Source organism: Syzygium oleosum, unplaced genomic scaffold (assembly GCF_021117445.2).
Source record: "Syzygium oleosum isolate NSW1041296 unplaced genomic scaffold, Sole_v2.1 Sole_v2.09, whole genome shotgun sequence".
NCBI classification, from domain to species: Eukaryota; Viridiplantae; Streptophyta; class Magnoliopsida; order Myrtales; family Myrtaceae; genus Syzygium; species Syzygium oleosum.
Genome location: NW_026607493.1, coordinates 1,943,034 through 2,014,291, shown reverse-complemented (window position 1 = coordinate 2,014,291; position 71,258 = coordinate 1,943,034). Strand labels below are relative to the sequence as shown.

The window sequence follows — 71,258 nt, the reverse complement described above, 5'->3', positions numbered from 1 at the left end:
CCTGGTTGAGGCATTTCGTCGAACGCCTGGCGAGTGCGTGGAAAAACGAGGGATTCCGACCTCCTCCGGCGATCCGGTCGACTCCGGCGGCTTGGGTTCACCTCCGACGGCGACTAGGGATCGGGACCGACGACGGTATGGGCCGAGATTCGCGCGAAACGGCCGGCGCGAGTCCCGGCCTAACCACGCTAAAAAACAGGGGAAAACAGAGGGGCTTCTCGGCCGGGGGGCTCACCGGTCGACGGCGCGTCTGGGTGGCCTTTCGGCTGCTCCGTGGGTGACGGCGACGCTGCTGGTTCTCCTTCTTGCTCCGACGAACACTCGATTTGCTCTCTCTCTCTCTCTCTCTCTCTCTCTCTCTCTCTCTCTCTCTATTCTCACTCTCTCTCTGTTCTCTCTCTCACTGTTTCGCCGACCGGGGGCTCTCTCTCTCTCTCTGTGTCGCCACCGTCGGCTCGGCGGCGGGGATGGATGGCTGAGGCGCGGTGGCAGCCGGAAGAGCTCTCAGTTTCTTCTGTTTCGCTCCGTCTCCCCCTTTCTCTGTTTTTCTCTCTATATCTCAAAACGGCCGACCGGCCTCTCTCTCTCTCTCTAGCTATTTATAGCCGGCGATGACGGTGCCCCCCTGCTCCGTTACGTCTACAATGACGACGGCCTGCACCGGCCTACTCTGGCGCGCGACTTTCGCGGGCATTTAGGCCGGTGCAGAGCAGGGGGGTCAGTTCAGTGAGGCGCAGAGAGGAACATGGAGAAGAGAGGGCGGAAGGGATAAGGGAGGCCGGGACGACGGGGAGGACGGGACTGGCCATTAATGCCAGTCCCGCTGGCATGCTCATCGGACCCTGCTCTGGCCGGAAAGCGACGCCGAGGAGCGGTGCCGCCGTGCGTCACGCTGCCGTCGGGCACAGAGGAGAACAGGGTAGCAAGAGCGACGGGGGAGAAGGAAGGAGAAGGGCTGGGCCGGGCCAGGCCCAGCCGCGCGCGGGGAAAGAAGAAGGAAAAAAAGAAAAGCGGGCTGGGCCCGCGGGGGGGAAAAGAAAAGGAAAAGAAAGAAGAGTGGGCCGGGGCCCATGCGGGAAAAAGAAAAGGAAAAAGAAAAAGAGGGCTGGGCCGGCCTTGGCCCGGTCCGATCCGATTTTTTTTTATAAACAATTTTTTAATTTTTTGAAAATTAATTAAGAAAATATGCTCTAATAGACCCTATTAATGCAAATATGCCTAATGTCTATATGCAATGTATTTAAATAGAAATTTTTTTGTTTTAGGAATTAAAGAAAATTAATTCCTAAATTTTGTGTAATTAATTTTTGGACAAATTAAAAATAGGTGTCAACAAGCCTGATACAAAGAGGGAATACAAGGACTCAATAGCATAATCAAGTTAACCTTACTCCCTATTTAATTAATGAATTATGTTGCAATATGCCCATGGGCAATAACAATAGAAGACGTGGGTGTCTTCGTCCAGTTCTGCTTTTTTTACGTTGTTCTCATTTCAAGAACTAACAAAGTGACTGCTTGCTGGAAATACCTGAAGAACGCGTGAAATGAAAGCCACTACTCCGCTGTTCTGACTCCAGCGGAAACTGTCGCTGCCTCGTAAATCAGAAACCAAAGCTCCTTCAAGTTCCAAGCTTTTCATCGTGAAAGACGAATATAAAAGGAGCATTGCTTAAGTACCAAGCTGAAAAATGCAAGAGAGGAACTAATACCTTAAGCCAGTCAAGTAAAGCCAACATGCATTCATCTCAACAGATACTGCTGTAAACCCGTGTGATTGCCATTGGTTTATTTATGCACCATCCATTGTAAAATTTATCCTGTTACGGCATATAGATTGTGTTGCGGAAGCCAAGTGATCGAACAATAAAATTGACGAAACAAGAAAATAAATCGAACACTAAATTTACGTGGTTCGGTCGTAGTGACCTACGTCCACGGGGAAAGTAGCACGGGATTTTACTATAGATCAAGCGATACAAGGGAGATTACAACCACACTCGAGTCACTCAAAAATTCTAAGTGTTTCCCAAGCCCCAATTACACCGAATAGCTCACGCAATGTTTAGCCTCACAATTTCTCACGAAATAATCTCGTAATCTCGCGAAGGAATTATACACAAATCTTATCACAAGATTTAATTGGCTAAAAAAACACTAGCACACGGATGTAATTATCTGAACTTCGAAGCCCACGATGGAGTCCCTCTGCACCTCTTCGCACAACAAAGCACGCCCACTGCTCCACTATCAAGCACTCAAAACAGCGCTTCAAGCGAATCATCAACAACAGCTCTTACTTGAAAACCAACGTATAAGCTATAACTATATATGTGTCCACCGCCTGAAGAAGAGCATAACGCGGTCAACGATAGCCACGCGTACCGGAGAAGGAAACTAAATCAAGTGGAATTCGGTCAGCAAAAGTCCAATGTCTGACTTTTCTCTTCACTTTCTTTTGGCCGACTCCAGCACATATTTGGAAAGTAAATTTCCAATATTTCCTTTTTTGCTCGATTTCGAACGTCCGCAAAATATCAATTCAAAATATTCAGATTTTCATTTCAGGCTCAAACTCGAAACATATTTTAACAATCTTCACTTTGGCTCGACTGAGCCAAGTCACGATCGCTTCAATAGAATCCAAATTTTGCTACTATTGTCTCATAGCCTCCGATGGGCTCAACCGCCACATAAGTTTTTCAAGTCCAAGCCTTGCTTGAACTTCGCCATAGCTGTGGATCTCATCAGAATGCCAACTCGACATGCACCTTTAACCACTCTACAAGGATTTTTCGATATAATCTCATTAACCGCAAAGAAAGCAAAACCATCGTTGCATCCATATTTATCAGGAGATCGAATACGCACCTTGTCAATATCAGCAATTACAGTAACTGTTGTCTCAATAGGCTCCACCTCGCTATAAGCACCATCCATGTCGATTCTTTCGCTAGTACCCGCTACCTTAGGAGTTTCTGGTTGCAACTCCACCTCAAGCTGAACACCGTCCAGATTCGTATAAGCACTATTATTAACACTCCTAGCCAAAAGTACTGGAGACTCGTCAAATGTAACTTCTCTGCCAATAACAGGTGAATTTAATTCCGGGCACCACAACCGATAACTCCGCTCACCTTGTGCATAACCTAGAAACATGCACTTTCTTGTCCTTCCATCGAGCTTACCATCACTAACTCGAACATAACATGGGCAACCAAATATTCTAAGAACAGAATAATCAGCAACGTTACCTGACCACACTTCTTCGGGAGTCCAACATCCAATCGCAGTCGATGGAAATCTATTATTTAGGTAGCTCGCCGTACTAAGCACATCTGTTAGAAATCTTCTAGCCATACCAACACTAGAAAGCATTTTATGGGCCGTCTCTAGTAATGTTCTGCTCATCAACTTTGCAATCTATAGTGGTTCATTGGCATTAATGCAGTATCTCACTATGCCTTTCTTCATGCAGAATTCGTTTAATAACTTCGAGCAAAACTCCATACTATTGTCAATCCGCACATGCTTGATCGTTTTATTAGTCTCCTTTTCAATCAAAACTCTCAATTGCATGATCCTGACAACAGCATCAAACTTGTGCCTAAGCACAAACACCCAAGTCTTCCTCAAGTAGTCATCAACAACTGTTAACATAAATCTGGCACTCTTCCTCGAAGGAAATCGCGACAACCTGCGAATATCCAAGTGAGTTAATTCTGCAATATCCGTGGTTTCGTTAACAATCGCATTGAACTGCACTTTCCGCCGTTGATTTAAATCACAGCATCTGCATACATTCAATTTGTCAGAAACATAACCACATAACAAATTCCTTTTACTTAGAACCTTCAGGTTTCTCTCGCTAATGTGCCATAAACACATATGCCACAATTCAAACTCTCAAACCGATGCATCTGACGTTTCCACGGCGAATTCTGTCACTGTCTCACCTTGTAGCTCATATAGGCTATTGTGCTTGATTCCTTTCTTTATCACCAAGGCACCTCGAATAATTTTCAAAACTCTACATTTTGAAGAATATCGACACCCAGCTAAATCTGTAGCACTCAAAGAAATCATATTTTTCTTCAACTCTCGAACATGCCTCAGTCCAGTCAATGTCCACACGATACCATCATGTATTCTGATTCTAACATTACCAACACCTATAACATCGCATTTCGCGTTGTTCCCCAACTACACTTTACTACTATCCGTGCACTGATAAGTAGTAAATCAGTTCTTGTTTGATGCAGAGTGAAACAAACAATCAAAATCCATAATTCATCTGCCAAACGACGAATCATCAGTGATAGACAAAACATAATCAGCACTATCGAAATTACTGTCTGCTATATCTGCAATATCATCCGCAGACTCATCTTTAATTCCCTTACCCTTTTCATTCTTCAGCTTAAGGCAACCCCTTCGAAGATGCCCCCTCTTACCACAACTCCAAGAGACAACACCACTAGTCCTAGACTGACTTCGTCTATTTATGTTTATACTTCTTCCGCTAACACATGTATTAGTTCTTCCTCTATTTTCACCTACTAAAGAAGTAGATACATGTTCACTAGATTCTCTTCTACGGATGTCTTCACTCAGAATGAAATCTCGAACACCATCAACCGTCAAACTTGTTAACCTAGAGGAATTACTAACAGCAGTAACAGTAATATTCTAACTATCAGGCAATGAGGATAATAGAATCAAAGCACGTACCTCATCTTCAAAGTCAATCTCAACCGAACTCAATTGACTAACGATCACATTGAATTCATTAATATGATCAGCAATTGACGCACAAACTGTGAGGACAAAACCAGCATAAAACATGTGAGACTTCCCAAATGCCCGGGCAACTAACACCCCGAGGACCGGTTTCAGAACATACTGTGCGATGAACCCGATAGATAGTGGTAAAGGTCTGTAATAAATAAAGAAACCAGATGAAATCACGACTACCACCAAAGTTGCAAAAGAGCTGATAGAAATTGCATTTGAAGCTACCCAAAATACAATCACCTTTTAAAAACAAGAGCAAAATCTTCGATAGAAAGCCTGATTGCTATCGACAACATGATCCCACCAGGAGCGAGGGCGTATAACTCCTTGGATACCCTGTGGAAAATTCATGTTATTAGACAGCTGCTACATACGTAGTCTGAAATTAAGAATGGTTAACTGCACGAAACATATGCAATACCGCCAAATTTAGCAAACTATAAACTGATTGAGCAGACAATAAGCCAATTAAGAAGAATATGCATTAGACAACTCGTTCGAATGCACCTTTTATCAAACACATCCAAAAATCAGATCTTTACAGTAACTCAACCTCCTCCTCTAACAAATTGTTAGACAAATTGTATCATATTTGAAATTATCGTAAAGAAACGTGACGAACCAAAGTGGTATCAGGTATGTCTTCACAAACTTACGAATACAAAATTAATAGTCCCAGTAAAACTTCGATTTTTAAGATTTTCAGTGAATTTTATAATGATAGTGAATGTTACATATGTGTTGGTATAAATGCAGTTTTCATATAATAATCCATGAGACTCATTTTTGTTTTTATTTTGTGGTAAGACGAGGCGACGCATGTATAAATATCATATATTCAAAGTTCAGATACTGCACAGAAGAGCAGGACGAGGACTGTTCCCGAGGTTCGAAACGTCTTCGAATGCAAAGCAATTGAACCTGAAAAAGTCAAGCGGTGGTCTCCAAAAAGTTCCTCGCGCGAACGGATTAAAGAAAAGAAGACCAATTACCAAGTAAAAGTCGCCGGCTGAGCAAGAGCGACTGCCGTGGCGGCGACGACAAACAGAAGCATCGCGGACAAGACCTGAGACGAATCGGTCCCGTCGGCTACGGAGATCACCTGCTGCTTGTTCCCGAACGAGAGCAGCGAGACATTGCCTTCTCGCTTCTGCAGCCCGACTCTCCCGATGAAAAACGAGGTCGAGCACGCGCGCCATTGCCGAGCGCCCTCCGTCGCCGGCGGATGGAAGCCGAAACGGAACACGAGCAAGACGGCGAACAAGAAGCAGCAGCAGAAGCAGAAGAAGAAGGAGGAGAGGCGGAATTCGACCTCGCGGAGTGAGGAATCGAGGCGCGGATCCTCGGCGGAGCAGCGAACGGAGCCGGGGAGAGGACCGGAACCTAGGCCGCCATCGGGGACCGGAGAGACAGGCGGAGCCACCGGCAGGGCGGTGGCTTCCGGCAAGGTTTCGAGTGAGGGAGAGGAGTGGTGGTAGGGAGTAGGAAGGACGCGGATGGAACGGATGAGAAAATATCGTGTAGGACTGTCTCGCCACGTCATCTGTGAGACAGTCCACCCAGCTCGCGACACGTGGCCTTCGGGACCCACCCGCCAGAAATATTCAAAAACCCCCCTCCCCGCTCTCTTAGGGTGCGCATGAATACCATTTCTTGCAGGAACTATTCGACAGAAATGATTTTTTTATTACGTGCTAAAAACAATTTCGAGTATTTGAAGGCGCTTGATAAACTGTCCAAAATTTCTATTCCTAGAGTAGAAAAGAACAAATGCGTTTGGTAAACTACACAAAATTTCTGTTCCCAAATAATATTTTAATAATATTTTGAATTGTTTAATTTTTTTCTTTTTACCTATTTTCTTCTTTGGCCATGGCCGTCGCCGCGACCGTGGCCGGCACATGCCCCAGGGCCGGCGAGGTGTCACGGCCCTCGCCGGTGGAGCGAGGCGTCACGGCCCTCGCCGGTGGAGGCGAGGCGAGGGCGGACCCTCGCCGTCTCGGGCGAGCCGACCTCGCCGTCGCGACCGACGGCGAGGCTCGGCCTCTCCGATCCGGGCGAGGCCACCTCGCCCAAGCGGCGAGGGGGTCCAACCCTCGCCTCCGCCGGCGGCCGGCGAGGGCCGTGACGCCCTCGTCGGCCCTGCGCTGTGGCCGGTCACAGGCGGCCGGCCCAGCCCAATGAAGAACAACACAAAAATAAGAAAAGAAAAAGAAGAAAAAAAATTGATTCTCATAATTGTGCGAGAAACAAGAAGCAACTTTTTTACTTCTTGTTTCTCTTCAAAACTGTTTTTCGGCATAAATTTTTGCAAAAATGTCCGGAAATAAAAGGTTTAAAACGTATTTGTTCTAGTATCCACCCGTCAGAAATATTCAAAAACCCCCTTAGTTTGTTTCTCCGTTTTGCTTCTCCGTTGGCTTCGTTCATCTCTCGGTCTCTCCCTCCGTCTCTCGTCACGACCCAAAGGCACCACGCTCTGCTTGCTCCCTTCCTCCTTCGCTCTGCTCTGTCTCTCCGTCCCTCTTCGCGACCTCGCCTCCTTCGATCGAAGCTCGACCCCTTTTTGTCGTCTGCGTCCGACTCAGGTTAGGGTTTTTCCCCTCTTTCTCGAAGCGAATGCTCTCCTCTCTCTCTCGTCTCTCTTCACGACCCCTCTTCACTTCACGACTCCTCTTTCTCAGGAATTTCAAGGAACCAAAGTGCCGGTGTCTCTCTTCGCGACCAAATAAGCAGCGGCCTCCACCGTCGCCTCGAGGAGCCCATCGGCAACTCCGGCTCGTTGTTTCCGTCCGACGAGCGAAGATCTGCTGGAGGTTAGATTTTTCCACGGTGGAATCACAAGAGGCACTCAATATTTTCTCCCAAGGAGAGTTAGGGTTTGGACTCTGGTTGTTTTGCTCCTTTTACTGTTCCAACTAGAGCCCCTGGTCTCCCTCCCTCCTGTTCCAAGCGTCCCTGTCCCTATCTTTCTTGGACTGTCGTGTCTCTATCTGGAGGTACAAGTTGGAATTTTTTTGCCTTGACATTATTTTATTCGTCAATTCTCTTCTGGGTTGTTTTTGTTTTGGGTGGGTCGGGCTCTTCTGGGTTTCATCTGTCTTGTCTGACTCGAAAATTGTTCAGGAGCAGTGGGAGACGCTTTAGATTTCATTTCTGAGTAGGATGCTCATAATGCGTTCTTTTTTTATTGACACAGAGGCTGCTTAAGATGGTGGATGGCTTGGATTTTAAGGATTTTGTGGCATTCTTGTCTGCTTTTAGTGCCAAAGCTAGCAAACAGCAGAAGATTGAATGTAAGTTTACTCAGACTGTGACCCTGTGTGGAAGTTGTCATCTTTCGACATTTTGTTCTGAAAGGAGCTTTGTTGGACCAGTTTAATTTGTGAAAAAACTTTCCCACTCTTTGAAAATCATAGAAGATGAGAAGCAAGGCGGTGTTGGTATACGTATAAAAGAAATTGATTGGCTTATTTAAGCAGCTCTTAGCATTATATTCAGATTAGAGTAATCTAAAAAGTTGGAAACCAGCGATGGTGTGTCTCGTAAGTTAGAGATACTGAATCATGGAAGTATAATTTTCGTTAGATGGGAGAATAATGAAACCAATTGGAGGCCAGACCAGTAAATGAGTTCAATTAGAATCAAACTGTTTTGAACCTGCAGAAGGAAACGAATCAGGTGGTTGAGAGCATCTGCTCGCTCCGCATTGTCTGTGGTTGAAGTTATATTATCAGTTCTAGTATCGTATTGTAAAATCGTAATCTCTCTCTATCTCTCAAGATGTTAAATTTTAAAGAATCATCAGCTTTGGTGGGATGAGTTGCCTGATGTTGTGAATTTTCCCTTCCTGCAGTGATTTTCAAGGTGAACGATTCGGACTGTAATGGAATTCGAATATGTGATCCCTTTCGGAGAAGACCAAAAGGTGTACCAAATACTAGATTGAAGAGCATCGGGGAGAAGCGAAAGAGAAAAGCCTCTTCATGTGCACGAGTCACCTTACACAAGGTATTATAATAGCTTGTTTAACGTAAAAGAATGATTGCATCTATTTTTGACAGTTTATTTATATGCACTTCTCCATTATGAAAATGGGTATAAGCAACAAAATGCATGAAATAATTCCGGTACTGTCACTTTTTATGCGGGATTGATCTTCAGTAAAAGTCTGCGGTCATTAGAGATTGATCTTCCTTCGGCAAGCAAGTTCAATGTGGAAGCAATTTGTGTATCTGATCTCCAAGGATTTGTTTTTGTTAGGAGAATATTTGGTTGTTAACAGATTAGTAGTTGTTTTGTTTTTAGGTTCTATTTACAAGAGTCCCTTTTTGGCGATTAAGTTACTGATTGTAGATATTTGGTTTCTTTTGTATCTATCCTCTATGGCATATCGAAGGGATGTATATATGCACATGATGTCGGTTTTAATTCTCTCCCTCTTGGGGGCTTTAATGGAAGGGTTGGTCCACTTCTTATAATGACTCGTATGAAAGCTGAGGTCTCTTGGCACTATTAGCCGGGACACGATCTCTTTAGTGTTGGTTATAACTAGAATCGAACGTAAAGATGTTTGCATACGCTTTATATTCATTATGCCATACCATACGCTGCTTTTTGCCATACATTGTTTTATATTCGCTATTCAAAGTGCCATACATTGCTTTGGACACAATTTAGATATTCGTTTCAAGAAAGATAAAAACTTATTCTTCTCTAAATTACTTTAAAATCATATTAATAACAAGTTCTCATCTCAATGTCGATCCTGGGTCCCTTGGCTCTCATAGGAGGGACAATCTCTTTCTCTTTGATGTCATAGAAAAATAACTAAGTTGGTTATAACTAGAATTTAACACATACATGTTTGGGTAGGCTTTATTCACTATTCAGAGTGTCATACACTGGTCTGGTTTAGACACAATCTATATATTCGTTTTGAGAAAGACAAAAATTCATTCATCTCTAAATTACTTCAACAGCATAATAAAAACAAGTTCTACAAAATTTTCAGGAATAACCCCTATAACTAACTATATAATAACATCGAGATTACAATTCCAGTAAGTAAAGATATGATAACTCCATTTAGTACTATTATTGACATAAAAAAGCCCATCCTTCTAATTAACTTCAATTCTCTTTTCAGGATAGCCATTTCTTCATTTTCATTTGATGCAACTCCTGACTCGGCTTCGTCGATATTTTTCGGTGAATAGAGCCGTAATTCCTCAAACATAATCTTCAACCCATTGCACAAAACCACGACAGTTATCTGTCTGGAAAAAAAAAATCAGTGTAAGGCAAGATTAAGTATTACAACATGTCATAACATGCATAAATAATTTGTTAAAAATTGAAACACTTACATTACAAGATGAGGCATAATATAATCTACCTCGATTTATAGGATTCTTTTGCACTTTTTTGACTGTGCATAATCTCCCTTGAGGACATGGGCATATCTTGGATGGAAAATCAACCAATGTATTCGAAGATCCTTGAGATGTCATACTAAAATCGTAATGTTATAGGTAGTTAAACTTATAGTCATGATAATAAAAAATAGATGAAGTCCAAGCAAAAGAAATCATCGAACGTGAATTATCCGGAAACCTTTCAAAAACTATCTAGCAACAACCTTTTAGTTTATCTACCATAATCACTAATTTGCAAGCTTTGAAAAGAAAAAAACATTATCTGCAGCTCGTTGTAGCACAGTTATCTTCTATATTGAAATTTCAATCTCAATCTAAGCTTTTCAATCAACCAGTAGCCCTTATGACAGACGGAAAAAAAAGAAAGAAATATACAGAGTAGTGCGACTACAGCTTAAGTTCAAGGGTAGCTTGAGTTCAAGGCTATTAAAATTTTTTTTTCCTTTCTTTCGTTGCAGGATCATATGTGAAAACAAACACAATTTGTGAAAACATTCACAATTGCTAAGCCAATTCATGCGTAGACCTTTGCGCAAACAGTTGGCAAGCATCATTGGGGTTCCTCATAATTGTTAAGAGCAGCTCACTTGCATAAGCTCTCCTTCTAAAACCCCTTCATCCACGCCCCACTACCCTAGGTTTTAGTCGATTGATGGAATTCGGATTGGTGGTGCCAAAGCAATGTGCCATGATTTACATACAACAATTTATAGGATGGGGAAAAGTCTATATAAGATCGAACAATAGCGAAATGTAGCTCATTTACGAAACTGAGACTTTTGCTAATGCAAAATACGAGTAGGGCCAAAACGCACCTCTGATTTTCGCGATCCGGAACGAAGTGCTGCAAACCTCTGTTTGCGCAAACTCAAGCAAAGTCCCACAAAGCACCTCTGTTTGCGCAAACCAAAGCGTCCCGCAGTGCATCTCTATTTTGTTGTGCGAAGTGGAGTTTTGCACTTCCATAACAAAAATTCTTCCTTCAGAAACTGAGAAAGAGAGAAAAAGAAAAGTTTATATAAGATCGAACAATAGCGAAGTGCAGCTCATTTACGAAACTGAGACTTTTGCAAAAGCAAAATACGAGTAGGGCCGAAACGCACCTCTGATTTTCGTGATCCAGAGCGAAGTGCTGCAAACCTCTGTTTTGCGCGAACCCGAACGAAGTCTCGCAAAGTACCTCTGTTTTGCTCAAACCAGAGCGTCCCGCAGCGCACCTCTATTTTGTTGTGCGAAGTGGAGTTTTGCACATCCGTAATAGAAAGCCTTCCTTCAGAAACTGAAAAAGAGAGAAAAAGGAAATGAGGAAGAAGAGCAAAAAGGGAATAAGAAAGAGTTTGATCAGCGGAGACAACGAGGGAAGGAGAAAGGGCAAAAGAGAAAAAGGAAACGAGGAAGAAGAGCAAATAAGGAAGAAGAAAGAGTTTGATTAGCGGAGACAACGAGGGAAGGAGAAAGGACGCTCAATTGAAATTTCGGGAGCATTAATTGCGCTGCTAAGGATGGGTTGCTTTAGCAAGCTAGGCTGACACCAACTAATTTTCCTTTTCTTATTTTGAGAAGATTCAAATTTTCACGTGTCAAAATTTCACTGGTACTGACTGGACACATGCGTGCCACATCAGCAGGTGACCTGGCAGCATGTTCTCACCGAATATTTTCTCGTTTTCGAAAGAGTCATTGTCTCTGTACTGTCCTAACCACCGCATTCGTAGGTGACTGCTGTCGTCCTTAGCGATAAGGGCCATTAGCCCGGCCCTAACTTGGGTGGGCTGGGTTGGGATGGCCCATGTACTTGGGCCTAGTGGGTGGGCCCATGCACGGCCCATCCTTTTTTAACAGTGTGATGTTCAGCCACATTAATGGAAAAAGGATCAACTTCTTAAGAAATTCAACCCCTCCTCCTCCTCCTCCTCTTATTTTCACGATCGTGCTCTTCTCCTTACTTCTTAGAAAATGGCGATATCTCTGTAAAGGATATTTCCAAGCTTGGAATTCGCGATCGACCTAAATCAGCTGCAGCGCCCAACCCATTTCCCAGATGGCTCGCCAACTCCCAAAAAACTTTCTTTTGCGAGGGTCGAATGTTTGGAAGATGTTGGACAGTGGACACCGTGGGCTGAGCTTCCCCAATGGTGAGGAGAAGGCCATTTGCACGATATGTGGCGGGAAATTATCTTTTGATATATAGTGGTGGAACATGCCACTTGAAAAGGCACCGGGACAAATGTCTCGCTGAAATTGTCAAGCCCATGGGTAGCTCCGTTGCCTCTCTTGGAATGATCCCTTGAGATTTGCATCTTACTTATTTTTCTTAATTTGAAAGTTATGTAGGTGCATTTGTTTGTATTCCCGTGATGATAAAAATGTGTTTTTAATTATTAGGTTGTAATTTTTTTTATGAGAATGTAATGATCTGAGTTTGCTTCTTACGTATTTGTATTTTGACAATGGCAACCTGTATGGTGTTATTTGATTTTATAATGAGATGTATTCGTTTAGGTGCGAGTCTTACATACTATGTTATGTATTCCATTTTTGTCCGATTATCCCTGCTTGGAACTCACTATAAAAAATAATCGTGAAGTAGGAATAATTTATTCTACTGAAATTTTAATTTTTTCCATCGTTTAATTGAATTTTAAATTAGTTTTAAAAAATATAAAAAAGAAACAAAGAAATTAAAAACCACCCTGGGCATAACGTGCTTGAGCCTAACACGGGGGCTAGCACAGCCCATTGGTGTCATGGGCGTGCCTGCCCGTGCACGGGATTTTCCATGCCATGCTTGGCCCGACACATAAAATTGACGGGAAAATTGTCCAAAAAGTCTTAGACCTATTGTATTTTTGCCAATTCAGGCATAAATCTTTCAATTTTGCCAATTGAGTTCTAAACCTGTTCACTTCTTGCCAATTGAGTCCATTCGGCCAATTTTGACCGGAAATCGCTAACGTGGACACCGGCGATTAAATATCACATCCCGTTCATCAAGTAAATTATCTCTCCTTCTCTTCTTGACTTTCGGATTCCTCAATCATCATCATTCTTTGAGGAATACCAGCTTCACACATTTGGGCAAACAAATTCCATCTATTAATTGATGTGCCAGTTAGTTATTATTGACCGTTGAATATGACCCGCTAATTGCCTCGTGCCGAACTCACTCTACAAGGAATGATGTCGATTCCGGACGTTCCAAACTTCCAACCTCGATTTTTGGCCGCTCGAAAGCCAAGAACCGTCGGTCATCAATCGAGTTCACCGAACATAGCGATCTCAAAGCTGTGAAGTATCCCAGAATAATTGCGCATGCACGACGTTGTGATGTGATACGGAACATGATATTTCAAACAAGTCAAAATTATTTGGCTAATAAGAAGCAAGTTATTTTACTATGAATAGATGCTTGCTTACACGAAAGGAAGAAAGTTTACTGTCCTCCTCTAACAAAAAGAAAACATTTAGACTATGCATCTTCGAAGTTTTAATACTAATTGACATTTTACTACCGAACACAGAAGCCAGAAAAGGCGAACACACGACAGTAACTCGATCAACAACTTCACAACCTCCTGAATATGGTCTAAAAGTTCCGGCCATCGAGATCACGGAGTTGTAGGGGTGTAAACGGTTCGGTTCGGTTCGGTTCGGTTTTCTTGAAAAATCGAATCGAACCGAACCGTTAAGGGTGCCTCCTTGAACCGAACCAAATAGGAACCGAACCGAATTGGAACTGAACCGATAAACCGATTTGGTTCGGTTTGGTTCGGTTTGGTTTTCGGTTTCTTCTTCTTTTATCTTTTTTCACACTTCTTCCCTTCCCCCTCCTCGTCTTCTTCTTCCGCTCTCTCTCTTCCCTTCTCTGCGAGACTGCTTCTTCTTTCTTCTTCCCGTCAAGAAGCAGGTCAATTGATGACCCACCACCGAAAGGCCCCACCAGATCACCGGAGTCGGCCATGGACACTCGCCGAAGACCGAACTTCCGGCGACTGAACCCGCTCTAACAACAAAAAAGCGAGGACCGGGACTCGGACGACCCGTTTGGTTAATGGCGGCCATCACAAACACCTCGGAGCCGCCGTCGCCGGCCCGGGTGGACTCGGTCTCGATGTCGGCATCGGCCGACGAGCTGACGGCCGAGGCCGTGAACAAGCGCTACAAGGGGCTTGTCATGCTACGGCCAAAGGCCGTCAAGGGGAAGGGCGCGTGGTACTGGGCGCACCTCGAGCCCATGCTCGTCCACAACGCCGACACTGGCCTCGCCAAGGCCGTGAAGCTCCGGCACTCCCTCTACGAGGCCGTCTTCTCCGCCTCCAACCCGTCACGGACCGCCTCCGAGCACCTCAAGCGCGGCACCTGGCCCAACTTCAAGAAGCCAGAGAGAAAAATGTGTTTCGTCACTTTTTGGGAGATGATAATGATGTGAGGGAAGAGAGAGAATAAAGCAGGAAAGAGAGAGAGAGAGAGGAGAGCAGTGAGAGTGCGAAGACAGAGGAAGAGAGAGAATAAAGTAAAAAAGTGAGAGAGAGAAAAGTCAGTGAGAGGTGAGCAGTAATGAACAGTGAGATTGAGGAGAGAGCGCGCGCGAAGGGAAGAAAACCACATTAAAAAACCGAAATCCGAACCGATTTGAGCCGAACCGAACCAAACCATTATATTAACTAAATTCATTTATTTATTATTAGAACCGAAACCGAACTGAACCGAAAATACATGAATTTTCGGTTCGGTTCGGTTCGGTTCGTATCTCGGTTCGATTTTTCGGTTCGGTTCTGACACCCCTACGGAGTTGTTCGAAGGTGACTCCAAAGAACGGCAAAACCGGTGGTGCTTCAACTCGAAGCTTTCGTGAGACTTGTGTCATGGTCGGTCGAAGTTGAGGATTGGTCTGCAAGCACGCGAGTGCTAGTGCTGCGACAGACATTATGTGTTGCGCATCCCGGTTCGTTGGAGGCGAGAGCCGTTGGTCCAGCACATCCTTCAATGGTGTTTGCGACATGGATTGAGTGGATGAAAATACTGACGAGACATAATCTCCCGGATGCTTTCCCATGATTGTCTCCAGTACCACAACTCCAAAGCTATATACATCACATTTTTCGGTTGGAATGTTGGAATAAGCTAGCTCTGCAATTGAAGAATTCAAAGTCCATTGATAATCTTGTCATCTATAATTAAAGATTCGGAAATTTGCTTTCAAATAATCAAGGAATTTCCAATGACAACACGAGTTGGGACAGTAAATTAATATGCTTTTGCAAAGAACATCACCTGGAGCGATGTATCCGACGGTGCCAGCAATAGTAGTCCAGTTGGTCGAATCTGGCCTCAATAATCTTGCCGTGCCAAAGTCTGAGACACGAGCCTCATAATCAGCATCCAACAAGATGTTGTTGCTGGTCAAGTCTCGATGGATCAATGGAGGAAAACAGTCGTAATGCATATACGACAATGCATCCGCAACTGCTCGAACCATGTTTATCCTTTTGTCCCAGCCAAACTCTGTTGCTCTTTCATCATCATGCAGAATTGTTCTCAGGCTCCCTCTTTCGACGTACTCGTACACCAGAAAACAATGTCGTGCATGAGAGCAGAACCCGTAAAGCTTCACGATGTTGCGGTGGCGAATATTTCTTAAGGCTTCAATTTCCCTTTCAAAAGGAATGATGTCGACGGTCACATCTTCTTGGGACGATGGAATTTTCTTGACTGCAACAGTTTGACCTGATGGTAGATCAGCTCTGTAAACAACGCCATAGGCCCCTTCTCCCAAATAGTACTTGGAGTCAAATCCTTCCGTGGCCTCCACGATTCGTTCGTAGAAAATTTTGCCATCAAAACTCAGAATCTGCAAGAAATCTAAATCATTCGTCTCTGTTTGTGCATTCCTCTGTCTCTCGATAACCTTTCTTTGACGGCGATTAACAATTACGAGAAAGATCAAGAAGGAAGAGAGAACGAGGAATCCCAAGAACGAGAGAACAAGGATAATTAAAATTCTAGCTCTGCTGTGTCGATTGTGTTTCTTGCTCATGTTAGAAATATTGCATTTTTGTAATCCACTCACGCTCCCACACAGCCCTTTGTTATGCTGAACTGCTTCAAATGGAGTCTCCTTAAAAGCTTTGACATTTGGGAGAGGACCTTCCAATTCATTGTAGGACACATCAACAGAAGTTAATGCCAATAAGTCAGCAAAACTATGTGGGATGGTACCAGAGAGGTCATTGTGGGAGATGTTGAAAGTTTCCAGGACTCTCAAATTTCCTAGATCTGGTGGTATTCTTCCGGTCAATAGATTTTGACTCAAATCAAGAACGCTTAGGAATCGTGCGTTGCCTATCTCAGGAGGAATGCTTCTTTCGATTTTATTTTGGCTCAAGTTCAAGCTCAGCAATTTGGTGCATAGGCTCAGCTGCAGCGGAATGGCTCCGCTGAGATTGTTTGATGCCAGGTTGAGACGTTCCAGTCGAGATAAAAATCCAATTTCACTGGGAATATCACCTGTGATTCCGTTGTTGTTGAGGATAAGATCTAGCAGTAGTTGCAAGCTTCCCAATTCCCTCGGAATCTTTCCGCTTAAATTATTTGAAGAAAGGTCAAGTACCTGTAACTGCGCCATCCTTCCAAATATCGGGGGTATCTCACCGGAAATGTTGTTGTTTGATATCCTTAAGCTCGTCAAATTGCGGCAATGCCCCCACTTCCATGAAAGTTCACCATGCAAATAATTGTGGCTCAAGTCTATAAAATTCAGCTGCGGATATATTCCAAAAGCTTCCGTTACACTCCCAGTAAGTTTGTTTCCTTCGAGCCTCGCTCTAACTAATGAAGTGCAATTCCTCAAGCTTTTAGGGATAGGACCTGTGAAATGATTATTCTCGACGGCGAAGTGTTGCAATGATCCCCCGAGGCATATATTTTCCGGCAGTTGCCCTTCGAGGGCATTATCAGCGATTTCAAAAGCACTCAAATGGACGATCTTATTAATTTCAGGAGGCAAGGAACCGAGAAAGTTGTTATGAATAAGGCCTAACCAAGTTAAATTGGCCATGGTTCCAATTGATGCAGGGATTGAACCAGTCAAAGTATTGTTACTCAAATCTAAATCTACAAGAGAAGTTAGTTTCCCTATCTCTTCGGGAATCAAACCTGAAAGATGATTTGAGATCAGGTATAAGGTATTCAGATTGCTCAAATTCTGAATAGATGAAGGGATATGCCCCACCAAATTATTGTCAGAAAAATCTAATTCAATTAGAACGGTTAGCCTCCCGATTTCTGAAGGTATGGATCCTGAAAGTTTGTTGTCCCATAAGTCAAGATACTCCAAAATTTTTAGGTTACCTATCTCTCTTGGAATGGGACCAGAAAGGTCATTTTGTGCTACAATCAATTCCGTTAAGTTGCCTAATTTTCCAAGAGAAGGAGGAATGGACCCTGAAAATTGGTTATGAAAAAGAGAGAGAAAATTTAGGCTGCTTAGGTTTCCTAGTGAAGTAGGGATAGGACCTGTGAGATTGTTTATGCCAAAATGAACTTCCAAAAGAGAATCTAATAATCCAATCTCCCGAGGGATGTGTCCACTCAAATAATTTGCACATAGGCTCAAAAAGCGAAGACTCTTTAGCATGCCTATACATGGAGGTATGTTTCCAGAGAGTCTATTATAACAAAAATCAAGATGCTCAAGTTTGGAAAGGTTACCGATACTCGAGGTTATCGGACCGTAGATCGAGTTGTTGAAAAAGTCAAGGCTAACCACCTTGGTTAAGCGCGAGAAGTCGAGGCCAGTTAAGGTTCCTCTCAGGCCGAGATTAGAAAGATTAAGATGGGCGACGAATCCGTAGTCATCGCAACTGACACTCGAAAAGTGGCAAGAGTTGTGACCATGCCATGAAGATAGGAGAGACTGGCTGTGGTTTTCGAGACTAGATTTCCATTTCAAGAGAGCCTCTGCTTCATCCTCATGGCGAGTCACATTGGGAGCGAAAGAAGTGGTGGAAGCAGAAACGCCTATGCCCTGAAATGGAGTGGAAACAAAGACGGTGATGTTGTTTAGGAAGAAGAGCGAGTAGAGCAAGAAGACGACTCCTAAAGAAGAAGGCTTCCACAGAAATGAGGAAGAAGCCACGATTTTTGGGTGGGTTTTGAGGACGTGAGATTGTCCAGGTCCTCATGTTCTCAACAACAAGATTGGTGAGATATATATATAGATGGCAAATCATTATCAGATGGAGCCTCAATCGAGGTCACTATGTATTATGTAATCTTTTGTTTTCCTCGTGAAAATCTTTTCTTTAGGAGAAAAAGCATTGGCAAAATGTTAAAATTAAAATTTTCACTCTATGACATGCGGTTAGTCGAAAAACGTATTAGTGTTGCAATTCGCGTTAATTCCTATCGGCATAGGACATCAAGATTTCAATGAGCTAATTAACTTACAATGTTATCAATTCATGTCAACATGCGGATTATCCGTATCGTGCCATTTCGTGTTAGGTCTTTCTTTGGGTAATTCGTATTTTGTCTCTCATCTCGTTTTACCATCAATTCGTGTTACCGTAGAATTGTTGGTTGGAGTACAGAAAATGATGATGCTGTTGAGAAACGACTTGTGCTATGCATTATTACTAGCTAACAAATAATTCCTGGAAACGATCTTTATCATCGCGGGGACCAAGAAGTTAACGGGTGATTGATTCTGCATACTAAATTCATGACCATGTATATCGGTCTTCTTATCCGGTTTCACCGCATTCTGCTCAGAAGGCCGGCATTGTCTCCGGAAGACTTCGAAGAGTCTACACTAAACATAGCAACAGATTAGGACCCGTAAATCTTCACATATATATTGGTTATTAGTTGAATATGTAAGGTACGTGGTTAATCTTGGGTTCTGGATATTGTTAAATTCTTTCAAAACCTCGTCGTGAACGAGTTTCTTCACAGATGAAAACTCTAGGTATTTTCGAGATAGAATCTAGTTATACATAAAAAAAAAAACTTTGTTAAAGCATTTATTACCAAAATATTCATAATTCTATTAAAGAATTATGAATAAGAATATATGAAAGTATATACCAATAATAGATCTTTTATCAAAATATGCATAAGACAAGAGATGTGGAGTTAAGATATATCAGGATTAAAGAAACGCTAAAGTGACCATCAAAAACAAATTACTGAGAGCTTCATATGTAAGGGGAAAAGTACCAAAAAAATCCGAAATCTATTGCATTGTGAGTCTTCTCATCTTGCTCAAGTCTTTGAGTTGACGCCAAGTCCATTGATAATGATTCCTATACGGATTTTCGTTCCAAGTAATTTGATTCGTGGAATCGGATTCTCTTTTAATTATTTGAGTGATAAAAAATTTCAAATATTTAAAAAAAATTCTCAAAATCTTTCATCCATCCATTGGCTTGTTACAATTATAATTTCCTGATGGTGATGGGGCAAAAAAAATCTTTGGCTTCCCTTTTCTTGGGGCTTTGTTATGAACTCTTCAGTTTGACAGAAATAAAAGCAAGAGAATCAACACGAACCTTTCCGAAATAGGTCACAGCGTGTGAGATCCCACGTGATATTATGTTTTCACCTTTGATTATATAAATTTATACAAACACATTCAGTTTATACAAAAATCGCAAAATTAAAATAATTTTTACACTAAGAAAAGTACTATACAAAAATTTTGATTTTTTCCGCGTCAACGCGCGTGCCATTTCCAGTTACCTTAGAAAGCGGCCAATCCAATTGGAGTCTTTGTAGGTTTCTTCTCGTGTTATTCACGGTGTAAAAAGAGGGAAGTCTGTGGTCACCCATTCCCTCTCAAACTCAATGAACGCATCTTGTTCACGCGAATCTAGTGCCTACTTCTAGATAGAAAAAATCAAGTGATAATCATTACGAGGTATACATAACGAGGGAAAATTATCCAAAAAGTCATAAATTTATTGCACTTTTGCCAATTCAGTCCTAAACCTTTCAACTTTGTCAATTGAGTCCTAAACTTTTTCATTTCTTGCTAATTGAGTCCATTTAGCCAATTTTGATCGGAAATCGTTGACGTGGATGCCGGATAGCCACGTGGCGCTGACGTGGACATTTTAAAATAATATTTTAATAATTTATTATTTTTTTCTTTTTTTCCTTTTCTCTCTTTTTTTTCTGGTTCTGAAATTAGGGCCGGCAAGGGTGGCTGGCCGACGCTCGCTGGCTCTGGGTGAGAGTCGGCCGACCCTTGTTGGCTCTAGGCGAGGGTGTCGCGACCTTCGCCGAGATCCAGCGAGGGTCACGACACCCTCGCCAGATCTAGCTAGGCGAGGGATTGGCGGCCCTCGCCGGCCCCAAACAAGATCACCATCTACGACCACATAAAGGTTTTCAATTGATGAAAAAATTTAGTTATGTTAATGTATCGAGCCATGAATATCCAATTAATCTCTTTCGTGTGGATTGAACCGGATGATCAAGGTTCAACATGACTTTCTCTTCGTTAGTCTGTGGGGCAAAAGAAAAGTAAAAAAGTTGCTCGGAAAAAAAACCCCCAAAAGACGGAAAAGATGGTGAATGACTTTCTTCTTCATCAATTGCGGTGAGGACTTGAAAGTCATATCTGATGTAAACGCATGGACAGATGCACACCGTCCATCGCTTTATGATTTTCTTCTTGCGCGATTCTTACTCTTACAATATTTCCAAGAAAAGAAGACCTCGAAAGTCATATATGATGCAAAGACCTTGAAAGTCATATATGATGTAACTCGTTATGGTCCGCAAGTTTTGATTGACAAGTGGAGCTTTCATAAGAGTGAACCCCAAGAAAATTCAGCTGAATGACACTATAAGCGTCGATTTTTTCGTGAGTCATGGAATCTATCGCGTTCCACCTGTTGGGCCCGAGCCAAACTTTATGATGGACCTGACTTAGGTAAAAATTTTAGGTCAAATCCCAGATTTGAGCCCCAATGAATACCTCTACCTCTATGATCTATTGGAAAAAGTCGAAACTCGTAACTGTACTTGTCTTATCATACTATTTATATAAAATACGATAACGTGCAAAAATTTAAAAAATTTACGAATATTCAATGACCATCTATCATTTTTCTCATAAAGTACGACATGCAAAAGCGGCACAAGGATACTACAAGAAAGAGTAACATGAAAGGATAACGAAAAAAGATAACAAAACAAAGTGGTTAAAAGTTCTCTTTCTTTTATCAAGTGCGTCGAAGGGGGCCACCACCCTCTGGCCGGGCGTTAGGTAGTGTTTCCAATGCTGTCCCCCCACGTAGAAAATTACTAACAAGTCTGATGGACAAAGAGAGAGAGAGAGAGGGAGAGTGGTGCACATCCAATGTGGGGATATACGAGATGGGTACAGGACATGGTAAATGGCACTCCTTGCTCGTTGAAAATTTTTTTTCCCACTTAAGTTAGAATAGAATAAGATTTTCGTGCTAAATCTATTGCACGGTGACAACGAAGAGAAAGAAGTTTTCTGCAGCTATTTTGTTTGTCAACTCAATAAAAATGATGCTTAAAAGATGTGTACGTAATGTAAATATCCCCGCGACTGACTAACTAACTAGTTGCCGCCACGATGCTGAACTATGGCATAAGATTGCGCGACTTCGATCAAAGTCAAACTTGTCAGGCAAGAAACTGTCATATAGAAAACCCTTTGATTATGGATTCTCATTCAGTTAAGATGTCTTTCAAAGCTGAAAACTGAAACATTTGACCGGGAAGCAACAAGAACCACTAATGACAAATGGATATGTTCCTAAGCTAGCAAGTTCTTGCCAGTTTCAAAAGATTAAATTGGAGTCCGGAGATGAAGATAGTAACATCACACCTCACCATGAGCACGGTGAGTTTAACAAAGCCCTCGGGAGGCCCCAAATATGGGTCATAGGGGAAGATGCGAGCGAAGTAGGAGCGGCAACAGGCTCCCCTCCCCCCTTTCATCCAATGTTTATATAGTACTAATACACATGCTGTAAAAGTTTTTCTGATGTGGGCTGCATTAATTAATATTGTAATTTACCGTTTTACAAGGTTAGTCTAATAATGTCAAATATAAAGTTTCTTAATTAGTTTAATATGTAACTGGCTAGTGTGGACTGAGTAAGATCCGGCCCGTGACGAGAGGATCTGGCTTAAAACTCTATAAATAGTGCTCAAGTCCCTCATCTAGCCCTAAAATACACAAATTTTATCACATAAGGGGCAATGCCAATTGTGAGAGCAGTTTCATTATGCCAGTGATACAGATTGTAATAGAGGAGAAGATTTGCACTAACGATCATCGCTATTTTGCATCAAGAACGACGGATTCCAAATCAGGTGTACAAATTCCTTTTACTCTATTACTGTGTTCTAGATTCTAACTATGGAGATCTTAGGTGTCGTTTTATCGCAACTAACACATGCAACCTGGAATGAAGATGCTTGAATATTTCATTAATTACCGAAATACAACAGCAATTCATTCTTCAAGTATGCAGTGATTTGCACGATGTGCAGTAGGAACTCTTGTCCAAGTTGGACTTTCGGTGCCTAGGCCAGGAAGCAGGGCACGGCACGGCACGGCACGGCATGGCACGGTAGAAAATCTGGTCTTTCATAAGCCTCTCGTCCTCTGGCTCAACGGAGCTCTCTCTTCCCAAAGTAATTTCTTCTTCTTCTTTTTGTGAGATTTACATTCCGAAAGTAGCGCGACTCATGAGTTTGGGTCTTCTCGCTGTTTTTGGTCAACCAGTCTTCACCTCCTAAAGTACTCATGAACGTATGAGCACGTGAAACAACAAAATCAACATCAGCTTTATCTTTTCTTTTGCCCCAGTTTTCTTTTTTTCCAATCAATTTGTCTTGATCATGGGGAGGGCCTTAATGATGAAGTCCTTTAACTTTTTCACCTCCTTTTGAATTCCACCCCTTCAAATGGTCTGATTATGTTATTCTTGGTTCAAAGCTATTCAATTTAATAATCTGATTGAAGCCAATAATTAAAGTAGTGACAATCACAGAGCCAATCGGAAGGAGTTATCGTGCTATAATGACCTCAATTACTTTAAGTTGTCGTTTCCTTTTTTTCTATTATCAAGATTCTTGACTTACTTTTGCGGTCTTCGTGGGTCTAGCTCCTAATTGTGAGTCATGGATTCACATCATGTTGCACGTGATGGACCCAAATTAAGTTTGGCCCCACTCGAAGATTTACATACATGTAATTCTATGATGAAGGAACCTTCTCATCATGTTACACGTGATGGGCCCGGATAAAGTCTGAAGACTTTAGCATTAGATTGAAAGGTCAAAAAAATCACAGTGGATTTGTTGAATGACCGAGATTTATTGCATTCCAATTTGATGATAAAGGATTATATGGACACAATACCTTCAAGAAACTACTATATCACCTCATATAAAATTATGGTTTTCATAATTAATTTTCACAATTAATTTGTTGAATCAAATGTGAATCAACTGGGAGTACAAGGATAGCCTTGTGGGTTGTTGTTTCATGTTTGTGGCTGCCTTGCAAGAACCTATTTCCAGATTCCCTTCGGTCCTGCCCAGGCGCGGGTGGCTACAATACCAGCCTACCCGGAACCGAGCCAGCCGAAATTGACGTGGTGTTTACTTTCACCGCCCGGAAGCCCCCTAAGTTCCCTGTAGATTTTTTTCTTCCCTACAAGGAGGGAATCAGGGAGTTTGCAAGGAGTCCCTTGTCGGAGCAAGTTCTCCCTACAATTAACCCCTTAAGCCTTTTAAGGTCTTGCTTAGGACCAACAATTGGAAGGAGTTATCGTGCTATAACTTTTAAGCTATTGTTTCGTTTTTTTCTACTATCAAGGTTCTTGACTTACTTTTGCAGTCTTCATGGATCTAGCTCCTCATGATGAGTCATGGATTCACATCATGTTACATGTGATGGACCCAAACTAAGTCTAGCCCCACTCGAAGATTTACATACATGTAATTCTATGACGAAGGAACCTTCTCATCATGTTACACACAATGGGCCCGGATAAAGTCCGAAGCCTTCAGCATTAGATTGAAAGGTAAAAAAAATCACGGCCGGATTTGTTGAATGACTGAGATTTATTGTATTTCAATTCGTTGGTAAAAGATTATATGGACACGATACCTTCTAAAAACTAATATATCACCTCATATAAAATTATGGTTTTCACAATTAATTTGTTGAATCAAACATGAATCAACCGGGAGTACAAGGACAGCCTTGTGGGTTGATTCATGTTTGTGGCTACCTTGCAGGAACCTGTTTCCAGATCCCCTTCTGTCCTGCCTAGGCGCGAGTGGCTACTATACCAGTCTACCCGGAACCGAGCCAACCAAAGTTGATGCGGTGTTTACTTCCACCACCCGGAAGCCCCGAAAGTTCCCTGTAGATTTTTTGCTTCCCTATAGGGAGGAAATACGGGAGTTTGCAAGGAGTCCATTGCCGGAGCAAGTTCTCCTTGCAATTAACCCCTTAAGCCTTTTAAGGTCTTGCTTAGGACCAATAATTGGAAGGAGTTATCGTGCTATAACTTTTAAGCTATCGTTTCCTTTTTTTTCTATTATCAAGGTTCTTGACTTACTTTTGCAGTCTTCGTTGGCCTAGCTCCTCATTGTGAGTCATGGATTCACATCATGTTACACCTGATGAACCCAAACTAAGTCCGGCCCCACTCGAAGATTTACATACATGTAATTCTATGACGAAGGAACCTTCTCATCATGTTACACATAATGTGCCTGGATAAAGTCTAAAGCCTTCAGCATTAGATTGAAAGGTAAAAAAAATCACAACCGAATTTGTTGAATGATTGAGATTTATTGCATTCCAATTCGTTGGTAAAGGATTATATGGACACGATACCTTCTAGAAACTAATATATCACCTCATATAAAATTATGGTTTTCACAATTAATTTTGATTTTTAAAAATTTTAACTCTATCTATTTCAACGGCAAGAGAGGTGACTTGTGTAATCAACAACTTTAATAGCTTGTATAGCAAAAATAAAAACTAAAATAATGAACTTTTACAAGCAACACAATAAGCTAGTAGCTACGTAACCTTTTTATTACACAAGTCATGTTTGTTACTGTTCTTTTGGTAGTTGAATGATTTATGGAATGGTAAACTTTTTTGCCTACTTATAATTTCTATTCAACGATTTCAATCGTGGTACACTCACACAGGACATTTTGTATTTATTTATTTTTTTTGTTCAAACTATTGTTTTAATTACTTCGGACAATGCATGTTACTTGCAACATGTCACTTAGACATCATTCCTAAAACGAGGAGCATATCTCTCAATTAAAGTTATTATTGAGGCAATTAGCAAGCTTTCATTTCAAAACTCTTATACATTTTCCATGGACAACAAAATCACTATCTACCACCACATAAAGGCTTTCGATATATGATATACGAATAATGATGCCTCAAGTGACATAACTTTTTCATTTGGCTCACTTGAGACTGAAATCATTTTCTCGATCACTAGAGTACTACGACTTCTAAAAACCGTTCATCTGGTACCATAACTTTCAATTGATCACTTCAATGTTATAATTGTTTGCCAATTTAATCCTAAACTTTCGAATTTTGCAATTTAATTCTAAACTGACCGCCCTTTTCGCGAGGAAATGTGGGGCTAGCCTAGCGTGCGCTAAGTCTAAGTTTGAGATTTAACTTGGGCTCTCCCAAGCCCATACAATATCGCAACTTGTGATTTAAGTTTTTAACCTGTAAGTGATTTTTATCTAGGAGTTGCCATTAATCAGTTTACGGTAGGTCAATTAGACACCCAAGTAAAGCAATAGGAGAATTGCCCTATTTCTATGAACCAGAGATTAAATGAGTTCGGAAACTTGGTTACACTAGTTGGATAACTAATACCCTTTCGGTACCTAATATTGTTCAAACAACACTTTAAATGTGTTGGTGCAGTCTTCCTATTGATTGTGAATCTTAGGGTTTTGATCCTAACTAGGCTAAGAAAACTATAATCAATGCATCGGAATTGCTCAAAAAAACCTAACATGCCTCTAAATGGCTATATGAAAAGTCGAATTAAATACGCAATTCTAAACGTGCGAAGCAAACGACGTGGATTTAAGCATGGCTTTTGTTTTTGTTGGATTAAGCATGGCTTTTAATTACGCAAAACATGCAAGAAAAGGAAATTCCAAAGCCTAATTACTATTTTTTAAACTTTTCGAAAATTTTAATTTTTTAAATATTTTATATTATAATAATATATAAACGGATCCGGGTCGGATCTCCACATCCGACCCGGGGCGCGCCGGTCCGGGTCCTTAACTGGACTGGGCTCAGTAAATGAGCCCAAGTCCGGTCAACCCAAAAAAAAAAGCCCGGCCCAAACCTATTTTCTAATCTAACCCAGCCCACTTTTTATTTTTCTGGCTCAACCCGAACCCGAAATACCCAAAAAGGAATCAGGTCAGACTCCTTAACCGACCCGGATCCGACCCGACTCCGCCCAACTCGCCTTCACAGACCCAACGACGCTGTCTTCCGTGCCCGACGCGGGACTTTGGCGGAGACGTCAGCGCCGCCTGTCTCGGCCTGGCGGCACGCCACTCCGGCGTCGCCATGGCGCCACCTCAGGCCGAGGGCCCGGCCCCCACCTGGGCGGCCATTCCCCGGCCGACTTTGACGCCACTGGCCGAAGGTTCCTTCCATGGTCAAAAACCGAACAAAACGACGGCGGCGGTAGGTCGTGGCCATGGCCGGCCGCCTTGAGGCTGTCGAACCGGGATCCAAAAAAAACGACCCCCAAACCAATCGAAAACGAAAACCGGCGACCGTAACCTACCGAGGCTTGGCGACGGGGGAGGGTTGACGACCATGAGTTGTCGGGCGCGGCACGAGCGCGGCGCTCGCCGGAAAAACTCTATGACCCTCTGTCTCGCTCAATCTCTCCCTGGATCTCTCTCGGTCTCCCTCTCCAAACCGAGCGCCCCCCTCCTCTTATTTTTTCGTTCCTCCCCCCTTAAACCCCCCGTCTCTCTTGGCTTTTTATGGCGGCCAGCCACCTGCTCCGCCTACTCTCCTTCTGCTCTACGTCTCCTTTGCTTGGCTGTGCAGAGCGTTCCGCCGTTTCCATAGCTGTGGAGTGTCCACCGCTTCAGGCAACTAACATGGGGAAGGAGGAAAGGGAAAGGAGAGAGAAGGAAGGAGGCCGGGCCTGGGAGAGATGGAGAGGAAATGGAGGCCGGGCTGGGCCTTGCTCGGCCCGTTTTCCCTTCTTCTTCTTCTGCTTTTTTTAAATAATAATAATATTTTGATTAATATATTTTTTAAAAAAATTTTAATTAATTAAGAAAGTATGCTCAGATAGATCATATTAATGCAATGAGCCTAATGTCTATATGCAAAGAAATTAAATAAAAATATTTTTGTTTTAGGAGTTAAAAAATTTAATTCCTAAATTTTGTGTAATTAATTTAATTGGACAATTAAAAAATAGGTGTCAACATAAACCTTTGCACGAAATTCCGAGGTAGTCATTCTTACAATTTTCGCCGAAAATTGCCAACGTTGCAATATAGTCATCACCGGCCGTTCCGACGAAAATTGACCATGAGGACTGCATTGGATTTTCACGCAATGTTTAGGACTAAATTGGCAAAATTGAAAAGTTTATAACCGAATTGATATTCATACAATTAGGTTTATGATTGATTCAACGATTTTCCCCAACTTGCGGTGAACATTTTTTTATAAACTATGGCAATCAAGTGATTGATTAAGAAATTATTTGGTACTTCAGGGATTGAAAAATAAAATTAAAACACTCAAGTGAGCATCGCACAAAAGCAATAGTACTTAAATTATTAAAAAAAAAAAGTTATGACACTCAAACGAAAACCGTATAAAAGTTATGACACTTGCATTGTTCCTTTTTCGCTGAAAATATTTAATAAAATCTCAAGTGTTAATGCAATGAGCGATAAATTTCAATCAGTCTCTTTTTACATGGATCCGGATAACGAGGTTTGATTGCGTTCAACGACTTTCACCTTTATCAGTCTGTGTGGCTAAAAGAAGAGAAAAATTGCTCACAAAAGAAACACCAAAAAGACAGAAAAGATGGTTAATGGTTTTCTTCTTCAAGCTCGGTGAAGGGGCGCCACACCTGATAGCGAAACGCATGGACAGATGCACAGTGTCCCTGGTTTGTGATTTTCTTCTTGCCCAATACTTATCACTGCAATAAGTCAAAGAAGAGAAGAACTGGAAAGGCATCTATAAACTGATGAAACCCTTTATGGCCCGCAAGTTTGATTGCCAAGTGCAGCTTTCATCAGAGTTAAAACTCAGTTAAACTTCCAAAAAAATTCATCTGAATGACATTATAAGCCTGAAACTCTGTTTTAGAGTCCCCCGTATATTTTCACCTTTCAAGCAAATTCCTCTGCATAGTAGTCCTCACCTCATATGGTTTAATCTTTGGCCGTTAAAGACCACACTCCCCCAATTCCATAAGACTAATAGGTCATTTTTCTTTTTGAATGGAAATTTGGACAGTTTTTTTTTTATATCTTTTTTAGATAATGGGTAGCTTGTGGATTTAAAAAGTAGATGGTAAGGATATCAAATAGATAGAAAAAACATTTAATCGAAATATCGGTCGCTCTGTCAAACGTGAATAATGCAATGGATTAGCTTAGACAAGATTCAGGCGATTGGCACCCCAAGCAGACTCCCACCGAAGGGAAGAAAGAGACTCGATAGCGTAATTAAATTAACCTTACTCCGTATTTAAGTAATGAAATATGATGCAATATACCCTTATGCAAGAACAATAGAAGACATAGTTGCCGTCTTCCAGCTCTGCGCTCTTTACATTGTTCCCATTTCAACTCAAGAAATAAGAGAGTGATTGCTTATTGGAAAAACACGCGTCAAATCAAAACTGCTACTCCCACGATTTGAATCCACTAGAAACTGTCCTTGCTTCGTAAATCAGAAACCAAATCTCCTTGAAGTTCCAACTTTTTCACTATGAGCGACAAATAAAAGGAGCATCGCTTAAGTATCAAACTAAAAAAGGCAAGAGAGGAACAAATACCTTAAGCCAGTAAAAAAAAAGCCAACACGCACGTGTCACGGTCCAGAGAATTGGATCGTTCTCAAGGTTTTCTGAACGATGGAGCGTGAATGTTTCATGAACGAAAAGACAGATCTCGAGGATACTAAGTCTTAGGGTTTTTTTGATTTGTTCTAGAATACTCCTGGGGGCGGGCATTATTGTAATTGTACCTCATTCTTGTAATTCTATTGGCCGATAGAGATGTGGCCTTTAATTGAGAGATAGAGAGGTGCAATCTCCACCGTTAAATTGAAGAGAGATCTACGGATATGGTCAGTATTGTACTTTGTATATAAAAGGGTCTCCTTCCCTCATTTGTACATCTCATTATCATGTGAAATACAATCCAGAGCTTCTCTCTTTAAACTTTTTCTCTCTAAGATTTTAAGTGAGTGTAGGAAAGCTAACTTGGGAGGAAATTCCTAAGGCCGCACAGATAAAATTTTCTCTCTCAAACCCATGTGATAAGTTTATCATTTCTTCATCATCCAGCATAAGATTTTTCACGTTGCAGCATATAGAATTCTCAACAATCTCATAGAAGGCATGATGGTTGCATATGAATTGATCCCTAACCAAGCATAACTTGTGCCAAGCTATTCGACCCTCTTCCTGTTCAGAGGTTTTTGGACCGCTGGGCTTAGTCACTCATCAAACATTAACAGCAAAAGAAAGACCAAAAGTAATAAACAGACACGTTATTGAAGCAACAAAAACGAAAGACCAAAAGTAATAAACTGACACGTTATCGAAGCAACAAGGTGAGATGCAAAAACATGCAGGAGAATTCCGGAGTTTGCAATCATAAATGAAAGAGAAGGCAATGGACAGTCTTCAGCACAAACAATTTCAAGTGCAATCTAATATTAGCCCTCTCTGGATACTCTTCACCACGCACAAATTTCAAGTGCAATCTAGATTAACAGCCCTCTCAGGTCCAGCACATATTTGCGAACACAATGTTTGGAAGATAACTTCGATTATAACCTGTTCTTTTCAAATTTGAGTCCAAAAAGACCAACCACAGGACAGCAGCAGCAGCAGCAGAAAATAAGCCGGACATGCACCAAATCCACGGATTCTCCATAAAACATCAGCTTTATTAATTTTGTGTCGATGCCATAGTTCATTCAAATTAATTAATGCTAGGATGACAATGAACATGTTAAAATATATTAGGGACATAAGCGGACCAACTAAAAGTTCTCGAAAGACATTGCACATTAGTAATTATGATTTAATTGAACAAATTTAAAATTTTATTACGACTCTACGCATCAACAAAAGTTCACAAACTACTAGTACTGACTGACAGTAGCTGTTGACGCGAAATTTAAGTGTGGAGAAGTCTGATTATGCAAACCAATTAAATACGTAATTTAATTGCATGTTGGTGTTGGTCAAATATGTGAAAAGGTAGAGAGTTTTATTTCGCAAACGAGTATCCATAATTGATCGAGAGATGCTCGGGCCCTTCACGCCTTTGGCATGGATATAGACGAGTTGTTTTCTGCGTATATATTATGCAAGTGTGATATCCGAAATTTTAACAACGAGTCGCATATCGACGCTCAATCGAGGTCTTACGTGGTTGTGATGATAAGTGCACGAATACATGACTGAAACGAGATAGAAATTGATTTTCATCTATGTAGGACCTAAAATAAACTCGTCTGGAAATTGCATAAGCGGCCCAGGTATTTTACAAACTTGCGGGGCCCAAACAACAATAATTGTAGCAATTAGACTCCTATAGAAAGAAACTGCGAATTCTTTTCAAACCCAAAGTTAAAGTGGCCAGCCAATCTATATGGCATGAAAAATTAGTGGAGAAAAGGGACAAGTGGCAATCCATCAAGTCGTCCTCTTCCCCCATTATACGGCCGTTAGAGAAAACAAAGAAGGAAAATTGAAACCAATTTGAAGCAAAATGGAGGGGGGAATCGCTGAATTGCTACATGCGTGATTTTGGGTGCTGACCTTGGGAATTTCTTCATCGATTTGTCGCAAAGTGATGTATTTTTGTGTCGTAACTTCGTAGTAACTGCCTCAAGAAGAGCGAGACTTCTTGATTTGTTTAGATTTAATTGACTTTGTTGCTGTCTAGATTTTCAAATTTCGGGATAAGACATTTGTAAGTGAAATTTCTTAGTTTAAAGTCTACCAGCAGACAATCATTGAGACGGGAAAGAGAGATGCGCAGAATCCCACGTGTCCAATAACGAGGAGTTACGAAAAATTTAGGCACCTTCACGAAGCGAACATGTAGAGGCAATGGTGGCGACAATGAGTGCGGAGCCAAAGAGGGATGATGCTGAAACCAGCTCCAGCTTTTGACAGGTTTGACAACAATTTATATGGTAAAGATACACACACAGTCAGGTTAATCTTCTCATTACCCAAGATAATGAAATGGCCTAAGTAAATGTCAATTTAGAATGGTTCAAATGTCCTAAAATTTGACGCTTAATGAAGTGAGAATGGATTATGGGTAAGAAAATTTGAAATCTATCCAGTTTTACTAGTTTAACCGCTCCATAAGTTTGGATGTACAACTTATGCTTATTGAATATGGAAATTAGGTAGATCCAATTGTAGTATGAAATTGAAGCAACTGAAAGTTCCGGGATGGTATTGCAAATATAGTCAATGGTTATTTAATGGAATAAATTAAAAGTTCACACATTACACTTTGATAAAATTTCACGGATAACTAGTATCATTATCTCTTCCAGAAGCGGAAACTACATGTGCTTTACATCTAAGGCAACAGATGTTGATCCAATGCATTTTACAAATTTACTTCCTAATTGCTTGAAAAAAATTCTAATAATTGTGAAATAAGATCTCCCCAGAAGCTTTCCCTTTATTATTTCTAGTGCCACGACTCCAAACAATAAACATTGCACTTTTTCTATAACGTTCAAAGGGAAGCTAGTTCTGCAGCGAAAATCATAAATCACATGGTTGGGATGAGTGAGAACTAAGAAGATATTTAAAAGGTGATGGTCATCATTATTACGAACCAAATAAAATAACACGTGGAAAGTAAATTCAATACTCACCTTCTACTGCAAATGCTCCAAATTTCCTTACACTGAGATAGCAAAATTGCTCTAAGTTGATTGCAAAGAGTGGTAGTTCCAGGGGTACTTGAACGCGAAGCTCATGCGAAACTTGTGCCATGGTCAGTCGAAGCTGCGGATCGGTTTGCAAACACACGAACGCTAGCTTGGCGATCGAGACCACATCTTGGGCATCTTGAAGACAAAGTCTAGAAGGCGAGAGAGGTTGATCCAACACATCCTTCAACAACATCATTGACTCATTTTGGGTAAATGATGAACATTCCCGAAAGACACGATCTCCCGGATGCTTCCCCATGATTATCTCTAATGCGACGACTCCAAAGCTATGCACATCACATTTTTCGGTAGGAATAGTAGAATAAGCAAGCTCTGCAAGTGGAGAAATCATATAATTTTTTTAAAAGCTCGATCACAAGATGTATTCAAGTTGACAACATTGCTTCCCAAAACGTGATGATTACAAGTACAAATTTCTACTTAGTCTAAACTTACAAAATTGATTTGAGCATGGGCGTATATGCTTCGGCGAAGTTCATAGGATTTTGTTTGACGCTTAAAGTACGAGCATCACGTAGGTCAAACGAACTTAATATACTTGAAATGGATCGCTTATGATGTTTTTTCCGCATTTTTGCCAATTCTTCCTTATTAGGGAAATCGGGAAGCTTTCTGATCAACACTAAACTTGGAAGCTCTAAATTAGTAAACTAATTGCCATAAGAAGATTAATAGCTAAAGAACCTAGTGAAAGTTCAATTATAGAATGGATATCCGACACTAAATGCCCATCGAAATTCAACAAATTACAAAGTACCAGGAACAATATATCTGATGGTGCCAGCAATATTAGTCCAATTTGATGAATCTAGTCTCAATAGCCTTGCGGTGCCAAAATCAAAAACATGAGCCTCATAATCGCGATCCAATAGAATGCTGTTACTGGTCAAGTCTCAATGAATCAACGGAGGTGAACATTCGTGATGCATATAGGACAATGCATCCGCAACTCCTCGGACCGCATTTATCCTCTTGTCCCATTGAAATTCTTTGGCTCTTTCATCCTTGTTTAAATTTGTTCTCAAGCTTTCTCTTTCCATGTACTCAAACACCAAAAAACGCCGTTGGACATGAGAGAGCAAAATCCATAAAATTTCACGATGTTGCGGTGGCGTAAGTTTGTTAGGGCTTCAATTTCCCTTTCAAATGGTATCAAATTGTTAGGGCTTCAATTTCCCTTTCAAATGGTATGAAATCAACAATCTCACTATCTTCATGGGATGAAGAGATTTGGTTCACAGCAATTGTTTGACCTTATGATATCTCGGATTTAAAAACAATTCCATATGTTCCTTCACCCACATAGTACTTGGAGTCAAATCCTTCCGTGGCCTCGATGATTCGGTCGTAGAAAACTTTGCCATCATAACTCAAAATACGGAAAAAATCCAAATCATTTGCATGTTCATTGTTGCCTCTCTTGATAATCCTTCTTCGACGATAATTGACGATTACAAGAGCGACCAAGGTGCAAGAGAGAAGGAGAAACCCCAAGAACGAGAGAATGAGGATTACTGTGATTCTAGCTCCAATGTATCGATTGCATTTCTTGCTTCCGGTAGAATTGCATTTCGGTAAACCAACGACATTTCCACATAGCCCTATTTTATGCTGAATTGTCTCAAATGGAGCCACATTGAAAGCTTTGACATTTGGGAGAGGACCTTCCAGGTTATTGTAGGATAAATCAATGGAAGTTAAGGCTGACATCTCACTAAAAGTATGTGGAATGGAACCAGAAAGGCTGTTGTGGGAGATAATTAGAACTTGCAGCATTCTCAATTGTCCAAGTACTCTCGGTATGTTTCCAATCAACAAATTATGACTCAAGTCAATAACCTCAAGGAATTGTGCGTTGCCTATCTCAAGAGGAATGGTTCTCCACAATTTGTTTCTGCTCAAGCTCAAGCTCAACAAGCTTTTGCATCAGCCTAGCTGCACCAGTATCGATCCACTTAAATTGTTTGATGCCAAGTTCAGATATACTAGATGGGATAAAAGTCCAAATCTCAGTCGGGACATTTCCCGTGATAGCGCTGCTGCTTAGATCGAGTCCTAACAATATCGACAGGCTTCCCAATTCCCTTGGAATCTCTCCGCTTAAATTATTTGAAGAAAGGTTGAGTAGCCATAATTGAGCCATCCTTCCAAATAGTGTGGGTATCTCACCAGAAATGCTGTTGTTTGATATCCTTAAGCTCGTCAATTACGACAATGCTCCATTTCCACGAAAGTTCGCCGTACAAATGATTGTGACTTAAGTCAATAAAATATAGATGTGGATATTTTCCAAAAGCTTCTGTTATGTTTCCAGTAAGTTGGTTTCCATCTAGCCTCAATCTAATTAATGTGCTACAGTTCTCTAAGTTTGTTGGGACAGGACCCGTGAAATGATTATTGTTCATGGTGGAATATTGAAATGATCTCCCAAGGCATAAATCTCCCAGCAATTCCCCCTCTAGTTCATTATGATGTAGATGAAAAACTGTACAATGTGTTATCTTATTAAGATCAGAAGGCAAGGAACCCAAGAATTTGTTGTAACCAAGGTGAAAAACAGATAAACTTGTCAAGTTTCCGATGGAACTAGGAATTAAGCCGGTGAGATTGTTGGATGATAGGAGAAGATGAAAAAGAGAAGTGAGCCTCCTAATATCTAAAGGTATGGGTCCTGAAAGTCCATTGTGGGAAAGGTAAAGAAGAGATAAACTCGTCAAGTTTCCAATGAACGAGGAATTGAGCCGGTGAGATTGTTGGATGATAGGTCAAGGTTGGTAAGTGAAGTGAGCCTCGCAAGTTTTGAAGGTGTGGGTCCCGAAAGTCCATTTTGGGGAAGGGAAAGAAGAGATAAACTCGTCAAGTTTCCGATGAAACGAGGAAGTGAGCCAGCGAGATTGCTGAATGATAGATCAAGATTGGTAAGAGAAGTGAGCCTCCCAATATCCGAAGGTATGGGTCCTGAAAATCCATTGCGGCAAAGGTAAAGAAGAGATAAACTCGCCAAGTTCCCGATGGAACGAGGAAGTGAGCCAGCGAGATTGTTGGACGATAGATCAAGATTGGTAAGAGAAGCAAGCCTCCCAATATCCGAAGGTATAGGTCTTGAAAATCCATTGTGGGAAAGGTAAAGAAGAGATAAACTCGTCAAGTTTCCGATGGAACGTGGAAGTGAGCCAGCGAGATTGTTGGACGATAGATCAAGGTTGGTAAGAGAAGTGAGCCTCCCAATATATTAAGGTATGGGTCCCGAAAGTCCATTGTGGGAAAGATAAAGAAGAGATAAACTCGTCAAGTTGCCGATGGAACGAGGAAGTGAGCCGACGAGATTGTTGGACGATAGATCAAGGTTGGTAAGAGAACTGAGCCTCCTATATCTAAAGGTATGAGTCCCGAAAGTCCATTGTCATAAAAGTAAAGAAGAGATAAACTCGTCAAGTTTTCGATGGAACGAGAAAGTGAGCCAGCGAGATTGTTCAACGATAGGGCAAGTCTAATCAGAGAAGTGAGCCTCTCGATTTCCGAAGGTATAAATCCTGAAAGTCTATTGTACCATATGTAAAGAATTTCCAAATTCCTCAAGCCACTTATCTCTGTCGGAATGGAACCGGAAATATTATTTGCACATAGGTACAAAGAATGAAGACTCTCCAACATACCTATACTTGGAGGAATTGCCCCGGACAGTTCATTGAAGCAAAGATCAAGAGAGTTGAGTTTGGAAAGGTTACCTATACTCGAGAGTATGGAACCATGGATTGAGTTGTTGGCAAATTTAAAGCTAACCACATTGGTTAAGCGCGAGAAGTTGAGGCCGTCGAGAGTTCCTCTCAAACCGAGATTGAAAAGATTTAGAAGAGTGACGGCTCCAAAACCGTCGCAAGTGAAGCAAGTGACACCGGTAAAGCTGCAAGGATTGTCACCATGCCATGAAGAGAGGAGAGATTGGTTATGATTGTCAAGGCTAGATTTCCAATTCAGGAGAGCCTCTGCTTCATCTATACCCTCAGTCGCATTGATAGTGGGAAAAGAAGTGGAGGAAGCAGAAATGCCTGCCCCGTGAGATGAAGTGGTGTCGATTAAGAAGAGCAAGAAGAAGAAGATGAAGACACGTAAAGGAGACATGATGGACAGCAATAAGGAAGAAGCCATGATTTGGGAGGGTGGAGATGGCTCAGGTCTACACATATTCATAACAAGATGGATGACATACGTATAAATGGAACATCAAGCTCCTCAGTGGAGGCCAATGCCTCTTACAGCTAGTCAGTTTTTCCCACGAATGGGGCCTTTCTTGAACAACTTTTTTTAATTTTTTTTTTCGTGATTGATGATATATTGCAAAGATAATGTCTTTTCCTTTTTCCAAATAGTTTAGTGTGCGCCAATTGGGTATAATAAGTAAATAGTACCGATCGATGAGACTCAATCACTAGTCATCTTTTGAACAAAAAAAAAAAAAGAAAGAAATCATCGCCGAGTCCGGTCTCTGGCTTCCTCTCTTCGCTCCCGCCTCAGCCTTGACTTCCCGCGCTTCCTCCCTACTCAGAATGGTTCTGATGGACTCGCTGGAGTTCCGAGTACCTAACAAAGGTGGTGGCTCAAACCAGCGTTCTTGACCGAATCAATGTCTCGAAATCGGACACGGCAGCGATCCTGCACTCATCAGGGACGACGACTGTGGGAAATGTTGAAAGGCGTGGCGCTGACCCACTAGAACTTGATTGGACTAGTTTAGTTCTATCACGAAATTTGGGAAATTTGGGGGATTAGGATTTAATTTGGAAAATTTGAAAATTGAGTTCAGACCATTTCAGACAAAAAATTAAGGAAGCGTTGGACTTCCTGCTTGTGCCTTGTGGTTGTGGTGCAGAAAAGCTATGATTAAGAAAGAAACGGAACTTTGATATCAGTTTCTTCTCTATTATTTCCATGATAAATTGACAACTCTATTGATTATCTTCAAGGACAGTAAAGATAAATAAATAGATAATGTTTAATTAGTAGTCATAATCCATCAAAAAATTACTTAGCACCAATGCAATCACTTAACCAATCCATGAGTTTAAACCTGTGCGCATTTGTAATGTCTATATGAAGATCATGTAGTAAAAATTAGAATCACTTGAATAGACATTTACTTTTTTCCTCTTTACTTCATCTAATCATCTAAATTTCGCAACTCACTCTCATCTTTTCTTAATCTAGACATGCAAAATTTACACAATATACAAATATTGATCCTTAAATTCAGATATAATCTTTTCTATAAATTTTTGAAATTTCAGTAATATTTCAAAATTTGACGATGGGAAAGCAAAAAAATTGCCTTTTGCTTTTTAAAAAGCTTAACTAAAAAGTCTCTTAAATTATATGCTTAAAAATTGCCATAAACATTCTTGAAACTTTCTAATATCTAGTATAATCTTTTATACAAAAGAAGATACTTTAATCAATTTTTGAGGCTTGACAATATTGTTGCACAAAGAAACTAAAATCAAATTCTTGATGCATCCGCCCATGCTTATCTCATAATAATCTTCCGAAGATACAAAGCCAAGAGGTCACTAATACGATTGAAAACGAGTCAAGTAACTTGGTTAACTCATAAGTATATGCTTATTGTGGTGCAGTATTAAAAAAAAATTAATTGGGCAAAGGTCGAGCTTAAGTATCTATTTAACAACGTAACAATTAAATGAACAATATCATTTATCGACTTCACAATTGTCAATGTTAGGAATAGATTAAAAAAATTTGTTTCTCAATTTTCTAGTATTTTCAACATTTGAGCTCAAGCTTCGAATAAATTTAGGGATAATGACACAAATAGTCCCTAAATTTTCATTTATTCAATGTGCTCCCCGAACTTTCACTCAATATGCAATATGGTCTCTAAACTTTTAATTTGTTTAATGTGGTCATTGAACTTTTGGGACATGTTTAATATAATCCCTGAACTATATGAAAATATCCAGTGTCATCCTTCTATTAATTCAAGATTAAGGACAGCATTTAACATTTTCATATAATTCGGGGACTAAATTAAATATGTACCAAAACTTCAAAGACTATATTGAATAAATCAAAAGTTCAAGGACCACATTTCACATTGAATCAAAGTTTATGAATCATTTTATGTCAATTTTCAATCAAATTACTTTCTATTTGAGTTATGTCGGCATCCGTCTTGGACAATCGAATCTGATCGAACTCAATTATTAAAGTAATGAAAAATCGTGGATCCAATGGGAAGGCGTCATCGTGCTGCAACGTGTTCAATCTTTTTAAGCTGTCGTTCCCTTTTTGTCTTTTCTTGACATGTCCCTCGCTTACTTCTCCCAGTCATTGTGGGCCTAGTTCCTCCTCGTGAGTCATGGAATCTGTCATGTTATACATGTTGGGCCCGAGCCAAACTTTATGATGGACCGACTTAGGTAAAAATTTTAGGTCAAACCCCAGATTTGAGCCCCAATGAGTACCTCTAACTCTATGATCTACTGGAAAAAGTCATAACTCGTAATCATACTTGTCTTATTGTATTGTTTATATAAAATACGGCAACGTACAAAAATTTAAAAAATTTATGAATATTCAATGACTATCTATCATTTTTCTCATAAAGTACGACATGCAAAAGCGGGACAAGGATATTGCAAGGAAGAGCGACATGAAAGGATAACGAAAAAAGATTTAAAAAATAAAGGTGGTTAAAAGTTCTCTTTCTTTTATCAAGTGCGTGGAAGGGGGTCACCACCAACTGGCCAGGCGCGAGGTACTGTTTCCAATGTTGCACCCCATCGGAGAAAGTTACTAACAAGTCTAATGGACATGGTAAATGGCACTCCTTGCTTGTTGAAAACACTTTTTTTCCCACTTAAGTTAGAATAAAATAAGATTTTGGTGCTAAATCAACGAAGAGAAGTTTTCTGCAGCTATTTTGCTTGTCAACTCAATATAAACGGTGCTTAACAGATGTGTACGTAATGTAAGTATCCCCGCAACTGACTAACTACCTAGTCGCCGCCATGATGCTAAACCATCGCACAAGATTGCACGACTTCGATCAAAGTCAACTTGTTAGGCAAGAAACTGCCATGTAGAAATTTGATTATGGATTATCCTTCAATTAAGATAGATTTCAAAGCTAAAAGCCGAAACATTTGACTGGGAAGCAACAAGCACGGTGAGTTTAACGAAGCCCTCGGGAGGCCCCGAATATGGGTCATAGGGGAAGACGCGAGCGAAGTAGGGGCGGCGACAGGCTCCCCTCCCCATTTTCATCCTATGTTATACAGTACTAATATACATGCAACCTGGAATGAAGACTCTTGAATATTTCATTAATTACCGAAACACAACAGTAATTCATTCTTCAAGTATGCAGTAATTTGCACGATATGCGGTAGGAACTCCTGTCCAAGTTGGACTTTCGGTGCCAGGACCAGGAAGCACGGCACGGGCACGGCGGAAAACCCGCTCTTTCCTTCACTTTGTTATTTCCAAGTTTGACTTGACACTGAAAAGCATCATTTACCAAAACACCCTTCAACGGAAGTATGCTGTCGCATATTGATTTTTGGATTAACGAGAAAAAAAATTAATGAAAAAGAATCAACTTCTTAAGAAATTTAACCGCTCCTCCTCCTCTTATTTTCACGATCGATCTCTTCTCCTTACTTCTTAGAAAATGGCGATAACTCTGTAAAGCATATTTCCGAGCTTGGAATTCGCGATCGACCTAAATGAGCTGCAGCGCCCAACCCATTTCCCAAATGGCGAGGGTTGAATGGTTGGAAGATGTTGGACACCGTGGGCTGGGCTTCCCCAATGGTGAGGAGAAGGCCATCTGCACGATATGTTCCCGTGATGATAAAAATGTGTTTTTAATTATTAGGTTGTAATTTTTTTTATGAGAATGTAATGATCCGAGTTTGCTTCTCACGTATTTGTATTTTGACAATGGCAACCTGTATGGTGTTATTTGATTTTATAATGAGATGTATTCGTTTAGGTGCGAGTCTTACGTACTATGTTATGTATTCCATTTTTGTCCGATCATCCCTACTTGGAACTCACTATAAAAAATAATCATGAAGTATGAATAATTTATTCTACTGAAATTTCCTTAATTTTTTCCATCTTTTAATTGAATTTTAAATTATTTCTAAAAAATATAAAAAAGAAACAAAGAAATTAAAAACCGCCTTGGGCATAACGTGCTTGAGCCTAACACGGGGGCTAGCGCGGCCCGTTGGGGTCATGGGCGTGCCGGCCCGTGCACAGGATTTCCCATGGCGTGCTCAGCCCGACACATAAAATTGACGGGAAAATTGTCCAAGAAGTCTTAGACCTATTGTATTTTTGCCAATTCAGTCTTAAACCTTTAAATTTTGCCAATTGAGTTCTAAACCTTTTCACTTCTTGCCAATTGAGTCAATTCGGCTAATTTTGGCCGGAAATTGCTAACATGGATGCGGGCGATTAAATATCACGTCCCGTTCATCAAGTAAATTATCTCTCCTTCTCTTCTTGACTTTCGGATTCCTCAATCATCATCATTCTTTGAGGAATACTAGCTTCACACATTTGGGCAAACAAATTCCGTCTATTAATTGATGTGCCAGTTAGTTATTACTGACCGTTGAATATGACCCGCTAATTGCCCCAATGCCGAACTCGCTCTGAAAAGGACCGATGTCAATTCCGGACGTTCCAAACTTCCAACCCCGGTTTTGGCTGCTCAAAAGCCAAGAACCGTTGGTCATCAATCAAGTTCCCCGAACATAGCGATCTCAAAGCTGTGAAGTATCCCAGAATAATTGCGCATGCACGACCTTGTGATGTGATACGGAACATGATATTTCAAACAAGTCAGAATTATTTGGCTAATAAGAAGCAAGTTATTTTACTATGAATAGATGCTTGCTTACACCGAAGGAAGAAAGTTTACTGTCCTTCTCCTCTAACAAAAAGAAAACATTTAGACTATGCATCTTCGAAGTTTTAATACTAATCAACATTTTACTACCGAACACAGAAGCCCGAAAAGGCGAACACACGACATTAACTCGATCGACAACTTAACAACCACCTGAATGTGGTCTAAAAGTTCCGGCCATCGAGATCACGGAGTTGTTCGAAGGTGACTCCAAAGAACGGCAAAACCGGTGGTGCTTGAACTCGAAGCTTTCGTGAGACTTGTGTCATGGTCGGTCGAAGTTGAGGATTGGCCCGCAAGCACGCGAGCGCTAGTGCTGCGATAGACATTATGTGTCGCGCATCCCAGTTCGTTGGAGGAGAGAGCCGTTGGTCCAGTACATCCTTCAATGGTGTTTGCGACTTGGATTGAGTGGATGAAAATACTGACGAGACGTAATCTCCCGGATGCTTTCCCATGATTGTCTCCAGTACCACAACTCCAAAGCTATATACATCACATTTTTCAGTTGGAATGTTGGTATAAGCTAGCTCTGCAATTGAAGAATTCAAAGTCCAATGATAATCTTGTCATCTATAATTAAAGATTCGAAAATTTGCTTTCAAATAATTAAGGAATTTCCAATGACAACACGAGTTGGGACAGTAAATTAATATGCTTTTGCAAAGAACATCACCTGGAGCGATGTATCCGACGGTGCCAGCAATAGTAGTCCAGTTGGTCGAATCCGGCCTCAATAATCTTGCCGTGCCAAAGTCTGAAACGCGAGCCTCATAATTAGCATCCAACAAGATGTTGTTGCTGGTCAAGTCTCGATGGATCAATGGAGGAAAACAATCGTAATGCATATACGACAATGCATCCGCAACTGCTCGAATCATGTTTATCCTTTTGTCCCAGCCAAACTCTGTTGCTCTTTCATCATCATGCAGAATTGTTCTCAAGCTCCCTCTTTCGACGTACTCGTACACCAGAAAACAATGTCGTGCATGAGAGCAGAACCCGTAAAGCTTCACGATGTTGCGGTGGCGAATATTTCTTAAGGCTTCAATTTCCCTTTCAAAAGGAATGATGTCGACGGTCACATCTTCCTGGGACGATGGAATTTTCTTGACTGCAATAGTTTGACCTGATGGTAGATCAGCTCTGTAAACAACGCCATAGGCCCCTTCTCCCAAATAGTATTTGGAGTCAAATCCTTCCGTAGCCTCCACGATTCGCTCGTAGAAAATTTTGCCATCAAAACTCAGAATCTGCAAGAAATCTAAATCAATCGTTTCTGTCTGTGCATTTCTCTCTCTCTGGATAATCTTTCTTCGACGGCGTTCAACAATTACGAGAAAGATCAAGAAGGAAGAGAGAACGAGGAATCCCAAGAATGAGAGAACGAGGATAATCAAAATTCTAGCTCTGCCGTGTCGATTGTGTTTCTTGCTCATGTTAGAAATATTACATTTCGGTAATCCAGCCACGTTCCCACATAGCCCCTTGTTATGCTGAACTGCCTCAAATGGAGCCTCCTTAAAAGCTTTGACATTTGGGAGAGGACCTTCCAAGTTATTATAGGACACATCAACAGAAGTTAATGCCAATAAGTCAGCAAAACTATGCGGGATGGTACCAGAGAGGTCATTGTGGGAGATGTTGAAAGTTTCTAGGACTCTCAGTTTTCCGAGATCTGGTGGTATTCTGCCGGTCAATAGATTCTGACTCAAATCAAGAACTCTTAGGAATCGTGCATTGCCTATCTCAGGAGGAATGCTTCTTTCGATTTTATTTTGGCTCAAGTTCAAGCTCAGCAAGTTGGTGCATAGGCTGAGCTGCGGTGGAATGGCTCCGCTCAAATTGTTTGACGCCAGGTTGAGATGTTCCAGTCGAGATAAAAATCCAATTTCACTGGGAATATCACCTGTGATTACATTGTTGTTGAGGATAAGATCTAGCAGTAGTTGCGAGCTTCCCAATTCCCTCGGAATCTTTCCACTTAAATTATTTGAAGAAAGGTCAAGTACCTGTAACTGCGCCATCCTTCCAAATATCGGGGGTATCTCACCGGAAATGTTGTTGTTTGATATCCTTAAGCTCGTCAAATTGCGGCAATGCCCCCACTTCCATGAAAGTTTGCCGTGCAAATAATTGTGGCTCAAGTCTATAAAATTCAGCCGCGGATATATTCCAAATGCTTCCGTTACACTCCCAGTAAGTTTGTTTCCTTCGAGCCTCGCTCTAACTAATGAAGTGCAATTCCTCAAGCTTTTAGGGATATGACCGGTGAAATGATTATTCGAGACAGCGAGTTTTTGCAATGATCCCCCGAGGCATATATTTTCCGGTAGTTGCCCTTCGAGGGCATTATCAGCGATTTGAAAATCAGTCAAATGGACGAGCTTATCAATTTCAGGAGGCAAGGAACCGTGAAAGTTGTTATGATTAAGGCCTAACGAAGTTAAATTGGCTATGGTTCCAATTGATGCTGGGATTGAACCAGTCAAAGTATTGTCGTTCAAATCTAAATCTACAAGAGAAGTTAGTTTCCCTATCTCTTCTGGAATCAAACCTGAAAGATGATTTGACGATAGGTGCAAGGTATTCAGATTGCTCAAATTCTGAATAGATGAAGGGATATGCCCCACCAAATTATTTTCAAAAAGATCTAATTCAGTTAGAACAGTTAGCCTCCCGATCTCTAAAGGTATGGATCCTGAAAGTTTGTTCCTCCATAAGTCAAGACACTCCAAACTTGTTAGGTTACCTATCTCTCTTGGAATGGGACCAGAAAGGTCATTTCGTGCTACAATCAATTCTGTTAAGTTGCCTAATTTTCCAAGAGGAGGAGGAATGGACCCTGAAAATTGGTTTCGAAAAAGAGAGAGATAATTTAGGCTGCTTAGGTTTCCTAGTGAGGTAGGGATAGGACCTGTGAGATTGTTTCCGCCAAAATGAACTTCCAAAAGAGAATCTAACAATCCAATCTCCCGTGGAATATGTCCACTCAAATAATTTTTACATAGGGACAAAAGGCGAAGACTCTTTAGCATGCCTATACATGGAGGTATGTTTCCAGAGAGTCTATTATAACAAAAATCAAGATGCTCAAGTTTGGAAAGGTTACCGATACTCGAGGTTATCGGACCGTAGATCGAGTTGTTGAAAAAGTCAAGGCTAACCACCTTGGTTAAGCGCGAGAAGTCGAGGCCAGTTAAGGTTCCTCTCAGGCCGAGATTAGAAAGATTAAGATGGGCGACGAATCCGTAGTCGTCGCAACTGACACCCGAAAAGTGGCAAGAGTTGTGACCATGCCATGAAGATAGGAGAGACTGGCTGTGGTTTTCGAGACTAGATTTCCATTTCAAGAGAGCCTCTGCTTCATCCTCATGGCGAGTCACATTGGGAGCGAAAGAAGTGGTGGAAGCAGAAACGCCTATGCCCTGAAATGGAGTGGAAACAAAGACGGTGATGTTGTTTAGGAAGAAGAGCGAGTAGAGCAAGAAGACGACTCCTAAAGAAGAAGGCTTCCACAGAAATGAGGAAGAAGCCATGATTTTAGGGTTGGTTTTGAGGACGTGAGATTGTCCAGGTCCGCATGTTCTCAACAACAAGATTGGTGAGACATATATATAGATGGAAATCATTATCAGATGTAGCCTCAATCGAGGTCACTATGTATTATGTAATCTTTTGTTTCCCTTGTGAAAATCTTTTCTTTAGGAGAAAAGGCATTGGCAAAATGTTAAAATTAAAATTTTCACTCTACGACATGCGGTTAGTCGAAAATCGTATTAGTGTTGCAATTTGCATCAATTCCTATCGGCATAGGACATCAAGATTTCGATGAAGTAATTAACTTACAATGTTATCAATTCATGCCAACATGCGGATTATCCGTATCGTGCCATTTCATGTTAGGTCTTTCTTTGGGTAATTCGTATTTCATCTCTCATCTCGTTTTACCATCAATTCGTGTTACCGTAGAATTGTTGGTTGGAGTACAGAAAATGATGACGCTGTTGAGGAAAGACTTGTGCTATGCATTATTACTAGCTGACAAATAATTTCTGGAAACGATCTTATCATCGCCGGGACCAAGAATTAACGGGTGGTTGATTCTGCATACTAAATTCATGACCATGTATATCGGTCTTCTTATCCGGTTTCACCGCATTCTGCTCAGAAGGCCGGCATTATCTCCAGACGACTTCGAAGAGTCTACACTAAACATAGCGACAGATTAGGACCTGTAAATCTTCACATATATATTGGTTGTTAATTGAATATGTAAGGTGTGTGGCTAATCTTGGGTTCTGGATATTGTTAAATTCTTTCAAAACCTCATTATGAACGAGTTTCTTCACAGATAAAAACTCTAGGTATTTTCGAGATAGAATCTAGTTATACATAAAAAAAACTTTATTAAAGCATTTATTACCAAAATATTCATAATTCTATTAAAGAATTATGAATAAGAATATATGAAAGTATATACCAATAATAGATCTTTTATCAAATTATGCATAAGACAAGAGATGTGGAGTTAAGATATATCAGGATTAAAGAAATGCTAAAGTGACCATCAAAAACAAATTACTGAGAGCTTCATATGTAAGGGGAAAAGTACCAAAAAAATCCAAAACCTATTGCATTGTTATCAATTCAATTCTAAACTTTTCAATTGGACCAATTTAGTCCCAAACCTTTTCGCATTGGTACCAATTCAGTTCATCCGGCCAATTTAGGCCGGAAATCGCTGACGTGGACGCCAGCGATCCTACGTGGCATCGCCAATGTTGACGTGAACAAAATTTATAATTTTTTCAGATTTATAATTTTTTTTTCTCTTTTATTTTCCTTCTTTTTTCTTTTTTTGGAAACCGATGGTCGGCGAGGTTGTCACCCGACCATCGCCGGCCACAGGCGAGGGCCGGCGACCCTCGCATGGTCTGGGCGAGGGCTGCCATGCCCTCGTTGACCACGGACAAGGGCCGTCGCCCTCGTCCAAATCCAGGCGAGGGGCGGTGACGCCTTCACCCAGACTAGGCGAGGGGCGGCGACGCCCTCGCCCAGACTAGGCGAGGGCATGGTGGCCCTCGCTTGTGGCCGGCGAAGGCATCGCCGCCCCTCGCCTGGATCTAGACGAGGGTCGCCGGCCCTCGCTTGTGGCCAACGATGATCAGCCGGCGACCTCGTCGGTCACTGGTTTCTAAAAAAAGAAAAAAGAAGGAAAAGAAAAGAGAAAAAAATATATATTTAAAAAATCTGAAAAATATATTAAAAAATTATAAAATTTGTCCATATCAGCATCGGTGGTGCCACGTAGGACCACCGGCGTCCACGTTAGCAATTTCCGGCCTAAATTGGCCTGATGGATTGAATTGGTATCAATGCAAAAATGTTTAGGACTAAATTGGTCCAATTAAAAAATTTAGGACTGAATTGGTACCAATGCAATAGGTTTATGACTTTTTTGGTACTTTTCCCCATATGTAAGCATGCTATATGGCTCAACTTCGTGGGATACTAGGTTGATGCTCTGCTTGCACAAGAATGAATTTTACTTGGATTTTATTTGAACAATGTGCATAAGGCACTTGTTAAGTAACAAAATAACAAAATGTTACAAATTCTAATGCACTGACTATCTCTGTGACATGCACAATTAATCATTCGAAAATCGAATGCTTCTACATTAAACATGTTTAACAAGTGTTTCAAAGGGCACTCATTAGCAAGGTCTATTTTACTTTCACATGTTCACTGTCATCCATGTAGCTAGCGAAAAGTTTCTCCACCTGTGGGCTTCAAGTGCCATCGAATGAAGGGGCAAATGGGGCCTTGTTCTGAAGAATTTTTTTCCTCATTGACAATATATTGCGAGATAAATCTTTCCCTTTTTTTTATTTTATTTTAGCGCACATTCAGACGTATGGGGATGATGAGTAAACAGCACAAAATGATGAATCTCAATCGTAGTAGTTATCTTGCTCTTCAGGCCGAGAGGGCATTTTATGGGATCTAGATCATTTTCAATTTCCATGCTCGACTTACTTTAAAATTGACCGATATAGTCAAGCGAATCTACGGAAAAACCAGCGATTTGAGTGTCGGTATGTTCAAACGACAAATTATTGATTTGCTCAGGTCATTGGTCGACGCGAGTCTATCAGAGTGTGATAGTCGATGCCATCGGATGAATGATGATGCAAGTATGTGGCCACACATTTCAGCTTGCCTTTTGTCTCATTTCCAGACTATAGTACCTTCTCTCCCTTACGAATTGAATTCGGTTCAGTAAAAAATTATGAATTTCAATTGGGTCCCATGTAGGTTCTTTGCACGCATTAGCTGCTTACTTAACATAATCTTTCTTATATAGTAGTTTCATCGAGCGATTGCCGGATTAAATCACCATGATGAATGTCATACCATAGAGAAGATTACATTTGCTCGTGCATCAAGTAATTTCTCGTCCAGGACCGCACTTTGATTGTTACTTAATACTAGTATGTGCATATCTATTCCCACATGGTCGATGTATGCATTGGATGGCCACGACACTTTGATTGTTAGTTAATACTAGTATGTGCATATCTATTCCCACATGGTCGATGTATGCATTGGATGGTCATGGCCATCCGCGATTGATGTATCAATACGAGTAAATCGTGCTAGTGATCAAATTATCGATTACAACCATCCAAGGGATGGAAGAGATAGATATTATATTCCTAGCAAAAGAAAAATGGAAAGCAAGAGATACACTGCAAGATTGCCCCATGTCGAACTTGCCTAGCAAAGATTGCTGTCTATTCCGAAGAAAATTATTAGGTGCTCTCCACCCGCGTTTCTAAACTTCCGACTTGCTTTTGGCCGCTCAAAAGGCAAGAACCATCGAGTCATCAATCAATAACCATCATGCAAATTCATTGCTGCTGAGCTACTATGCCAAACTACCAAAAACATTATCCTCATGTTACGTGAATCGATCGCTTACTGTTGTACTCCTATCCTCTGTTATAATCTTTAAATATTCGAGAGTAATTGTAGGCACACAAACTGGTGACATGATATGTAGAAAAACATTTTCAACAAGTTCTACAAATTATATGTAGAAGCAAAGCTACAAGTAGAAGGGAGCATCCTCAGATGCAGTAATATCTCAAAGATTATATAGCGGATTCCAATGTTTATTTGGACCGTTAGAGCTAGGAGAGTGGAGTAAGCCAGGTGGATAGGCCAAACCAAGACAGGTATGCTTCGCAATTCTTCTATATCTTAAACTCCTTTATATTTCATTGATATAAGATCACCGTTTTGTATGTGCACTATTGTCTCTACAACACCAATGCACGGTCTTCACTCGAAAATTTTTGAAGTTTCCGTAGATTACGAACTCATCCCCCTCATGGTTGTCTGTGCCTATACAATTTATCGATTTGCTCATCTCCTATTGATAGGTGAAAAACGATAAATAATCCCATATTAGACTACACATTATTGTATCATAGTATTGAGACAAGTTCCATGGAAATTAATTAACGGAAAAATCAAGACAGTATTATGTAAAGAAGAGTCGGATGAAAATGATAGTTCCATAAATATTAGTTCTAAGCGAGAGGACCAAAATCAACGGAAGGATTCAAAGTAGACACTTCAAAGAAAATTTTTCATTGAAACATTATATCTTTTCCTTTTTCAATCAGTTTAGCGTGTATTTTGCTCTCAAGACAAGCATGCTTGACTTACTTTTCCAAGTCTTCATTGAAATTGACATGTCAAGGGAATCGGTGGAAAATGGCCGATTTGAGTGTCGGTATTCTTGAACCACTAGTTATTTAGGTCCATTCGTGAGTCTTCTCATCTTGCTCAAGTCTTTGAGTTGATGCCAAGTCCATTGATAATGATTCCTACACAGATTTTCGTTCCAAGTAATTTGATTCGTGGAATCGGATTCTCTTTTAATTATTTGAGTGATAAAAAATTTCAAATATTTAAAAAAAAACTCTAAAAATCTTTCATCCATTCATTGGCTTGTTAAAATTGTGATTTCCTGATGGTGATGGGGCAAAACAAAATCTTTGGCTTCCCTTTTTCTGGGGGCTTTGTTATGAACTCTTCAGTTTGACAGAAATAAAAGCAAGGGAATCGACACGAACCTTTCCGAAATAGGTCACGGCATGTGAGATCCCACGTGTCATTATGTTTTCACCTTTGATTATATAAATTTATACAAACACATTCAGTTTATATAAAAATCACAAAATTAAAATAATCTTTACAATAAGAAAAGTACTATACAAAAATTTTAATTTTTTCCGCATCAACGCGCGTGCCATTTCCAATTACCTTAGAAAGCGGCCAATCCAATTGGAGTCTTTGTAGGTTTCTTCTTGTGTTATTCATGGTGTAAAAAAAGGGAAGTCTGTGGTCATCCATTCCCTCTCAAACTCAATGAATGCGTTCATGCGAATCTTATGCCTACTTCTAGATAGAAAAAATCAAGCGATAATCGTTACGAGATATACATAACGAGGGAAAATTGTCCAAAAAGTTCTAAACCTATTGCACTTTTGCAAATTCAGTCATAAACCTTTTAATTTTGCCAATTGAGTCCTAAACCTTTTCATTTCTTGCCAATTAAGTTTATCTAGCCAATTTTGGCCAGAAATCGCTGACGTAGACGCCGGACGGCCACGTGACGCTGACGTGGACATTTTAAATTAATATTTTAATAAATTATGATTTTTGTTCTTCTTTTTTTTTCCTTCTCTCTCTCTCTCTCTCTCTCTCTCTCTCTCTCTCTCTCTCTCTCTCTCTCTCTCTCTCTCTCTCTCTCTCTCTTTTCTGGTTCTGAAATTAGGGCTGGTGAGGGTGGCCGGCCGACCCTCGCCGGCTCTGGGCGAGGGTCGGCCAACCCTTGCTGGCTCTGGGCGAGGGCATCGCGACCCTCGCCGAATCTCGATGAGGGTCGCGACGCCCTCGCCAGATCTAGCTAGGCGAGGGCTTGGCGGCCCTCACCCAGATCCGGCGAGGGCGTTGATCTGGCCAGGTGAGGGCTTGGCGGCCCTCGCCGGCCCCAAACATGATCACCATCTACGACCACATAAAGGTTCTCAATTGATGAAGAAATTTAGTTATGTTAATGTATTGAGCCATGAATATCCAATTAATCTCTTTCGTGTGGATTGATCCGGATGATCAAGGTTCAACATAACTTTCTCTTCATCAGTCTGTAGGGCAAAAGAAAAGTAAAAAAGTTTCTCGGAAAAAAACCCCCAAAAGATGGAAAAGATGGTGAATGACTTTCTTCTTCATCAATTGCGGTGAGAAGGACTTGAAAGTCATATTTGATGTAAACGCATGGACAGATGCACACCGTCCATCGCTTTGTGATTTTTTTCTTGCCTGATTCTTACTCTTACAATATTTCCAAGAAAAGAAGACCTCGAAAGTAATATATGATGTAAAGACCTTGAAAGTCTTATATGATGTAACTCTTTATGGTCCGCAAGTTTTGATTGACAAGTGGAGCTTTCATAAGAGTTAACCCCAAGAAAATTCAGCTGAATGACACTATAAGCGTCGATTTTTTCCAAGCGAATTCCCACCACATAGCAGTCCTCACCTCATATGGTTTAATCATTGGCCGTTAAAAGACAAAACTCTCTCAATTCTTTGAAACAAAAAACCAATGCGTGCTAAGCAAGCCACGTGTTCCGTAAAGGAAATTGCTTGCATGACTGTCGTCATTTTCCAAGGAGAACAACGACCTTTCATGCACCACAAAGTCCTTTCCAAGAAACCAGATGACTAACTCATCCGATCACAAAGTTATTCCCAATTGACAAGCATACGCTCAGATAAAAAAATAACAGCATATTCTAAACAAGTCTATTAAAAACTCGATCTAATTGACACGTTCTATGTTATGTGTTAACTATGATTATAATCATCAAAATTTTCTATTAGATTTGCATATGCTTAATTATTTAAGCTTTTATGTGTTAAGTGTAATCAAATTCAATGGAGATTGAATCGAGCTGATGCGTCCTAGAAGGAAAAGCCAATAGCTGCAGTAATTGACAAGGTATCACCCTACGAGATTGGATTTAGTCTAGGTTTAGCACGGTCCGCCAGATGCTCAAAGACAGTCCTCAGGGAACCACCATAGATGATCTAATTGAAGAGTTGTTATTAGAAAAACTATACGTGAATAGCTCAAAGTGTATCATCGCTTTTTGCAATTCGATACTAAAGACACAACCTTGGCGACCAAACAACAAGATAACCAAAATCGTTCTTTGAAATCCGAATAGCAGATCCATCATCAAGACGATTGAAATTGAAAAGTTCACAGGGACCTGACTCCCGCATTAAAACAGTTGTATTCATGGAGGTTCCGCTCCCTCGCCATAGATCCCAAGAGCATACAAGACAAGCAAATCCAGGCAATTTGCACAAACAACAGTGATAATACAGATAGGCTCAAAGGTCGGTGCACATCATTCTTCAATCGTTGCAACCTCTAGGACACAAACAAATTCAGAACATTTTTTATGCAACCTAACCATGGCCGGAAGAAATTCCGGTGAAACGCACCCCAAACAAGATCACCATCTATCACCATATAAAGGTTTTCAATAGATGAGGAAATTTAGTTCTGTTAATGTATTGAGCTATGAATTTCTAAACTAATATCTTTCGTGTGAATTGATCCGGATGATCGAGGTTCAACCGTGGTCCATAACATTCTCTATATGAGTCTGTACGGGCAAAAGAAAAGCAAAAAGTTGCTCGGAAAAGATGGTGAATGGCTTTCTTCTTCATCAAGCGCGGTGAAGAGAAGAGCTTGAAAGTCACGGACAGATGCACACCGTCCATCGCTTTGTGATTTTCTTCTTGCCCGATTCTTGCTCTTACAATATTTCAAAGAAAAGAAGAGCCCGATTCTTACTCTTACAATATTTCAAAGAAAAGAAAGAGCTTGATGTAGGAAAAGACTCTCCTTTTTCTATTCAATGAATATATTTTCTGTACATTTACAATGCTTAATCCTGTTATATATATAGGACATATGACAACCCTAATTAGGAGATATACAATAGGAAGGATTCTATACTAGGAAGAAATCTATACAATAAAAATGCCTAATAAATAGGCTAAAATAGCTCACGACCACACTCCCCCTCAAGTAGGTGCAAAGATGTCTTTGATACCCAACTTGATAAGTGAGCAATGAAATTCTCTACTTGACAGAGCCTTTGTCAATATATCAGCTAACTGGTCTTCAGACTTGACAAATGGTAACTGGATCACTTTTGCCTCCAAATTCTCTTTGATGAAATGTCTGTCAATCTCCACATGTTTGGTTCTATCATGCTGAACTGGATTATGAGCAATATTTATGGCTGCTTTATTATCACAAAACAATTTGATTTCCAAACCTGGTGGATACCCGAGCTCAGTTAGCAGCTTTCGAAGCCATAGAAGTTCGCATAACCCCTTTGCTACACCTCTGAATTCAGCTTCTGCACTAGACCGAGCTACAACCTTTTGTTTCTTACTTCTCCATGTAACAAGGTTGCCTCCCACAAATGTAAGATACCCTGATGTAGACCTCCTGTCTGTCACACTTCTAGCCCAATCTGCATCTGTGTAACCTTCTATTTCAAGGTGGCCATTCTTTGCAAATAGCAACCCCTTTCCTGGGGCTGACTTCAAATATCGAATGATGCGCCACACAGCACTCATATGACCCTCACTAGGTGCATGCATGAACTGACTCACCACACTTACTGCATGAGCAATATCAGGACGTGTATGTGATAAGTAAATCAATCGACCTACTAACCTTTGGTATTTCTCTTTATTAGTAGGCGTTTGATCAGGGTACTCTCCAAGCTTACAGTTTTGTACCATAGGAGTGTCTGCAGGCTTACAATCTAGCATGCCAACTTCGGTCAAAAGATCAAGAACATACTTCCGCTGAGAAAAGTAAATCCCTTCCTTCGACCTAGCAACCTCGATTCCCAGGAAATATTTCAAACCTCCCAAGTTCTTCATCTCAAACTCCCTTGATAATAATTTTTGCAGTCTCATAATCTCTGCACTATCATTGCTTGTAATAATCATGTCGTCTACATATATGATAAGAGCTGTCATTCTTCCTTGAGCACCTTTTAAGAACAATGTATGATCTGAGTTACTTTGGGAGTATCCATACCCTTTCATAGCTGAGCTAAAGCGACCAAACCATGCACGAGGGGACTGCTTCAACCCATACAATGATCTTTCCAGCTTACAGACCATGTTTGGCTTATCTGCACATCTGTATCCAGGTGGAAGCTCCATATAGATCTCCTCCTCTAAATCTCCATGAAGAAAGCATTCTTCACATCAAATTGATGCAAAGGCCAGTCCAAGTTTGCAGCCAGAGATAACAACACTCTTATAGTGTCTAACTTTGCAACCTGGAGAGAATGTTTCCCGATAATCCACCCCATAAGTCTCGTGTATACCCTTTAGCTACCGGTCGCGCCTTATACCTCTCAATAGTGCCGTCCGCCTTATGTTTGACTGTGAACACCCACCTACATCCAACCGGCTTTTTATCCTTTGGTAGTTCCACAAGTTTCCAAGTTCGATTTTTCTCCAACGCCTCCATCTCTGCCTCCATCGCTTGAAGCCATTTCGGATCCTTCATGGCTTCTTCAACCCTGTTTGGAACTTGAACTGAGGAAATCGTACACACGAAGGCTTGTAGTGGTGTGGACAGCCTCTTGGCAGACACATAGTCTGCAATAGGGTATCGAGACCGGCGGTCCTCTACATCCGGAGAATATCGATTCGGCAGTTTACCCCTATTATGCCTATCGGGTAGCTTATAACCAGTAAGCACATCAGTATCTTCAAAAGAATCAAGTACAGTAGAAGTACTTACCTCAGGTACATTCTCAAGAGCTTGGAATGGTACTAAAGAGGGCGAAGAGGGCGAAGACAAGGAGGGCTGTTGACAGTTGCAGCTGTGCATCTGTTGACAGTTGCAGCTGTGCATCTGTTGACACCTGTTCGGACCCATGCCGTAATTTAGTGTTGTCTGGTCGTGCATCCTCAGAATCATGCGGCAGTAGCTCAAAATCTTCAGCCTCAGCAGCCTCAGAATCACGTGCAACCTCAAAATCACGTGCGCACCCATCCGTCGCTCCTGCAATTCCTACCTCCCACCAATGTCTGGTTCTACAACTAGTCTCCCCCTGAACAAGACACTGGGGGGAAGGAAAATAGGACTCCGTCTCAATAAATGTTTCATTCATGGTGACATACATGCGCTTCTCGGCAAGATCATAACACCGATACCCTTTCTGAGAAGGGCCATAACCAAGAAACACACATTTGACTGCACAAGGGTCAAGTTTGGTCCGCTGATTTTTGTGAAGATGGACATAAGCGACACACCCAAACACCTTAGGAGGCAATGTAAGAACCGAAGGAAGAGACACATGGGCAGCAAGTGCTTGCATTGGCGTACGATAGCTCAGAATGCGGGAAGGCATGCGATTCAACAAATAAGCAGCTGTGACTACGGCAGAATCCCAAAAACGATGGGGAACATGGCTACCCTCCAAGAGTGCTCGAGTGGTTCAAGAAGATGGCGATTCTTGCGCTCAGCAACACCATTCTGCTGAGGAGTTTGAGGGCAAGAAGTTTCATGTATCAAACCATGTTCTTGAAAATAAGTTGCAAGAGGTTTACTTAAGTATTCGCCACCATTATCAGACCTGAGAACCTGAAGTTTGGCCCCAAACTGAGTCTGAATCATACAGTGAAAAGTCCGAAAGATAGCTTCAGCCTCATTCTTATGTTTCATCAAATATAGCCAAGTCATACGTGCGCAATCATCAACAAAGATGATAAACCATCTAAACCCAGATACAGTAGTAATAGGAGACGCACCCCATACATCAGAATGATTAAGGAAAAAGGAGCAGAACTTATATTCAAACTGGGAGGAAAACAAGTGCGATGGCTCTTTGCCAAAATACATGTATCACACTGAAAACTAGAGTTCGATAGATCATGAAATAACTTGGGAAACAAATGCCGTAAATACCCAAAAGATGGGTGACCTAACTGACGGTGCCATAACCAAAGTTCCTTCTCTTGAGCTAACTGTCCACGAGAATGATAGGTCCGTCCAGAAGTAATTTCATCCACGAAATACAGCCCCTCCCTCTTAGTACCACGCCCAATAATCTCCTTCGTGAGAATGTCCTGAAACAGGCAAAAATCAGGGTACATAAGCACAACACAGTTCAACTCACTAGTAAGCTGTCCAACTGATAACAGACGATTAGACAATGAAGGAACAAGCAAGGTATGAGATAGAGAGAGAGAGAAGGCGTGACAGACACACGCCCAGCAGCCGTCACAGGAAAGCTATATCCATTAGCATTGTAAATATGATCTCGACGTGGTGTAGTAGATGTAAGAAGATCACCAGATTCCGGAGTCATATGATCTGTAGCGCCAGAATCAATTATCCACCCATGATGACCATCACCATGTCCATTAGCAAAGACAAACCCACAATTACCTTCAAGAGATTCGGCATTAGCAGATTCAGTCTCCATGGGAATTAATGACAAGCCGCTAGTCACTAAGGAGGCTTGCCCTCCATTCCGCCCTTTTTGGGAGCCCTGTTTCTTCTTCTTGGTCTCGAAAATCATCCCACCAATCTGGATAACCATGCAAGTTTAAAACAAGATGCTTGCTATATGTTTAGGATTCCCACAAAGTGAGAGCATCCCTCGATTGAATTGGCATACCAGGTTTAGGGCGAGGTCCCCGGGCAGAAAGCACTAACTGATCACCCTTGCCCCGCTGTGACACCATGGCGGAACCAGAGGTGACCTCGACAGGAGTGGAGAGCACGACAGATTGGCGCATATCCTCTCGCCTGACTCGGGCATAAGCTTGCTCAATAGTGGGAAACGGATCCATCTTCATAACATCAGCACGAACATTATCCAGGCGGTCATCGAGACCATCCAAAAAAGTATAAACTCGATCTTCATGAACAATGGCATTGTACCTCAGAATATCGGCCGGACATTGCATAGGATTAGGACGGCGGAAATCAATCTCACGCCAGAGCCCTTGAAGATCATTGTAATATTTCTCGATGGGTCCACCGCCTTGCTTCAATCGAGAAACCTGCCTCTTAATATCATAGATTTGGGAGGTGTCAGATCCATCCAAAAAGGTCGTTGCCACAGCATCCCATACGGCTCTGGCAGTAGGAAAACCGAATAAAGTTTGGTATCAAGGCTGGGTCTATAGAATTGATAAGCCAACCTTTCACCGTAGAATCATCGGTCTTCCATTGTCTAAAAGATGGATCTGTAGGAGGGGGCTCAGGAGAATCACCATTCAAATAACCCAGTTTGTCTTTGCCCGAGACATACATCTCAACAACCTGGGACCATACGCCATAATTTTTGCCATCAAGCTTGACAGCAATCGGTGCAACAGGAGGTTCAACGCGCGGCAGCGCGGCTCGCTGGGTCAAGAGCCGCTTCATCGCAACGGTCGGTCTCGCCGGGATGGCAAGTAGCAGCAGGCGCTAGCATCCGCTTGGTCGGATTGTAACACTCGACTGTTCGTCGGCCATGAGATCAGATTCGCAAACTGAATTGCGATGAAGAAGATCGGGAAAGACGCACGTCGGCGCCGTAGTCGATGATTGACGTACAGTACCCCAAGGATCAAACCCTAGGGCTTTGATACCATGTAGGAAAAGACTCTCCTTTTTCTATTCAATGAATATATTTTATGTACATTTACAATGCTCAATCCTGTTATATATATAGGACATATGACAACCCTAATTAGGAGATATACAATAGGAAGGATTCTATACTAGGAAGAAATCTATACAATAAAAATGCCTAACAAATAGGCTAAAATAGCTCACGACCACACTTGAAAGTCGTATATGATGTAACCCTTTATGGTCCGCAAGTTTTGATTGACAACTGGAGCTTTCATAAGAGGTTAAATCGCGTAATTTCCCACGAAAATTCAGCTGAATGGCACTATAAGCCTCAAATTTTTTGAAACAAAACTCTTAATTCTTTGAAACAAAAACAAATGCTTGCTAACCAAGCCGAATTATTCGTCTCATCTTCTTGACCGCTATCATCATTCCATCAATCAAATAGCCTTCAGTATGAACTCCATCCTTTTGGAAAGAGACTGTAAAAAGAAGAAAAACATAAGCACGTTTTTACTAAAAAAATATATATGTATTGTTAAATTCCTCCTAAAATCAATATCAAGCATCAGTTATTTTCTTGCGACCAAAATCAAGGGAAACTGAATTTTCTTGTTCTCATGGAGCTTACTTGTATTTCAATTTCTAAACCATTAAAAAAATGTTCTACCGTTGTATATTAATGGTTTACGATATAAAGAATACCCACCATTTACAAGTGGCAGTGCAATTTCTTATATATGAACTTTTATTGCTCAAATAATATCACTTGAATTTGATATATTTATATTAAACAGAAGGATCTCATCCCTTGGAAACGAGAGCCCATCTCTTATGAATTCAAATGTGCGGCCACAACAGCACCATCAAAAATTAAGATAACTGCACCATTATGCTAGCCAAACTGTTCTGTAAAAAATGAGTATGAGTATGAGTAATTTTTATTTTGAGTGGAAATTTCAATAGTTTTTCCCTTTTTAGCTAATGGGTAGTTTGTCCATTTAAAAAGTAATGTGTAGTTTTCTAGACCGTTTTATGATTTTAATCTTTGAATAAATTATGGATGACAAAAATATTTAAAGTTTTCATATAGATTACCATAGACACAAAAATCTGACCCAAAAAAAAAGTACACGCTAAAAAGGATATCTCTCCCTTAAAAGATGATATGGATATGAATAGATAAAAATCAATCTTATCAATACATCGGTCGTCTCCCGAGCATGAATAATGTAGTAGATCAACTTAGAGAAGATTTGGGTGATGGGCACCGCAAGTAGACTCCACCGAGATAAGCCTGAAAAGAACAAACAGGGAAGAAAAGGACTCAATAGCATAATCAAATTAACCTTGTTCCCTATTTAACTAATGAATTATGTTGCAATATGCCCATAGGCAATAACAATAGAAGACGTGGTTGTCTTCGTCCAACTCTGCTCTTTTTACGTTGTTCTCATTTCAAGAACTAACAAAGTGATTGCTTGCTGGAAATACCTGAAGAACGCGTGAAATGAAAACCACTACTCTGCTGTTCGACTCCAGCAGAAATTGTCGCTGCTTCGTAAATCAGAAACCAAAGCTCCTTCAAGTTCCAAGTTTTTCATTGTGAAAGATGAATAAAAGGAGCATCGTTTAAATATCAAGCTGAAAAATGCAAGAGAGGAACGAATGCCTTAAGCCAGTCAAGAAAAGCCAACATGCATTCATCTCAACAGATACTACTGAAAACCCGTGTGATTGCCAATGGTTTATTTCTACATCATCCATTGTAAAATTTATCCCGTTACGGCATAGAGGAAGTATGTCTTCTCTAGACAATCTCATATAAGGTAACCTGGCAACAAAAAAGTTGTATATGAATTGATCCCTAACCAAGCATAACTTGTGCCAAGCTACTTGACCCTTGTCCTGTTCGGAGTTTTTGGACCTCTGGGATTAGTCACACATTTATAGCAGAAGCAAGACTGAAAAGTAATACACTGAAGTTATTGAAGCAACAGAGTGAGATGGAAAAACATGCAGGTGAGCTCCGGAGGATGGAATTACCACAATCATAAATGAACGAAAGAGAAGCCAATAAACAGTCTTCAGCACAAACACTATCAAGTGCAATCTAGTCTTAGCCCTTTTGGGATAGTCTTTTTATGCACAAGTCTCAAGTGCAGTATAGATTAGAAGCCCTTGCATGTCCTGCACATATTTATGCGAACATAATGTCCAGAAGATAAATTCGATTATAATTGTTGCGACCCGCCAAAATTTTCATCTCAGGAGGGAAAATGGCGTAACCTGGTACGCGCTAAGTCTAGGTCTATGACTTAACTTGAGCTCTCCCAAACCCATACGCGCAACAAAAAAATCACAAAGCGCTGGACGGTGGCGTTGACCCAGGTGGGATCTTTGGATCCGAACCGGTGGAAATAAAAAAATCCCAGCCCATAAAAAGGCTGGTCCGGGTCGAGGAGGGCCTGCAGACCGGTCCGACCGGCACTGCAAGCCCAGTCCAACTCGGTTCCCGCATGACTCAAGCACGCGAGGCCCTCAGCGAGGCTAGATTCGGCATCTTGCCAGCTGACCCAGGCCAACTCTGGCCTGGCTCTTGCTCCTAGAGGTCACCCTAAGGCCTTCTCAGGCTATTTAACTCGCCGTCCGACCATCTGCTCGCCGGCTGGCGACCAAAACCAACACAGCCTCACCGAGGCATTTCATTGAACACTTGGTGCTCATGGCCAAAAACAAGGAACACTGACCTGTTTAGGGGATCCGGCCTGCTCCGACAGCTGCGACTCACCTCCGACGGTGACGTGTGGCCTGAGAACGAGGTTGGTATGGGCTAGGATTCGCACGGAACGGCTGGCGCGAATCCCGGCCTACGTGCAAGCAAAAATAGGGTAGAACAGGGGAAATAGAGAGCCGAGAAAAAACTCACCGGTCGGAGCTGCTTCTGGTGGGATCGCCGGTCACGTAGACTCAACGGGGAGACTTCCTTTGGCTTTTTTCTTCAACCTAAGAGCCAAAGTTCAAAACTTTCTCACTCGATCTCACCCTTTTTCTTCTCTCTCTCTGCTCTGTTTTCCGTCTTTCTGTGGCCGACCGTCTCTCTCCTCTTTTCTGGTCTTTTATGGTCGATGACCACTTGCTTCTGCTCCATTAACTCTTCATTCAATGGCCTACACCGGCCTGCTTCTGCATCCTTGACTTTTGCTGGCGTTTTAGGCCGGTGCATAGAGGGGTGCTCTGCTCCTTTGCCTCTTGGTGTTCACGGCAATGGGGAGGAGAAGAGGAGAGAGGGAGAGGGGCCGGGCTGAGCGGGGAAGGAGTAGTTGGGCCGTGCTGTCGGCTGCGCGAGGGAGAGAGAGACAGAGAGTCGAGTCTGTGGTCGCGTGAGGGAGAGAGAGACAGAGAGAAGAGTCGGCTCGCGCGAGGAAGGAGGAGGAAAGGCTGAGCTGGGTCCGGCCGGGCCCAGTCCCGCGGGCGCGAGCGTGGAGAAAAGAAGAAGGGGTCGGGTCGGGCCGGCCTTGGCCCGGCCTGATCTGATTTTTTTTAATTAATTTTTTTAATTAAAAGAGGAAAAATATATTCTAATATTGTAAAATGAACCTAATGTATATATGCAATGCAATTGAAACTAAATAATTTTTTTTGGTTTAGGAATTAAGGGCATTAACACCTAAATTTTGTGTAATTAATTTTGGGCAATTAAAAATAGGTGTCAACAATAATCTTTTCCAAATTTGACTCCAGAAAGACCGACCACAGGAACAGCAGCAGCAGCGACAGCAACTAAGCCGGCTAAGTGGGATTGGGCATATGAATCATATTTTAAGCCATTGCACTCAATAAGTCAAAGAGCAATAGGATTAAGAAATGTAGAGCATAGCTACAGGTGACTCAAAACCAAACCAACCAATACCATTTTTTTTTCACATATCAGATGCACAACAAATATACCATTCTTTGCATTCAAGCAACCTCAGCTTATTACTTATCCAAAAAAAAAACATCCTCACCTTATGTAATGATGACAATTGCAATTTCAATCTCAAGAAGAAAAGAACTTAAGGAAAACACGTTTGGCAGCAATTTTGGCATAACATCCCAGTTTTTGTGAGTAAACTTTGAAGCTTAATAGCTGTCAATAGAGACATTAGCATTAGGGGTAAAACTAGAGATGCAATGACACCGTAATCCCTTAAAATATATAATCGACAAAAAAACAGCACATATTTACCTCATCTCCAACTCAAGTGGTTGCGCAAGCCAAACATGTCTCTGGAACTCAATATATAGCAATGAAGCAAGTTCGGTCGACTGCATAATCAATTTCATGCTGAAGTGTAGACAATGACTAAAAACAAATATAATGCATAAAGTATTCACATGCCCTGCAAACCATATTTTCCGCAAGAAGCATCCACATCTATAAGTGCACATACGCACAAAAGCAAGGTACGGCAAGTCCAGAATCATCTGTCTTTGATAAAAGCAAAGACCTCATCTTCGAATTCTAACGAGGCTAAGGACTAGTGTTTCTAAAATCAATTTGATATAATAGGAACTGCTTAATAAAGTCAATGAACCAACATCTATCTACGAAGAAATAAAGAGTCCAAAGCACACTATAAAACTTCTATTCAGTAACAAATAAGGACTCTTAATTTCTTCTTGGTTATGATAGGCCATTCTAAACCTTTGTACTTTGACATACTTTAGAAAGTCCAATTTTACTAAGGTTTGCTCTTCGAGACGATAGATCTACGAAAATTTTGGTGTGCATCGCCAGTAATAAAGAAAATGTAATATACGTTCCTAGTAATGACCGATCGTCATGCGGATTTGTAAATGCTCGTGCTGACAATGTAGATTCATTTTTATGAGGTCTTATTCATTGGATATGACGACCTGTCCTAAACCTTCAAAAAACATGGTGCTGCATTCGAAAATCCAAATGCCAATCTGTTTACCTGTGCAAGCTGTAGTAATGGAAAAAGTCTAATTGATGCCATTTTGATGTCGTAAATATAATAGGTGAGTGGCCCGGTGAACAGAGTCTCCATGGGTACGAATTTCTTTATTGACCGTTAAATTACGTATGTATGTACAAGGACCAGTCCATTGGCATGTCCATACAGCAAGGTGTAGTCCAAGGAATCCATTCTGGTTATCTGTGTGGGCGTGTGCTTCTAGTTTTCCAGTTAGATTACAGCAGGTAGAACGTCTCGTCTCGCCATGAGCACGGTTGGCTCGACGGAGCCGTTGCGAGGCCCCTGATATGATTCGTAGGGGAAAGACCAGTGAAGTAGGGGACGGCGACAGGCTTCCCCCTTTCATCCAGTGTTTTATGTTACTAATACACACGCCAACCTCGAATGACCACGCTTGAATAATTTCGTTAATTATAATTTCCGAAAAACATCAGTAATTCATTCTTCAAATATGCAGTAATTCATTTTTCACTATGCTTTGAAAGAAAACAATTAAGTTTCTAGAACATTTTAGTCGCAGAGGTTTCAAAGTCATTATCCTTACTCTTCTTGGGACAAAAAACCTAAAATTCTTAATGGCAGATAGTGTGTGTTGAGAAAAGAACAAGTTTTCTTAATGAATAATGCACGTATAAAAAAATACGGTAGTATAGTTTTGCTATTTCAAGTTTTATTGAATTGGTGTCCATGCCATAGTTCATTCAAATTAATTAATGCAAGGATGACAATAAACATGTGAAAACATATTAGGGGATCTAATTGGACCAACTGAAAGTTCTCGGAAGACATTACACATTAGTCAAAACTGATTTAAATGAAAAAATTGAAAATTCAAGTATGACACTACAAATCGATAAAAGTTCACAAACTGCTAGTACCAATTGACAGGAGCTGTTGACACGGAATTTGATTGTAGAGAAGTCCGATAATGTAAGTCAATTAACTGCGTAACTTAATCGCCGTGTTGGTGTTGGTCAAATATGTGAAAAGGCAAAGAGTTTTATTTCGTAAACGAGCATCTGTATTTGATGGAGAGATGCTAGGGCCCTTCGCGTTTTTGGTATAAATATAGATGGGTTGTTTTCTATCTTTCATGCCTTTATATACTCTGCAAGCGTAATATCCGAAATTTTAACACCGAGTGGCACGTTGACGTTTATTTGAGGTCATACGTGGGTATGATGATAAGTGTCCGAGTACATAATTGAATGAGATAGAAATTAATTTTTATCGATGTAAGTCCTAAATAAACTCGTTTGGAAAATTGCATAAGTGGCACATCTCCAATAACGAGGAGTTATGAAATATGTAGTCACCTTCATGAAGCGAACATGCAAAGGCAACGGGGGCGATAATGAGTGCGGAGCCAAAGAGGGATGGTGCTGAAACCAGCTCCAGCCTTTGACAGGTTTGACAACAACGAAAATGGTAAAGATACACTCACAGTCAGGTTAATTTTCTCATTACCCAAGATAATGAAATGGCCTTAAGTAAACCTCAATTTAGAATGGCTCAAAGATTCTAATTTGACGTTTGATGGCTCCATAAGTATGAATGATCAACTTATGTTTATTGAATCTGGAAATTAGGTAGATCCAATTATCGTAAGGAACTGAACCAATTAAAAATTCTGGGATAGCATTGCATATTAGTCAAAAGTGATTTAAGTGAACTAATTAAAAGTTCAAGTATCATACTGCATTTTCATAAAAATTCACAAACAACTAGTATCATTATTTCTTCCAGAAGCAAAAACTACAAGTTCTTTACATTTCGATTAAAAGAAGGCAATAGATGTCGACCCAATGCATTTGCAAATTCACTTCTTGATTGCTCTACAAAATTTTCGAAATAATTGTGAGATGAGATCTCCCGAGAAGCATTCCCATAATTATTTCTAGTTCCACTACTCCAAACAATAAAGATCACACTATTCCTATAACGTTCGAATAGAAGCTTGCTCTGCAGTGAAAATCATAAATCACATGGTTGGGATGAGTGAGAACTAAGAAGATATTCAAAATACCATCGTCATCATTATTATGAACCAAATAAAATAACACATGAAAAGTAAATTCAAAACTTACCATCTCTTAAAAATGCTCCAAATTTCCTGACACTGAGATCGCAAAGTTGCTCTAAGCTAACCGCAGAGAGTGGCATTTCCAAAGGTACTTGAATGCGAAGCTCACGCAAGACTCGTCCCATGGTCGGTCAAAGCCGCGGATCGGCTTGCAAGCACGCAAATGCTAGCTTGGCAATTGAGACCACGTCTTGCGCATCTTAAAGACGAAGTCTAGAAGGCGAGAGACGTTGATCCAACACATCCTTCAACAGCATCGGTGACTCAATTTGGGAAGACGATGAACATTCCCAAGACACATGATCTCCTGGATGCTTTCCCATGATTGTCTCTAATGCGACGACTCCAAAGCTATACACGTCGCACTTTTCGGTAGGAATTGTAGAATAAGCAAGCTCTGCAAGTTGAAAAATCCTATTTTTTTATAACCTCAATCACAAGCTATATTCAAGTTGACAACATTGCTTCCCATTACATGATGATTACAAGTACGAATTTCTACTTAATTTACACTGACAAAACTGATTTGAGCATGGGAGTATATGCTTTGGCAAATTTCAAAGGATTTTGTTTGACGCTTCAAAAACCAGCGTCATTTAGGTAATGCGAACTTAATATCCTTGAAATGGATCAATTATGATGTTTTTCGTCATTAGCCAATTCTTCCTTATTAGGGATATCAGAAGACTTTCCGATCAACATAGAACTTGAAAGCTCTAAATTAGTAAACTAATTTCCGACCAAGAAGAGTGTGAAGAACAAGAAGACACCTGAAGAAGACCGGTTGGACAACAATAAGGAAGAAACCATGATTTGGGGGATGGTTGGTTTTTGGGAGGTGATATTGTTTAGGTCTACATATTATTAACAAGATTGGCGATATACTTACAGATGGAAGATCATTCCTGATGCCTCAATCAAGGTCAATGCCTTTTACAGCAGTACATCGTTTTCCGGCAAATGGGGCCTTCTCATTGACGATATATTGCAAGATAAAATCTTTACATTTTTCTATCTGTTCAGCATGCGCCGTGATGCTTGACCTATATGTCAAGCAAATTTGTAGAGAAGGTGGATTTGAGGGTCGATATTTCAGCTGGCGCAAGTTCAAAATTATACATGGAAGACTTGACGTTAAGATGATTTCTCCTTTGTTCTTTTTTTTTTTGTTTCTTCTTTCCCTTCTCTTTTTAATCTTTCTATTCTTGGTCTCCACCCTACGCTTGACCAGGCCGCTGAGCGCGCCCCAACCGCCGCTCGTTATTGTCGAGCTGTCGCCCACCCATCATCGTCATGAGCCTTCTTCGTACGTCAATCCGTTGGCGACATTAACTCCAGCACCGACGTTAACTTTGAAAAATTTGCTTGCCTATTCGAGTGTCTGCTACGGCTTCATCTCTTTTTCTCACTGCACTGAGCTCGGGACCTATGTTGAAGTCGCGATTTGGGGTAAAGTGAGGGCCGGCCACCTCCGTGGCCACGGTCTCAAAGCTTTGCTCCGTCGATTCACTCGATTTTTGGAGCGACGAAGACAGACCCGTGGACACATTGCTCCGGCAGAGGTTGTGCTCCTTGCACAACCTCAAATCTGTGGCCGCGCAAAGCCGGCAGACTCCATGGCTGAGGCGATGGGGCTCGGCTCCGTCGTTAACGGTGTTGGTCTGCCATTGGTCCACTGCAGGGGACGTCCTGTTCTGTATGGGTATGTTTTGCTTCCGGTTTTGCTTATTTTCTTTTAATTTGCTAAAATATTTCTAGATTTGTGTTTATAATTTGCGAAAGGGTTGTGCTAGTTTCACAAGTGCAATGACCGGGGATCGAGCCTCTTAACAGTATAGTGCTTAAATTTCTAAACTGCCCTTCTCCCTCGTGAGATCGTTCTTTCTTTCACTCATTGATCCATTGGCTTTTTCAAGAACTCTTCAATTTGACAGTAATGAAAGCATTTGAATAGACACAAACCATTTCCGAAAAATGAAATGGGATGTGTTCTTTTTCTCAAAGAGTTGATGCCAGAGAGCGCAAGATGGGAGGTGGTAAAGGGACTCGAAGATGAAGCTGAGTTTGCAAAAATTGATAGCTTGTGAAGCGGTATTTCCCTCAATTGACGATATTAGGCTGTGTATCCAGCCAAAGTGTATGTGGAAATTGAGTGGCCCTTTGATAAATTTCACTATAATTGGTGGCTGTTGAATCTTAATACTAGACGTTCGACCAAAAAAAAATGTTAATATTAGACGAGCCTAGGTAATCAAATTCCATATCTTTTAAGGAATTCTATTTCTTGAGTAATCTAAATCCAATTGTAAGTTTTTTGGTTCTTAAACAAAAAACCCATAGAAGGGTCATCTCGACAATTACTTGTAATTTCTATTCAATTGTTTCACACAGGATATTTCTTTTTATTTTTTCTTTAAGTATTTGAAGTAATGTTTTAATTACTTCCCTCGATGCGCGTTCACGGGGCAAGTAAAAAAGTAACGGTTAGTTATTTTCTGATTTATCGGTCTGTGTGGCAAAGGGTAAAGAAGCAAAAAGTAGCTCGAAAAAGAAACCTCAAAAGACAAAAAAAGATAGTTAATGGCTTTATTCTCCATCAAGTGCGGAGAAGGGGCCACACCTTATCTCTACCCAACCATGGCTTGTGATTTTCTTCTTGCTCAATTCTTGCTCTTACAATATTTAAAAGAAAAGAAAAACGTGAAAGGTAGACTCGTGTAATTTCCCATAAAGATTCAGCAGATGACACTGTAAGCCTCAAAACCTATTTTGGAGTCCCACGCACATATTCACTAGGAGAATTATCAAAAAAGTTTTAAATCCATTGCATTTGTGCTAATTCAATCTCAAGCCTTTTAATTATGCCACTTGAGTCCTAAACTTTTTTTACGTTTAGCCAATTGAGTTCATCCGGCTAATTTTGACTGAAAATCGCTAACGTGGATGCCAACCGTCGTATGTGGCACGGTCGGCGCTGATATAGACATTTTTGTTTCGTAAACAAGTATCCGTGTTTGACTGAGAGATGCTAGGGCCCTTCACGTTTTTGGTATAGATATAGATGGGCTGTTTTCTGTCTATATACAATGCAAGTGTAATATCCGAAAATTTAACACCGAATGGCACGTCGATGCTTAATCGAGGTCTTATGTGGTTGTGATGATAAGTGCACGAATGAGATAGAAATTGATTTTTCATCTACGTAGGACCTAAATAAACTCGTTTGGAAATTGCATAAGCGGCCCGGGTATTTTACAACTTGCGGGCCCAAAGTAACAATAATTGTAGCAATTAGAGTCCTAAAGAAAGAAACTGCAAATTGTTTTTAAATCCAAGTTAAAGTGGCCAGCCAATCTATATGGCACGAAAAATTAGTGGAGAAAAGTGACAAGCGGCAATCCATCAAGTCGTCCTCTTCCCCCTTATACGGCCGTTAGAGAAAACAAGGAAGGAAAAGTGAAACCAAATTTGGATCAGGTTAGAGGGGAGAATCGCTGAATTGCTGCATCCGTGATTTTGGGTGCTGACCTTGGAAATTTCTTCATCGATTCTGTCGCAAAATGATGTGTCTTTGTGTAGTAACTTGGTGGTAGAGGTCTCAAGAAGAGCGAGAGTTCTTGATTTTGTTGAACTTAATTGCTTTTGTTGCTGTCCAGATTTTCAAATTTCGGGAGTAAGTGAAATTTCTTAGCTTAAAGTCTACCAGCAGACAATCATTGAGACGGGAAAGAGAGATGCGCAGAATCCCACATGTCCAACAACGAGGAGTTACGAAAAATTTAGGCACCTTCACGAAGCGAACATGTAGAGGCAATGGTGGCGATAATGAGTGCGGAGCCGAAGAGGGATGATGCTGAAACCAGCTCCAGCTTTTGACAGGTTTGACAACAATTTAAATGGTAAAGATACACAGTCAGGTTAATCTTCTCATTACCCAATTATCATAATGAAATGGGCTTGAAGTAAACGTCAATTTAGAATGGTTCAAAGACACCAAAATTTGACGCTTAATGAAGTGAGAATGGATTCTGTATAAGAAATTATAAAATCTGTCCAGTTTTACTTGTTTAACGGCTCCATAAGTTTGAATGTACAACTTATGCTTTTTGAATATGGAAATTAGTTAGATCTAATTGTAGTATGAAATTGAAACAACTGAAAGTTCCGAGATGGTAATGCTCATATAGTCAAAAGTGATTCAATTGAATAAACTAAAAGTTCACATATTGCACTTTGATAAAATTTCACAGATAACTAGTATCATTATCTCTTCCAGAAGCAAAAACTACATGGGCTTTACATCTAGGGCAATAGATGTCGATCCAATGCATTTTGCAAATTTACTTCCTAATTGCTCTGAAAAAATTCTAAATAATTGTGAAATAAGATCTCTCCAGAAGCTTTCCCATTATTATTTATGGTGCCACGACTCTAAACAATAAACATCGCACTTTTTCTGTAACGTTCAAGGAGAAGCTGGCTTTGCAGTGAAAATCATAAATCACATGGTTGGGATGATTGAGAACTAAGAAGATATTTAAAAGGCAATGGTCATCATTATTTCGAACCAAACAAACTAACAGGTGGAAAGTAAATTCAAAACTCACCATCTACTGCGAATGCTCCAAATTTCCTTACACTAAGATCGCGAAGTTGCTCTAAGTTGACTGCAGAGAGTGGTATTTCCAGGGGTACTTGAACGCGAAGCTCACACGAGACTTGTGCCATGGTCGGTCGAAGCCGCGGATCGGTTTGCAAGCACGCAAATGCTAGCTTGGAGATCGAGACCACGTCTTGTGCCTCTTGAAGCTGAAGTCTAGAAGGTGAGAGACGTTGATCCAACACATCCATCAACAGCATCGGCGACTCAGTTTGGGTAAACAATGAACATTCCCGAAAGACATAATCTCCTGGATGCTTTCCCATGATTGTCTCTAATGCAACGATTCCAAAACTATACACATCGCATTTTTCGGTAGGAATTGTAGAATAAGCCAGCTCTGCAAGTGGAGAAATCATATATTTTTTTAAAAGCTCGATCACAAGCTGTATTCATGTTGACAACATTGCTTCCCAAAACGTGATGATTACAAGTACAAATTTCTATTTAGTCTAAACTTACAAAATTGATTTTGTTTGATGCTTAAAGTACAAGCATCATTTAGGTCAAACAAACTTAATATACTTGAAATGGATCGCTTATGATGTTTTTCCGCATTTTTGCCAACTCTTCCTTATCGGGGAAATCGTTGAAGCTTTCTGATCAACTTTGAACTTGAAAGCTCTAAATTAGTAAACTAATTTCCATAAGAAGATTAAATAACTAAAGAACCTAGTGGTAGTTCGATTATAGAATGGATATCCAAAACTAAATGCCCATCAAAATTCAACAAATGACGAAGTACCTGGAGCAATATACCCAATGGTGCCAGCAATATTAGTCCAATTTGATGAATCTGGCCTCAATAGCCTTGCAGTGCCAAAATCAGAAACATGAGCCTCATAATCGCGATCCAATAGAATGTTATTACTGGTCAAGTCTCGATGAATTAATGGAGGTGAACATTCGTGATGCATATAGGACAATGCATCCGCAACTCCTCGGACCACATTTACCCTCTTGTCCCACTGAAATTCTTTTGCTCTTTCATCCTCGTTCAAAGTTGTTCTCAAGCTTCCTCTTTCCATGTACTCATACACCAAAAAACACCGTTGGACATGAGAGCAGAATCCATAAAATTTCACGATGTTGCGATGGCGTAAGTTTGTTAAGGCTTGAATTTCCCTTTCAAATGGTATCAAATCAACAATCTCACTATCTTCCTGGGATGAAGAGATTTGCTTCACAAAGAATCGTTTGACCTTCGATATCTCGGCTTTATAAACGATTCCATATGCTCCTTCACCCACATAGTACTTGGAGTCAAATCCTTCCGTGGCCTTGACGATTCGGTCATAGAAAACTTTGCCATCATAACTCAAAATTCGAAAAAAATCCAATTCATTTGCCTGCTCATCATTGTCTCTCTTGATAATCCCTCTTCGACGATGATTGACAATTACAAGAATGATCAAGGTGCAAGAGAGAAGGAGAAACCCCAAGAACGAGAGAATGAGGATTATTGTGGTTCTAGCTCCAACGTATCGATTGCGTTTCTTGCTCCCGATAGAATTGCATTTCGGTAAGCCATCAATATTTCCACAGAGCCCTTTGTTATGCTGAATTGCCTCAAATGGAGCCTCATTGAAAGCTTTTACATTTGGGAGAGGACCTTCCAGGTTATTGTAGGATAAATCTACAGAAGTTAAGGCTAACATATCACCAAAAGTATTTGGAATAGAACCGGAAAGGCTATTATGGGAGATATTTAGAACTTGCAGCATTCTCAACTGTCCAAGTACTTCCGGTATGTTTCCAATCAACAAATTATGACTCAAGTCAACAATCTCAAGGAATTGTGCGTGGCCTATCTCAGGAGGAATGCTTCTCCACAATTTGTTTCTGCTCAAGTTCAAGCTCAACAAGCTTTTGCATGAGCCTAGCTGTAGTGGTATCGATCCACTCAAATTGTTTGATGCCAAGTTCAGATGTGCTAGATGAGATAAAAGTCCAATCTCAGTCGGTACCTTTCCCATAATTGAGTTGCTGCTTAAATCAAGTTTAAACAGCATTGACAGGCTTCCCAATTCGCTTGGAATCTCTCCGCTTAAATTATTTGAAGAAAGGTTCACTTCTTGTAGCTTAGCCATCCTTCCAAATATTGCGGGTATCTCACCAGAAATGTTGTTGTTTGATATCCTTAAGCTTGTCAAATTACGACAATGCTCCCATTTCCACGAAAGTTCGCCGTTCAAATGATTGTGGCTTAAGTCAATAAAATATAGATGTTGATATACTCCAAAAGCTTCTGTTATGTTTCCGGTAAGTTGATTTCCTTCTAGCCTCAATCT

The 71,258-nt window shown here is 40.8% G+C and overlaps 5 protein-coding genes and 1 pseudogene across 5 annotated transcripts; 1 reads left to right on the top strand and 5 right to left on the bottom strand.

Annotated features, from left to right (window-relative positions):
• The first annotated feature begins 6,666 nt into the window (after nt 1-6,666).
• Nucleotides 6,667-9,275, top strand: LOC115661704 (uncharacterized). Its single transcript, XM_056314505.1, has 5 exons — nt 6,667-6,714; nt 7,186-7,382; nt 7,479-7,610; nt 7,994-8,090; nt 8,651-9,275. Exons 1-5 carry the CDS (start codon nt 6,667-6,669, stop codon nt 8,651-8,653), a joined length of 477 nt encoding a protein of 158 aa, XP_056170480.1. The 3' UTR covers nt 8,654-9,275.
• A 5,612-nt stretch (nt 9,276-14,887) lies between these two features.
• LOC115661868 (MDIS1-interacting receptor like kinase 2-like) lies at nt 14,888-18,404 on the bottom strand. Its single transcript, XM_056314504.1, has 4 exons — nt 17,943-18,404; nt 15,507-17,099; nt 15,013-15,362; nt 14,888-14,896 (listed from the first exon to the last, which is right to left on the bottom strand). Exons 2-4 carry the CDS (start codon nt 16,855-16,857, stop codon nt 14,888-14,890), a joined length of 1,710 nt encoding a protein of 569 aa, XP_056170479.1. The 5' UTR covers nt 16,858-17,099; nt 17,943-18,404.
• A 14,039-nt stretch (nt 18,405-32,443) lies between these two features.
• LOC115694358 (MDIS1-interacting receptor like kinase 2-like) lies at nt 32,444-34,722 on the bottom strand (annotated as a pseudogene).
• Nucleotides 34,723-41,469: 6,747 nt separating this feature from the next.
• LOC130138883 (MDIS1-interacting receptor like kinase 2-like) lies at nt 41,470-45,086 on the bottom strand. The gene is made up of 2 exons (XM_056314387.1): nt 42,150-45,086; nt 41,470-42,005 (listed from the first exon to the last, which is right to left on the bottom strand). Exons 1-2 carry the CDS (start codon nt 45,010-45,012, stop codon nt 41,638-41,640), a joined length of 3,231 nt encoding a protein of 1,076 aa, XP_056170362.1. The 5' UTR covers nt 45,013-45,086; the 3' UTR covers nt 41,470-41,637.
• Nucleotides 45,087-55,046: 9,960 nt separating this feature from the next.
• On the bottom strand, nt 55,047-57,047 carry LOC130138917 (uncharacterized). The gene is made up of 5 exons (XM_056314503.1): nt 56,829-57,047; nt 56,357-56,686; nt 55,897-56,202; nt 55,578-55,738; nt 55,047-55,386 (listed from the first exon to the last, which is right to left on the bottom strand). The coding sequence occupies exons 1-5, from the start codon at nt 57,045-57,047 to the stop codon at nt 55,047-55,049; spliced, it is 1,356 nt and encodes a 451-aa protein (XP_056170478.1).
• Nucleotides 57,048-68,712: 11,665 nt separating this feature from the next.
• On the bottom strand, nt 68,713-70,133 carry LOC130138880 (MDIS1-interacting receptor like kinase 2-like). The gene is made up of 2 exons (XM_056314358.1): nt 69,713-70,133; nt 68,713-69,307 (listed from the first exon to the last, which is right to left on the bottom strand). Exons 1-2 carry the CDS (start codon nt 69,993-69,995, stop codon nt 68,904-68,906), a joined length of 687 nt encoding a protein of 228 aa, XP_056170333.1. The 5' UTR covers nt 69,996-70,133; the 3' UTR covers nt 68,713-68,903.
• Between the last annotated feature and the right edge of the window lie 1,125 nt (nt 70,134-71,258).

What these genes read in the sequence shown, in the direction of transcription:
- LOC130138880 (XM_056314358.1), bottom strand. Translation starts at nt 69,995, where the DNA reads ATGGAAAGAGGAAGCTTGAGAACAACTTTGAACGAGGATGAAAGAGCA. An exon ending in CATTGGGTATATTGCTCCAG is followed by an intron (nt 69,308 to 69,712) that starts GTACTTCGTCAT and finishes CTCCACTTGCAG; the next exon opens with AGCTGGCTTATTCTACAATT.
- LOC130138917 (XM_056314503.1), bottom strand. Translation starts at nt 57,047, where the DNA reads ATGAAGCGGCTCTTGACCCAGCGAGCCGCGCTGCCGCGCGTTGAACCT. An exon ending in CTAATGGATATAGCTTTCCT is followed by an intron (nt 55,739 to 55,896) that starts GTGACGGCTGCT and finishes TGCCTGTTTCAG; the next exon opens with GACATTCTCACGAAGGAGAT. An exon ending in TTAGGTCACCCATCTTTTGG is followed by an intron (nt 55,387 to 55,577) that starts GTATTTACGGCA and finishes ATCTGGGTTTAG; the next exon opens with ATGGTTTATCATCTTTGTTG.
- LOC130138883 (XM_056314387.1), bottom strand. Translation starts at nt 45,012, where the DNA reads ATGGCTTCTTCCTCATTTCTGTGGAAGCCTTCTTCTTTAGGAGTCGTC. An exon ending in CGTCGGATACATCGCTCCAG is followed by an intron (nt 42,006 to 42,149) that starts GTGATGTTCTTT and finishes CTTCAATTGCAG; the next exon opens with AGCTAGCTTATACCAACATT.
- LOC115661868 (XM_056314504.1), bottom strand. Translation starts at nt 16,857, where the DNA reads ATGGCGCAGTTACAGGTACTTGACCTTTCTTCAAATAATTTAAGCGGA. An exon ending in CGTCGGATACATCGCTCCAG is followed by an intron (nt 15,363 to 15,506) that starts GTGATGTTCTTT and finishes CTTCAATTGCAG; the next exon opens with AGCTAGCTTATTCCAACATT.
- LOC115661704 (XM_056314505.1), top strand. Translation starts at nt 6,667, where the DNA reads ATGGCCGTCGCCGCGACCGTGGCCGGCACATGCCCCAGGGCCGGCGAG. An exon ending in CATGCCCCAGGGCCGGCGAG is followed by an intron (nt 6,715 to 7,185) that starts GTGTCACGGCCC and finishes AAACCCCCTTAG; the next exon opens with TTTGTTTCTCCGTTTTGCTT. An exon ending in CGAGCGAAGATCTGCTGGAG is followed by an intron (nt 7,611 to 7,993) that starts GTTAGATTTTTC and finishes TTATTGACACAG; the next exon opens with AGGCTGCTTAAGATGGTGGA.